The 71,936-nt window shown below is 27.3% G+C and overlaps 7 protein-coding genes across 15 annotated transcripts; 2 read left to right on the top strand and 5 right to left on the bottom strand.

The window, feature by feature from the left end:
- Positions 1-13,174: 13,174 nt before the first annotated feature.
- Positions 13,175-13,663, bottom strand: LOC113852697 (pathogenesis-related protein 1-like). Its single transcript, XM_027483041.1, has one exon. It carries the CDS (start codon positions 13,661-13,663, stop codon positions 13,175-13,177), a length of 489 nt encoding a protein of 162 aa, XP_027338842.1.
- Positions 13,664-19,762: 6,099 nt separating this feature from the next.
- Positions 19,763-20,271, bottom strand: LOC113853110 (basic form of pathogenesis-related protein 1-like). Its single transcript, XM_027483564.1, has one exon. It carries the CDS (start codon positions 20,246-20,248, stop codon positions 19,763-19,765), a length of 486 nt encoding a protein of 161 aa, XP_027339365.1. The 5' UTR covers positions 20,249-20,271.
- An 11,687-nt stretch (positions 20,272-31,958) lies between these two features.
- LOC113863450 (DUF21 domain-containing protein At2g14520-like) lies at positions 31,959-53,080 on the top strand. Of its 5 annotated transcripts, none has more exons than XM_027497051.1 (12): positions 31,959-31,964; positions 43,993-44,203; positions 44,668-44,744; positions 44,835-44,918; positions 45,308-45,421; positions 45,553-45,639; positions 45,864-46,003; positions 46,114-46,201; positions 46,635-46,708; positions 46,808-46,932; positions 47,385-47,650; positions 47,730-48,041. In XM_027497051.1, exons 2-12 carry the CDS (start codon positions 44,026-44,028, stop codon positions 47,772-47,774), a joined length of 1,278 nt encoding a protein of 425 aa, XP_027352852.1. In that variant the 5' UTR covers positions 31,959-31,964; positions 43,993-44,025; the 3' UTR covers positions 47,775-48,041. The 5 variants fall into 5 exon arrangements, 4 of the variants coding, with proteins under 4 accessions (XP_027352852.1, XP_027352860.1, XP_027352868.1 ...); XR_003504540.1 differs by lacking the exon at positions 31,959-31,964 and adding an exon at positions 53,070-53,080 and having other exon boundaries at positions 43,778-44,203; positions 47,730-47,910; XM_027497059.1 differs by lacking the exon at positions 31,959-31,964 and having other exon boundaries at positions 43,778-44,203; positions 46,808-46,929; positions 47,391-47,650.
- On the bottom strand, positions 35,976-41,570 carry LOC113863479 (probable pectin methylesterase CGR3). Of its 2 annotated transcripts, XM_027497086.1 has the most exons (8): positions 41,385-41,570; positions 41,227-41,309; positions 40,438-40,584; positions 40,135-40,174; positions 39,285-39,326; positions 37,934-38,308; positions 37,346-37,398; positions 35,976-36,481 (listed from the first exon to the last, which is right to left on the bottom strand). In XM_027497086.1, the coding sequence occupies exons 3-8, from the start codon at positions 40,558-40,560 to the stop codon at positions 36,329-36,331; spliced, it is 786 nt and encodes a 261-aa protein (XP_027352887.1). In that variant the 5' UTR covers positions 40,561-40,584; positions 41,227-41,309; positions 41,385-41,570; the 3' UTR covers positions 35,976-36,328. The 2 variants fall into 2 exon arrangements, with proteins under 2 accessions (XP_027352887.1, XP_027352879.1); XM_027497078.1 differs by lacking the exon at positions 41,227-41,309 and having other exon boundaries at positions 36,017-36,481; positions 41,385-41,567.
- LOC113852049 (DUF21 domain-containing protein At2g14520-like) lies at positions 49,250-52,872 on the top strand. Its single transcript, XM_027482307.1, has 11 exons — positions 49,250-49,427; positions 49,749-49,825; positions 49,922-50,005; positions 50,247-50,360; positions 50,493-50,579; positions 50,857-50,996; positions 51,098-51,185; positions 52,032-52,105; positions 52,192-52,316; positions 52,444-52,709; positions 52,786-52,872. The coding sequence occupies exons 1-11, from the start codon at positions 49,250-49,252 to the stop codon at positions 52,870-52,872; spliced, it is 1,320 nt and encodes a 439-aa protein (XP_027338108.1).
- Positions 53,081-56,399: 3,319 nt separating the features above from the next.
- LOC113852712 lies at positions 56,400-59,219 on the bottom strand. 3 transcript variants are annotated; one of them, XM_027483060.1, is made up of 5 exons: positions 59,155-59,219; positions 58,804-58,927; positions 58,117-58,297; positions 57,048-57,462; positions 56,400-56,941 (listed from the first exon to the last, which is right to left on the bottom strand). In XM_027483060.1, exons 3-5 carry the CDS (start codon positions 58,283-58,285, stop codon positions 56,629-56,631), a joined length of 897 nt encoding a protein of 298 aa, XP_027338861.1. In that variant the 5' UTR covers positions 58,286-58,297; positions 58,804-58,927; positions 59,155-59,219; the 3' UTR covers positions 56,400-56,628. The 3 variants fall into 3 exon arrangements, with proteins under 3 accessions (XP_027338861.1, XP_027338862.1, XP_027338860.1); XM_027483061.1 differs by lacking the exons at positions 58,804-58,927; positions 59,155-59,219 and adding an exon at positions 58,964-59,114 and having other exon boundaries at positions 56,440-56,941; XM_027483059.1 differs by lacking the exon at positions 58,804-58,927 and having other exon boundaries at positions 56,580-56,941; positions 59,155-59,208.
- Positions 59,220-63,889: 4,670 nt separating this feature from the next.
- Positions 63,890-67,406, bottom strand: LOC113848935 (squalene monooxygenase-like). 2 transcript variants are annotated; one of them, XM_027478371.1, is made up of 8 exons: positions 67,042-67,406; positions 66,503-66,614; positions 66,165-66,339; positions 65,903-66,071; positions 65,407-65,625; positions 65,020-65,295; positions 64,554-64,832; positions 63,890-64,302 (listed from the first exon to the last, which is right to left on the bottom strand). In XM_027478371.1, the coding sequence occupies exons 1-8, from the start codon at positions 67,276-67,278 to the stop codon at positions 64,189-64,191; spliced, it is 1,581 nt and encodes a 526-aa protein (XP_027334172.1). In that variant the 5' UTR covers positions 67,279-67,406; the 3' UTR covers positions 63,890-64,188. The 2 variants fall into 2 exon arrangements, with proteins under 2 accessions (XP_027334172.1, XP_027334181.1); XM_027478380.1 differs by lacking the exon at positions 67,042-67,406 and adding an exon at positions 66,942-66,982.
- Positions 67,407-71,936: the final 4,530 nt, after the last annotated feature.

Below are 71,936 nucleotides of genomic sequence, written 5' to 3'. Positions count from 1 at the left end.
CTTGTAGGAAAGAATATTATGTTCTGTAAAAGCAAGACTTATAGTTTTTTTTTACCATGAAAACTTATAAAATATGAGGATTTATTTGATGGATAAGATAGGATGACGATATTCTATTTTATCTAACTTTTTATATTTATTAATTAATAAAATATGAAAATTTAGTCTATTGAGTTATTTTATTTTATTAATATAATTTAAATTCTTATTTTAAAGACGGTGATAAGTTGGGAATCATTATGATACGATAACTATTTTTTTTTATTTTTACTTATATTTTATGAAAAAAATATTTGTAGAACATAATTTTAATAGTTTTTGAAAAGAATATATTTTATAAGAAAATTATGTTTTTAAAATTTTTATAATTTTTTTCTAATTATAATTTCTTATCTAAAATTAAACTTTAATTGTAAAAGTATTAAATTAAATTATTATAATTTAATATCAAATTTTAATATTATATGTACATAAAATATTTTAAAATTTTAATATATATATATATATATATATTGAAAAATAAAAAAATTGATAAAAATTAGTTTTAAAAATTTATATTGATTTAGATAAAAGAGTAATATTATTATTTAAATATAATTTATATTTTATTCTATTATTTTTTATTTATCTCAAACATTAAAAAATGATATAATGTTATATATTTTACTATTTTGATGTACATCAAACAAGGAATAGGATAAGAATTTATCCTTCTCATTCCTTTGTTTATTTCTTTATTCTATTATTTCTTATTTTATCATCTTCACAAAAAAAGCTCTTAAATATTATATATAAGAGTGATCGGCCTAAACACTAGGCCTTAATGAAATAGATAAATGTTTCTTTTGAATGAGTATGAATTATTTATAAGGTGTTTTATGTTGGATTATGAGATCTATATATTCTTGCTTTTCACAAAGGTAGACCAGGATAGAAGGAAAGATTGAAAGATTGAGTAAAGTTTGTTTAGTTGAATTCAATCTATGTCTTCCTGTTGAAAAATAAAAGAAAAAATCTATGTTTTCTCAAATTTACTTTAATAAATTCATACGTAATTGTTCTAATAAAATAAATAAATAAAAATAAAAAATATATTCATTGATAAAGAAAAAAGAATGATACATAACACATTTACAATTAAGTATTATATATAGGTAATTAATTATATACTTGTTCACTCATGTTAAAATTTGACCACAAAATTAGCTAAGTATTAATCACTTGACACTTTATCCAGGAACCATTAATTAGACTAGAATATTGGTTAGGATAATGGTTCAACCACAAAAGTAACTAAGTGTTGGTCACTTGACACCTTAGCCAAAGATTAGTGATTTGACTAGAATATTTGTTAAGGTAGTAGTTTGACCACAAAAGTGACTTTAAACATTTAGCGCAATTTAAACAAGAATATTGGTTAAGATAGTGATTCGATAGGAATCTAAGTCCTATTAGTTTGACCAACCATAAAAATGGCTAAGGGTTAGACACTTAAAACCTTAAATTAGTGATTCAATTGGAATCTAAGTTACATCAGTCTAACTATCAGTCTTCAACCAACTTGAAGAGCTATGTTCACATATGTGAAGAGGATGATCAAGGTAAGTAGTTTGATATTGCACTTAGATGACATTGAAAGAATCATAATTTGACCAAGAAGTTATCATTCTTCAGAGAAACTCGTTGAAGTGGTCCAAGTTTCATCAACTAGAGAGTATTTCCACCAAAACCACCAACTAGATCATTTCAACTAGAAACAAATGACCAAGTTTCATCAAGTGAAGAGTATTTAAACCAAAAGCACCAATTGGATCATTTCAACTAGAAACAAATGTCAAATACCAACAAGAGGTAAAAAACAATCAACAATAGTTACCATAATACACAATCCAAAATATGGATTTGAAGAATTTTATAAGTTATCTAGCATGTTTTAAAAACATGGGCTTAAGGGATATTAAAATTTATGTAATCTACAAATAGGACTTTAGATTCTTGTTTAGATGAATTTCTTTTCTTTTTTTTTGTTGAATACTGGTGGTTTGGATAGTGGTTTAACCATAAAAGTAATTAAGTGTTGGTCACTTAGCACTTTAGTCAAATATTGGCAATCTGACTAGAATATTGGTTAAGGTGGTGGTTCAACCACAAAAATGACTTTAAACATTTAGCATAATTTGACAATAATATTAGTTAAGATAGTGATTCAACGAAAATCTAAATCCTATCAGTTTGACCAACCATAAAAGTGACTAAGAGTTAAACACTTAAAACATTAAATTAGTGATTCAATTGGAGTCTAAGTCACATCAGTCTTATCACCGGTCTTTGACCAACTTAAAGAGCTATGTTCACATTGGTAGTTCACATATTTGTATTACATTAGTCTAACCACTACTACTATTACTACTTATGGGTCAGTGCGTTATGCAAGTTGATTTGCAATGGCCGGATGTTAATGTTCTTATTTAACATGTTTAATGTATCCAAATTTTATAATATTGTTTGATTATTAATATATATATATATATATATATATGTGTGTGTGTGTGTGTGTGTGTGTGTGTGAATTGATGTTTTGAATGTGCATTTGATTGTGTGATGAGTTGGATGTGAATATGATGATGTAAATATATACGTTCGGTTGTGTGATAATGCGAATATATGTGTTAGAATAGACGTGAATTGGATGAGGATATTTGACTTATAGTTGGTTTGTTGATTGGAGAATAGGCTAAGTGTGTGTTGTAGAGACATTCTTGCTGTAGCGAGAGGGTCAGGGAGAAAGAGGTGATTCTGTTACATTCTCACTGTAGTGAGAGGCCTCTTGCTGTAGCAAAAAGGCAATAGAGAGGGGTGCATTTCTGGGTGCAGTCTTATTGTAGCGAGTGTCTCGCTGTAGCGAGATTCTATAGAGAGTGCAATTTCCTCTGATATTTTCTCTGTAGTGAGAAAGGGTGTCGCTGTAGTGAGAGCATCGCGATTAGAGGGGTATTTGAGGAATTTAGGGTTTGAAAAATTCATTTTTCATTCCTCTCTTTAAAAGCTCTTTGATTCTCTCGACTCAAAACCCTATTTCACCGTTTAAATTTCCTCTAAAGCTATTCAGATGTAAGATTAATGGTTGAGGTTGTGTTTGGAGCATTTAGACATAAGTACTGTGGATTAAGGTTTCAGGTTTTCATTCCTTTCTTTGATTTCTTGGTTTCTGATAGGATTTTTCCTATATTTAGGACGAAAGTTCGTGTGGGGAGCACTTTCATTGTATATTTCATGTTGGGTCTTCAATTCGAGGTAATGAGAGACTTTATCCTATCTCTTTTGGTTTGAAACTCGTTATTAGAGCTAGATAATAAAATGTGGTTGAGATAGAATGTAGGAAAGTGTGTACTTTAGTTGAAATTTCGTGTGGAATATGATATGGTAGCGATTGGATGATGTGTATGATGGAATGATTTGATTATGATGTGTTTGTAATGTGAACTTTGTATGGAATGCAATGTGATTGACATTGAGTGCAATGTGTGGATAAATGGTTAGTTATAATGTGGTTGAAATGCTTAGACATGTCATTGATTGATATTGGATATTATGAAATGGGTGAGAATGTGTGTGAATGACATGCTAAATGTGATTGTGTTTGAATATGTTGAAAAACTATGAATGATTCAGTGATACACTAGGGGTGTGAAAGATAGGAGTGGTAAAAATACTTTGAGGAAGAAAGGGTGGTAGTGACACTAACAGTGAGCGTGGGTGCACCACAGGCCACACACTCTTCTCCTGACTCAACATCTAAGTAACACCTTTGCCTGGGGCTCAATACCGCACATGTTGTATCCGTGGAGCAGAAGCTAACTGACGACCATCTATGGTGTGAAACTGAGTAAGTCCCTGAGATTGAGGGCATCAGGAATATGTGATCACAGTACTACAGTGAACGTAACTAGCATGCAGTGAGCACAAGTGAGTGTTGTATGATGAGTGTTTGATAGTGCAGTGAGCGCACCTGTTTGTGATTGAGAATGAAATGATGGAATTAATGCCTTATACTTGCAATGCATAATTTAAAATATGTTAGAAAATTTGTGGAATGGGCAAGGTGAGAATCTATGCTTGTTTATGTGTGTGTGATAGTGTAGAGTATTCACCCTTATATTTATTTTTCAGGTGACTAAAACGATCAGCACTGGTTTCAGTAAAGGGATAGATGATACTGCTATAAGGCTTAGAATATTTATTTTTGAACTGACATGTATTAATGAAGTCCTATTGCAATGATTGATTCATACTTATAATCCATCCTTATGTTGAAATAATTTAATGAAATTGTGCATTAGGAAATTATTTGAATAAAATTTTATTACTCTCATTTTACAAAATTTATTTATTTATTTGGAAATAAAATTAAAGTGTTACATTTAGATCATTTAAATATATCTTATTTGGTATTAGAGCTCTCAATATGTCTCTACCTTGCTTGTTCTTTTCTATAGCAAAGTTTGCTAAATGCATTTATAATCCTTCATTAAAAATGTTTTTACTCCCTTACTTAATAATAATAATAATAATAATAATAATTTCATCTTATTAAGATTTGAATTGGGCATTTGGTAGGTCACATTTAATAACATAACCATTAGGCTTTGTCCTTTTGCAAATTATTGCTTTTAAAGTTATATATAACATGTTCTGTTTACTAATTTTACTTAGGCATGAGAGTTTGTACAATATATTTAGCATAAAATTGTATATTTGTTTTTATTTTAGATATACTAGTATAATATGTTACACATATTATTATTTAATTTGAATATCATATACATATTATACATGGAATATTATGTATTATTGTTTATTTTATTTGATGTTAATGCAAGCACTTAGCTCTTTGACTAACCATAAAAGTGACTAAGAATTAGACACTTAAAATCTTAAATTAGTGATTCAATTGGAGTCTAATTCATATAGTCTGACCATTAATCTTTGACCAACTTAAAGAGCTATATTCACATTAGTAGTTCATATATGTGTATTACATTAGTCTAACTACTACTACTACTACTTATAGGTCAGTGCGTTATGCAAGCTGATTTGTAATTTTTTCATAAATGTGTTTTTTTTAATTCAAATTACATTTCATAAAAGTAATTTTTTCATAAATAATTTTTTATTAAAAATGTAATTTAACAATCTATAATAAAAATAATAATCTTATAAGTGTAATTTTTTATTTTGATATTAATTATAAAAAAAATAATTCTTGTGACATTACTTAATAATTATTTGTTTTAAGCATTCGTTCATAATATTGAACTAATTAAGTATTTTTCATTACAATAAAAAAAAATATTCTAATTATAATATAACTATCAATTCTAATAGACATTCTTTAAATACAATTAAAAGACAATAAGAATGAATAAAATATAATTTAAATATATAAGTTATACGTTTCAAATTTTAATACATAAGGTAATAAGTAAGTGGAGTCAATAGGAGTGACTTTATAGGTTTCGTCTTTTAATGCAATAAAATATTATTTTAATTCGTAAGTTACAAGTTTCAAACAATAATAAATAATGATATAATTTTAATAAAAAATATGTAAAAATAGAATAAAAGTTTATATTTTTTGTTACAGTTATACATAAATATAAAATGAGGATAAATAATGAATGACACTAAAATTAGGAAGATTCGTTTATTTTGATATTAATTATAAAAAAGTAATGAATGTGACATTACTTAATAATTATTTTTTTTAAGCATTAGTTCATTTTTGAAGAATATATTATGTTAAACTAATTAAATAAATAATTTAAATATGTAAACTTATTTTTTTATTAGAAATTTGATCTAACAATCTATAATAAAAGTAATTTTTTCATAAATGTATTTTTTTTAATTCAAACTACTTTTCATAAAAGTAACTTTTTCATAAATAATTTGTATGTAAATATAATTTAACAATCTATAATAAAAGTAATAATCTTATAAGTGTAATTTTTAATTCAACTCATATTTTAGTGTTTGAAGTATATATTAAATTATAAATTATTTTAAACTTACAAATCAGATATAATTTTAAATCGTAAATTAGAAAAAATATTATAATTATTTTTAATAGATGGTAATTTAAAGTAATTTATAGTCACTCTTATTAGATATGATTAGAAATTTGATCTAACAATCTATAAGAAAAGTAATTTTTTATAAATGTGTTTTTTTTAATTCAAACTACATTTCATAAAAGTAATTTTTTCATAAATATTTTTTTATTATAAATATAATTTAACAATCTATAATAAAAGTAATAATCTTATAAGCGTAATTTTTTATTTTGATATTAATTATAAAAAAATAATTCTTGTGACATTACTCAATAATTATTTTTTTAAGCATTCATTCATTTTTGAACTAATTAAGTATTTTCTATTACAATAAAAGAATATTCTAATATAATATAACTATCAATGCTAATAAAACATTAAAATAAGAGAAACATATGAAAGATAGATTATGTTAAACTAATTAATAAAATAATTTAAATATACAAATTTGTCTTTTATTATAAATTTAATTTAACAACATATATTATAAACTAATAATTTTGTAAGTTTAATTTTTTTAATTCAAAATATATTTTAGTGTTAGAAGTACGTAATAAAATATAGATTATATTAAAATACAATAATAATTTTAATTCGTAAATTATGAAAAATATAGATTATATTAAAATACATAATAAAATATATATTAAATTATAAATTATTTTAAACTTACAAATCAGGTATAATTTTAAATCGTAAATTATAAAAAATATTATAGTTATTTTTAATAGATGATAATTTAAAACAATTTATAGTCACTCTTATTAGAAATAATTAGAAATTTGATCTAACAATCTATAATAAAAGTAATTTTTTATAAATGTGTTTTTTTTTAATTCAAACTACATTTCATAAAAATAATTTTTTCATAACTTTTTTTTATTAAAAATGTAATTTAACAATCTATAATAAAATTAATAATTTTATAAGTATAATTTTTTATTTTGATATTATTTATAAAAAAAAATTCTTGTGACATTACTCAATAATTATTTTTTTAAGCATTCATTTATTTTTGAACTAATTGAGTATTTTGTATTACAATAAAAGAATATTCTAATATAATATAACTATCAATTCTAATAAAACATTAAAATAAGAGAAACATAAAATATAGATTATGTTAAACTAATTAAGAAAATAATTTAAATATACAAATTTATCTTTTATTATAAATTTAATTTAACAACATATATTATAAACTAATAATCTTGTAAGTTTAATTTTTTTAATTCAAAATATATTTTAGTGTTAGAAGTACATAATAAAATATAGATTATATTAAACTACAATAATTATTTTAATTCGTAAATTATGAAAAATATTATAATTAATTTTAATAATGGTAATTTAAGTTAATTTATAGTATAAATATTTATGTTACTGTTTGTAACATAATATAACTATTAATACTAGCAAATATTATTTAAATACAATTCAAATATAATAAGTGTGAATAAAATATAATTTTAATTCATAAATTATACATTTTACGTTTTAATGTACAGAGTAATAAGTAAGTGGGGTCAATGCAAACGACTTTATATATTTTGAATTTTAATGTATAGAATAATAAGTAGATGAAGTTACGTTGCAAAATTTAATACACTCAGTAATAAGTAGGTGTAGTCAATTTTACATATATATATATATATATATATATATAGTTGAAAAGTTTTATATTTAAGCTTAGAATTGTGAACTCTATTTATACACTATTAAAGTTGTACTATGATAATTCTACTACAATATTTATGACTAATAATAATAAAAGTGGAAGTTAATCATTGTACACACTAGTACTAAGTTGATGATTGTCGATTTTTTTACTAAAGGTACCTCACCAAAGAATTTTAATGATTTGTAGCACGAATGAGATTAAGTTTCATGATGTGACAATTATTATAAGTACATTTATTATTTTGATAAAACTCTTATTCAATTTAACATTTTCTTTTATTTTGTTTATTTATTTTGAAAAATCTCATTTAGTTTTAATATAAAATAAACATGTAATTTATTCATTAAGTTAAGAGTTAGTGTTGAGAGACTTGATATATTGTAATACATGAGAGATAATACTCACTATTAGAGGACATGTCACCATAATTCATATATTTGGTTTCTTGTTATGATTGATAGTGGATAAATGGACAAATTGGGAGAATGCTAGCATTTTTATTTTTTTTTGGGAGTCAGGATCTCTATAGTCGTGGCCTAGGAACTTTTCTGAGTCTAGCAAGTTTAGCAAATTACATAGATCCACTCACACCTTCAACAATTTTGTTTCCTATTTTTTTTAACATAGTTTCTTAACTATAAGTGGCACATTTTTATGCTACATTTATCTATTATCTAACGTTTTGATTTTGTGCAGATATTCAAGTTCCCACAAAGGTCTCCACATTCTAAAATCTATAAATATACCACACATGTTCATCTATTTTAGGTTACTAAGCCTACTCTTCTCTTTAAAAAACAACATTATCATCTTTTAAGGAGTAAGAATTTAGAAAACTGAAACGAATCTGTACATGGTGCAAGTTGATTTGCAATAACTGAATGTTAGTTTTCTAATTTAATTGTGTTTAATTATGCATATACATAATCTGAACACGTGTATTTTCATATATTTATACCATTTAGATATCTCTGATAAAAACATTTTGAAAGTGTTTCCCTTTATCCTTGTAACTTAGACTAATGAAGTTCATCATTCATGATTGTTCATACAAAATCTCACCACTGTCTATGTTTAAGCACAACATAAGGATTGTGCTTACAGAATAAGAAAAAACTCTTACATATATCATTTAGCTTGAATTTCAACCGTTAAAAATTGAAAAAAAAAATTGAATTGCATAAAATTATTTTTAAATTAGTTTCATGTTTGAAACTCATTATAAATACAATTTAATTTGATTTGTAAGCAATTCTCATGTTTTTAGTATTAAAAATTGAATCGGTTTAATTAATTTTCTTATTTTTATATTTTTATTGTTATAATCTTTCACTAAAAAAAGTAATTTATTAGGTATGAGTAAGCGTAAAAATGAGTAAAATTAGATCATGTGTACACTAAACGGGTTTGATCTATTTACCTAAAATAAACTTATTTAAAGTTGACTTAAAGCTTTCAATTCGGATTACCCAATGCAACTCGAGCTAAGTCATATTGAATAGCAGATTAATGTGGGTGGATTAGAAGGAACTAGAATAAATCGAATGATAGTTTAAACTTGGCTTTTTTGGGATAGTCCGCTTCATGATACTTTTATTTGCCAAAAATATCTATCTTAATACGTATTAAAGATTAAAAAAAAATATAAATTAGTTCTTTCTTTCTTATAGTTGAATTTAATTTTTATAAACATTCTAAAATTATTTAAAAAATTTAAGTTACATAATTTATAATTTCATATCATATTTTACTTTTAAAAAAAAAACAAACAAACACACCACGTTTAAGTCTCAAATAAGTTCTAAAATTATGATTTTGAATTTATATATAGTGAAAAATGTGCTAAATATGATAATATATTAAAAAATAAAGAAATATTTTTATTGAATCCGTGTAGATAATTTATGTATCAAGATGTAAATATCAACTCATAAAAATATATAACTACAAGTAGTCCTTAGTTAATCTTTTTTAAACCGACATGAATTTTTGGCCAAAATAAAACAAGTTAAAAAGGTCCAATTTATTTAGACTTTTAATTTTAATACCTGAATTTTTATTTTCTCAAATATTTTTGAACTAATAAAAAGTAGGTTTATTATACCAATTTTGGATTAACTTAACATAATATAAATTAAAAGTTTAATTTGTCATAGTATCTTTTGAATAGATTCAAAACACTTATAAACTAATGAATTTAACTCTTACATATGCAAACTTATATTTATTTTAGTTGTTAGTTATGTGAATCATAAAATACTTTTTAAACTCCTTGCAATATGTTTTTTAATAACTATTTTTATAAAATGTAAGATTGACCCATGTAACTGTTGAATTATTTTATATCATTTTTATAATTATATGTATCAAATTTTATATAATTTAAACATTTTTAAGCATATTATCTAAAAGTTAATATTTATTTATATTTCAAAAATACAGTATACGTTAAAATATAGTAATGTGATGAATTATTTATTTATTTTATTTTTATAAAATTATATAAAGTTAATATATTTAATAAAAATTTTCAAATTAATGATTAGATTTTTAAAAATATATTACACATTAATGTATAGAAATGTGATGGGTTATCTATTTATTTTACTGTTGTATAAAATTTTATGAAGTTGATATATTTAATAAAGATTTTTAAATTAATAATTGAATTAATTAATTTTATATTTTATAAAAATTTATTACATAATATATTTACTCAAATTGATACTGTTTTGAACGAATATAATTCATACAAATATCTACATGAGAGAATTTAAACATCCTGCAAAAGTAAAATAGTATCAAGTATGAATTAGTTATTATTATTATTATTATTCTGGTCGTCATTATTGTTATATAAGTTCTTAGAAGTGTTGTATATTTACATTTAAATTGTAAATAAAATAGAGTTTGCAGTTTGAAAAGTAAAAGAGAAATATTAACAATATGCTTTATTGTTTGAGTTTATTAAATCAAAATAATTTAGTTAGTTATCTTTATTAAAAATATTTTGAGTATGTAATTAATTTTTATTTTATTGATATTCTTATTATAAATATTTTGTTGCAAATGAATATTATGATTTTATTTTTCACGCATTCTTTGGGCATAAGTGCCTCCATTATCACATTTTACTTTGACACATCGAAGACGTACGAGTTTTTCACTTAGAATTGTGGTCGTTGTTGGCTTTCTCATTCTCCCACATGCTACTACTAGTGCTCACTTGTAAGGTTCTCCCCGTAAAGCCCACCACCACCCTTCAGCTGTATAGAAATTGAATTAATAATACTATAAAGGAGGTGTTTGATGAATACTGTTGGACCTCTTTTAACATGGAAATTTTGAACTTGGAAAGGTTCGTTAACAAGACTGGTAGAACTTTCAAAATGATAATGCGTGAATGGCCAAAATTCTAGATAGTTGTGGAAAAAAAATATATATTTAATTAACACTCGTTAAGCTATAAACCACCCCATTGAGGAGGAAAAAACATTAAGAAGAAAAAAAAGTGATAAGCAAATAAAGAGACTCAGAGTAATCAGATATCAAAGTTGTTAAATTATGGTTTGCTCGTTCACCTTTTGACTTCACTGTAAACTAAATCTTATAATTTTATTTATCCAATAAACTACGATACATTAGTCTATTTCATGTTAACATCGAAAGACGTTAAACTACGATACAATAAACTACGATAGATCTGAATTTTCTCTTAGCTGTAACAATCACTAATTAATTTTCTGGACACTTGTCATTGATTTCTTCCGATATATATGGGATTGTCTTGAATTTGGTTGGTATGACGTTATCTCGATCATGATGTATGACAACAGTAATTAGGTAATAGAATACCACCGTGTGAGAAAAGGTAAATAGAATGAAAACTTACACATAAATAGCCCTTGAAACGAAACCATGCAGATGAACACGAAGAACTTGCACTCAAATTTTCTACCTCTTGGAAAGCTTTCCCTGCTCACAGGCTTCCATCAAGGCCGGTCAAATGTTTTCATGAATTCACCATAAACACTAAACAACGAAATAAGTAAAATAATCTGTGTTTTGGTGGTCAATACTCAATGGATGCGCATGCAAGTTCTATTTCGCTCTTTGTATTATTCCACAAGAAATATACGGATATTTCTTATTTTCTTTCTTTCGTACATGAGACACGTGCATTTTGGAATACTTGTCTATGGATTTTTTTTTTCAAATTCAATGTTTATAATAATGACGTGTTTAACTAATAAGTAAACACGTAATACATACTTTAGTTAATTAAAATATTTTATATATATATATATACGTGTGTGTAATTAAAATATTTAAAATATAATGTATGATTAAATAAAATTTTAAGATACATATATGAAAACGTAATCATAAAGGATATTACATAACTAAATTTCGTGACATTTGTTTTAAAACATTTTAATACATTTAATTTATATAAACATAAGTCATTATATTTATATTAACATGTTGAACGGTCTTTTATGAGCATAGAATTCATTTTTTATTAGTTCAATTAACATTTACCACTCAAGCCTCTTTAATTTGTTTTTTTACTTTTTGTCACTAGAGAATTTACTCTTTCAACCAATATAATATTTTTTAATTTAAAAAAAATCTCTTTAACGCGTTATCTTATTCGTATTTAAATAGTGTTTGACTCACCTTTCGACCAAAATGATTTATTGATGAAATATATAAAAACTAGATCATATAAATATCATTCAAATTTTCATCATACCTTATAAGAAATGGATTCAATACAAACAAGGGTAAAAATAATAATAAACTGGAGGCAGGGTGCATTTTGCTCAGAACTCTAAGCAAAATTTAAAAAATATATATATATACTTAATTTGTAAATGTTTTTTAGAAAATTTATATAAATGGTATGATGTGGAAAAAATAAATAAGTATATACATAGTCAAATATTCTGTACTATTAATATGAACAAAAAATGATAGCATAAAATATTGTAAAAAAAAAAAAAACTTACATCATATGGTACAAATATAGATTGCAATTACTTTTGTGAGCTTCTCTCATTTTATTTTTTTCAATTCTTTTTTGCTTTTGATATTCTTTACACTAAATCAGATATTTAATGTATATTTAATATCAATTCACTTCAAAGAAGAAAAAGAAATAAAAAAAAAATACGATAGGGATTTAACATAATAAAATCAAATATACGTACCACAACTTTTAAGATTAACATTAGAATTACTCGAGGTATAAACTCGCATGAATTCCAATACATCAAATACATAACATGAATTTATAGTCGTCACATAAATTCATGATTTTATTATTTATTTCTGATATAGAAGCAGTTTAAAGTGGTAGCAGCTAAACTGAAACAAGTTAGTAGGGCTTTTGGCCAACATAGTTGCCAGGGGGATCATAGTTGCAACCAATGAATGTGCCTCCATTGTTACATCTTACTTTGGCACATCCAAGACGAACAGAGTTTTTCCAAACCACCTGAGTGTAGTGCCTACACTCTCCACCAACACAAGTGTTAGAATCATGGTTATAGTTGGCTTTCTCATCCACCCACAGTTTAACTGCACCTGTGCCACTTAGGTCACCAGTGCTCATTGCAAGGTTCTCCCCGTAACGGTGATCACCTGAGTGGATCAGTTTACAATCACCTTTACGTTGGTTAGCATAGTTACTTGCAAAAGCAGCAACTGTGTCGTCCCAAACCAAATTTGGAACACCCACTTGTGACCTTGCAGCGTTGTGTGCATTCAGGTAGTCTGCCTTTGTGTCTTGAGCATAGGCTAGTTGACCCACTAGGACTAACCCCAACACATAGAATAAAGAAAATGAAACCTTGCTTAACCCCATTTTGATTAACATCTATTTCTTCAACTATAAAGACTATGAATGTGCTAATTGAGAGGTGTTTGATGAATGGTGGAGCACTTGTGCGGTATTTATAGGCATTTTAGCATGGGAGAACTTTAGTTAGAATAAGTTCATACGCAAGAATAGAAGAATTTTCTAAATCATAATCCGTGGATGACTTAAAAACTAGATTGCTTTGGCTGCAGTCAACCTCGCCAGTATGTAATTATTAACAATGTGGATTGAATTAATTATAGAGGACCAAGCTACTACATAATTTATAAACTTTTGCTTTCCTCATTTAATTACGGGCCTGCGAATTTTGGGTATTCATTACAGACTACTCAACAAATAAATTACTTAAGTTCGTGCATATTAATTTTAGGTAAATTCTATGGTACCCTAAATATTTTGTATGAGCACTGTATCTAAAAAATTTAGACCAATAAAAAAGAGACACAAAAAATTATTATATATAATTTATTTAAAATTATATTATTTATTATATAATTTTATTATATATATATATATATATATATTCAATTTTTTATTTTATTTTATATAAAATTTTAATATAATTTTTTTATTTTTTAAATAAAATATAATTTATATTTAAGTAATTTTGATTTATTAAATAAAAAATAATTATAACATAATATATTAATATAATAATTAAATATTAATAATAAAATTAAGAATATAAAAATATATTAATATAATATTATTACTTCTTTTTTAAATTTTAGTTAATTTAGTTTTAATTGCATCTTATTCTTATTTAAAAATTTAATTGTTCTCCAACTTGTTTAAATATAACAAATATAATAATTTATTATTATATAAATTTAATATAAATTATATTTTATTTAAAACTAAAAATTTATAAAAAATATATATAAAATAAAATAAAAAATTAAATATATAATAATAATATGTAGCAAATAATATAAATAATATAATTTTAAATAAATTATATATAATAATTTTTTTTAACTTGATACGTGTTTCCTTTTTATTAGTTTAAGTTTTTTTTAGGACGGTATCTATAAAAAAAAAATTTTAAGGTACCACAGTATACACCTTAATTTTATTCAGTTTAAAAAAAAAGAATTACTTTTCAAAATTTTAAAAATAAAAATATAAAAATTATTTAAAAAAATCATATATATGACCCTTGTTTAAAAAAGAATGGTATAATTTTTTATTACGCAAAGATTTGTCATAGTTAACCATATATTTTTCTCAGGATATTACCATACAGTTCTTGTAAGTATATTCGCATGGTTGTATGGGTGCATGCACTACATATTGTCGAATGATCGATTTAAGAATAATTTGTTCATTTACATCGAATCATATTGACATTTTTATACATGTAATGGATGAAATTCACTTAATTCTGTCTGCAAACTTGTCATTATTCCTGTGTTTATGGGATTTGGATTTCATCGGTATGACATAATCTCGATCACGATGGATGTGCGATTGTAAGAAAGAAGAGCTCGGCAACCGTTGCCCATGCCTCTATGATATATCATACCGCCGTGTAAGAAAAGGAAAGCGATCGAGAGAAAAAAAAAAAGGAAGAAGAAGAAGAAAAACTACCCATAACTGGCTTCAATCAAGGCGCGTCATGCGTTTCATGAATCAACGAGAAAAACGACCAACAACAGATTTATTACAACGTTATTTTTGCTTTCTTGGTCAATATATGAGCGCTCTAGACGTTATATGGCTGTTTACTTGTTCTATATATATACATGTTTTATCTGGCTGTTTATTAGTCCACTATAATCAGGATAATTAATTTTTCAGTACAATATACACCTATTTTATTTGTTGAATCACTCTTTTATTGTTATAGCTGAAGTTTAGTTTTCATAATTCAAAGAAAAATACTAGTAAATAGCTAAAATTAGGTTTTCTATGAAACTCTTCCAAATAAATTGGTGTTTTTATTGACTCGTATTTAATTGGAAGAATGATTTAGATATTTTTTATTAACACGAGTTTAGTTGGAAGGATGATTTGTATTTCTTTGACTTTTCCAATTATTATTTATAAATTTTAACAAATTCTAATTAAATTCTTCCATTTTTTTGTCCCTATAACATCATTTAATTAATTTAAATCATTTATATAAAATGATTTTTAAATATAATAAAATAGTCAAATTTATCAATTGCTATCACATTGATTAGTATCAATGACAATATTTAAAATATAATAATAAAAATATTACATTATTATATAGTAATTATGTTGAGTGATGCTGTACGAAATTAAGGAACTTAATTATTATTTCCTACCTATGAAACCTAATATTTTAAAATAAGTACCGTCCTACTCAGAATCTTCAAATGTATCAAGTGAGGGAATTTTTTAGAGAGTAAGATTTGTAAATGTTTACCATAAAATTATATTAAAAATAATTAAAATTAAAATCAATTAAATGCCCTATATATATATATATATACACACACATATAGTACTTACTGATTTTCATTTGTAATTATTCATTTTTGTTACTAAATTAATTATTATTAAGTTATAATAAAGATAAAAGTAGATTAGGTAGTATGTAGAAAGCCTATGATTTGATTCGCACTAAGCCTGATACAATGTATTTGTTAAATAAAATAGGTCAATTTAAAACAAATATTTGACTAAAACAGTGAGCTTATGAGTTTTGTTAATATTCTAATGGTGTTAATTAAGAAATTAAGAAAAAATATTAAAAATCATAACAAAAATGTATTAATATTATTTTCTTTTACAAAAATTATATATATCGAGAGAAGGGGGAGGGCGGAAGTTATTTTATTTAATAACAATTCAATCATTAAATTATAAATTTTGTAAACAATAAAGTTTATAAAAAAGTATACAAATTTAAAAATAATTGATAATTTATGAATAAATTTATTGCATTATAAATCAACATGTTACGTAATTTAATAGTTAAATTGATAAAATTAAATATTTATAAAAATATTAAACAAATGAGTGCAGAAGCACAAATACTTATTAGACCCTATCTCTCTCTGTATATAAATATACAAACAAAAAGTAAAAAAGGCACATGCAGCACACCAGTAAAGTCAATCCTCTGAAATATATTAGAGGCCATCAAAAGCTGTTTGAATAGGAGGCAGCAGTTGAACACTCAATTGCTCTAACACAAATTAAGCAGTAAATTTTGCCTATTAACCTGGATGGACCCCACCTTTTTTTTAATGTCTCCACTTAAGTATTTGAATTTATTATTATACAGTTCAACAAATTAATAATAAATAATTAATTTTCTAAACAAAGATTCTGAAGAACCAAATTAATAATAATATTCATCAAAAATTATGATTAGATTATATTGATAACATTTTCAAAAAAATTTGCTTCTAAATTTATTACTAATATTTTCAGAGTGTTTTTTTTAATCTTAACCTTTACAAATTGAGTTTAAATATATGAAATTTGTATTTTTTATTAAAACATATAATATTTATTATACTTTTATATTTCTAATATAATTTATATTTCTTTTGATAAAATTTTACCACTTGTAATTATTTATCCTCAATTTTTAAGCTAAGATTTACATTTTTTATATTTTAAAATGAGTATTTATTTTATCTTACATATTTAAGAATGACTTTATTAGGATATACTATGATATTTCTTATGTCAACATATATAAAATAATGTTATTAAATATTTTAATTTTTAAAATTTACATTATATAATTTTATATTTGTATTTTTTAATAAATATTTATTTTCATATTTTCAATTACAAATATATAATAATAATAATATTATTATTATTATTATTATTATCATTATTATTTAACTATATCTTTATTTTTGTCTAATTCTTAACTATTTTATATCCTTAATACAGACGAATAGAAGTATATCACAGTAAATATTTTATTGTCTTAGAAAATAACAATTTATATATAATAAAATTTTATTAAAATCATAAAATATATCATGAAATTAAATTTATTAATAATAAAAAATATATTTTAAATTAAAAATATTATTTATTATTTTTATTTTACATATTTAAAATTTATCAAACATATTATTTAAAAAAAATTAGGATTAATTAAAATATTTTTACCTTAGAGAATATATTAAAAAAATTTATTAATATTTTTATACTATATAATATCATATATAATATTAATTTATAAATTAAATTTTTAATGTCCCCGAGGATATGTAGTAAAAGTTTATGTGATAAAGATTTATTTAAAAATAAAAAAATATTGTCAATTTTAATTATTAATAACATTAAAATTTATAATTTTATTTAAAATATTATTTTTAATTCTATTTATAAAAGAATATTTAATTCATTAAAATTAAGTAATTATACGAATAAAGAGTGTTTTATTAACATAAATTTGACTATAAATAAATATGTAAAATTTATAGTTATTCTTAAATATATATTAAAAAGTCATATAAAAATTAATTTTTAATTATGTATTTTTAAATACATATTAAAAATATTAAATTTAGATATTTAATAAAAGAAAGATAAAATTTATTTGATGCATTATAAATTTTATTTGTGTTATTGTTCAATTAAAATTAAAATTTTATTTTAAAAGTTTACATAATAAAGTTAATATTAAAAATACATATATTACTAAAATAAAATTCTAAATTTAATTAAAAATAGTAAAAAAAATACTTATAAAATTATTATTTTTATTATTTTTTTAATTAAAGAAACTAGAAGCCCAACCAAACACAAGAATTAGGTTCTAACAGTTATAAAATTACTATTAAATTGTTTGCATTAAATAATTGAATAGTCCTATAGTAATTATAATCACTGTCGTTATTCTCTTGCATAGAGCTCATTCATTGCTTAGTCTGAAAAGTGCCCAAATATTAAATATTTTACGAGCCAATGTCATTAGTTAGTCAGCCGCAGGCTAAGAGAGAGAGAGAACATGGACCCGTGAACGCATTTTGGCATCTCATACAATAAAATAAAATATACTATGATAAAATAAAATTAGGGTAAAATTTAATGAACAATATTTGTTTTACGTCTAAGATAGGCTGTGAAAAAGGATGGAAAAAGAAGGAAATTAAAGGAAAAATAATAAATAATATAATAAAAAGAATAGAGATACAATAGAAATAATATATAAAATAAATGCAATAAACAAAGTAAAAAGGAAAAAACTCAAATTTGATTACAGATAACATACTCGAAATTCGTACTTATATAATAGAGGCACTATAAGATTATAGAAAATTGGATTATTAATCTGACGCAAATATAATTATTTAAAATAAGTATCAAATCTTTCTTATGATATATATTTTCCTTTTTACTAAGTGCATTTTATTTTATTTTTTAATTTTACCTGCGACGACGGTTAACATTAAATCGAATTTATCCTGGCTTATTATGCTGTACATTGTCCTTTCTGTTACTATTTGTCGTTTGGGTCAATTGTTATTTGTTGCATTTACAGTTAGAAGCAGTTACAAAACGCGTGACTGTCCATTGGAAGGTCCCGTTAATACTCTATGCGCGAATTACGATCAATGTTTTATGGAAAATATTGAGTGATAGGGAATTAATACTTTTAAATGTCTATTTTACAATTAGGAATAATTTTTTGAGGTGTTGTTTATATTGTTTATTGATTAAAATTAAAGTTTTATCTTAATAATTTAATAACATCAAATATAAATATTTTATTAAAATAAAATTCTAATTATAACTGATAAACAACATTGATAACTAAGAAAACAACGCTAATAGTACATAAAGAACGCTAGGTAAGTTTTGTCTCGTTCTTAATGACTGTTTAATAACACATGTTAAAAAATGTTAAAATTAAAGAATATATACTTTTTATGACCATTTAAAACATCTAATATGTTTTTCCCCGTTTATCAAATAACAAAATAAGAGCACACTAAACCACTTTCAACGATTTTTCTTGAACAATGGAAATATCATACTATATATCAATATTACACATGATTTCCAAAATTGAATTACTTAATAATGGCAGGAAATAACCAGGTACTGGTTGATGTTTTAACATAAGAAAAGAGAAAATCAATAAGGTCTTTCGCCTTCAATGTTTCCCGGTGGAGAATAGCTGCAAATGACGAAAACCCAGCCATTGTTACACTTAGCTCTAGCACACCCAAGATGAACGGAATCACGCCAAACAATTTGAGTGTAATGGAGGCACTCATCATGGACACAAGAGTTAGAGTGGTAGTCATAGTAAGGCTTCTCAGTGAGCCAAAACTTAACAGCATCTGAACCCCTCATTTCGCCATAACCCTCAGCAAGGTTCTCACCAAAAGGGCCCATAGAGTGTTGGAGATCACAGTCAGGGATTCTCTCATTCGCATATTTTTGAGCATAGGCTTCGAGGGTGTGGTTCCATGTGAGAGGACCAACACCAACCTCTGCACGAGCCTGGTTGTGCACCTCTAGAAAGTCTTGAGGGGAGTTTTGGGCTATGCAAATATGAGACAAGGTCGTACAAATGAACAAAAATACGGCTATGATCACATGGTATGGGGACCTCATTTTTTTTTCTCTCTTGTTTGGTTCTTTGTGAGGAATGAATGAATAAAATGTAGTTAAAGCTACGTATTTATAGCAAGAGTGGAGCACTTGGAGCCATTGAAACCGAAAGAAATATTTTTCTTTTTTCCTTAATCAATTAGCTAGTGGGTAGCATCTCCTCTTCCATACTTTTCTAGATTCCCTTAAAAGAAAGTGTTTTAACAACAATAGGCAGATTACATGACGATGACTTTTTTTCCCCCAAAGATTAATTCTCTGTATTCGGAATCAAAAGTTCAAACGGAATAGATTTATTTAAGGAGGAAGAAGTTTCTTTTGACATTTATTATTTCATTCATAAAATGTAACTTTACTTAAGATAAATCAATTCTTCACCCACTTGATCCAAGTGTAGGTAAATAGGCAAGAGAATGTTAAGATATTGCTAGAAAATGTAGTAAAATATTTTTATTTTATTATCTTAAAGAGTGTTATAAAATTGATAAAAAAATATTAATATACTTTTTTAACACACTTTTTAACATTCTTTAATTTATTTTTTAAATATCAAAATAACTTTTAATAAGTGATTTGTGAAATAAATACTTTAACACTTAAAAATATTTTTAAACATGTATTTAAATAAATATAATAAATATAATAATAAAAGTTTTTATTAAAAATATATCATTAAATATTATTAATGTATTAAATTCTATAAGATCTTGAAACTTTTAATAAAAATTTACTATATATTGACTCTTGAACACATTTTAAAAAAAATTTAAGAATAGACCAATAACAAAAAATCATTTATTACTTTTTTCTATTATACTCTTATCATATACAAAACTTTTAGATGATTTGTACATTTATTATAAAATAGATAATTAATTACTGCAAAGTAAAAAAATAAATGACAACTTACTGCACATTAATTCATAAAATATATTTATTTTTAATATTAAAAATAATAAATATAATTAAAAATAAAAAAATAAAAAAATTAATTATAAAAAAGAAGTATAAATTAGAAATTAAAAATAGTTTTAATATAAACTAAGATATTAAATAATTTTCTTAAATTGTGCCATGAACAACTTTAGGCGATAGATAAAAACAAGCAAATCATGTGTATCAAAAAATATATTATAAATAATATATTCAAATATTCTTATTAAAGAGTGTATATGGGATGAGTTTATCTTTATCCTTGTCCGACCCTGATTTTTTATATGGGCTTTTAAAGTTTAAATTTTACTCAATCAAAACTATATAAACATTGAGATAAAATTGAACTAACCTGATTTATAAATAAAATATACCAACATTAACATTATGTATACCAAAATTGTATGAATAATAAAATATAATATTAAAATTAAAATTTATTTTATAATATACATCTTAAAAGAAATAATATCAACATAAATATAATATTCTGATATATAGAATATTATTTATCAAATCAAGTCTTATTATCAATTCATAATTAAGAATATTTGAATTATATCTTCAACTCATCTTCAAAATAAGTTAAACCTAATTTTAAAAATTTCAATCCGTCAAAATTAGTATTAAGCTGGCACAGATTAATGGAATAAGTGGGATCTTGTATACCTGTACTTCTGATTACTTTAATCTGATGAAAATGATTAAAAAACAAAAAAAACAAAAATGAGCTGAAAAAAGTAAAATGGTTATTGGGGGAAAAGGTGAAAGGATAAGTTAGATTCAGAATACGAACAAAACGCGCGTGTGATTCTGCATGGCCACGACTGAAAATATGTTTTAAAAACATTATATTTTATTGTTCAAGACTAATACCCATGTTATCTCTTTTGTCTGGATTCTGTTCTATTGCAGATAATTTTATTTTTTTTACTAATTATTAATTGTTATACAACATTTATATCGTATTAAATTTAATTCTAAAGTCTTATTTTAGGAACAAAAATATAATAATTATAAATTCTCCTAATTATTTTTTATAATGATCTTCTTTATTACTATATGAAGAAGGTTTTAAATGTTTTCTTGTTATTTTATTGACTGTGTTTTTATTTTTTGGTACATATTTTTGACTATTTATTTTTGAAGCATTAGAAGAATTAATAAAAAGAAAGCATTTTAGAAATTTAATTTTTATAATATATATATATATATATATATTAAAAAATCATAATAAATATAATGCGCAGTTAGGATAAAGGAACGTGTATTTTGGTTTTTCCTTTAGTGTATGAATAGTATTTGCTTTTTTATGAAAAAATTTTAATAATTATAAATTTTTTTAATATTATTTATTTTTTAAATTTTATGAATTCTTAAAAAATTGAAATATAAATTTTATAAAAAAATAAAGTAAGAAAATTATCAGAAAGAATTATAAATTATTTAACATGCATTAAAACAAAAATTGTTTTATTAAATTTTTTTTGTATAGAAGATGAATAGTATTTAACAAATATTTAATTATAAAAAATAAAAATAATTTTAAAAAATAATTTTAAAAGGAAAATACAAATAAATAGCCCTAAATTTTTGTTTTATTTTATATCTTTGTGAAAAGATGGATACGGTGCATGCACGCTCAGGCCGCGAGAAGAAAATCATGAACCCTAATTGGTTCGAAGAAAATAAAATAAATATTTTAAAATTTATAATTAAATAAAATATATATTATTATGTGTAATTTTTTCTCATTTAAATAAATTTTAATGGAAATTGAAAAAAAGAAGGAAAATACAGTATAATTCAGCTTCCACCTTATTTTAATAAGTGTGCGTTTTCTTGATTCAAGAGATCAAATGAATGCTTAATGTGATCAAATTTTGTTAGGTTGGAATTTTTACGTGAAATATGATCCATTTTCATCATGTTGTAACTTAAAATTCAGCAAATTTTTACAGTCGCTTATAAAAAAAAATGGCTGCTTAGTCTACAATTTTTCAATTATTTTAACAATAATATATATTTAAGTCTACATCCAACAGTAAACTGATCATGTGACTAACGATTTTCTTTCTATTAAAATCACGACTTACTCGTTACATTATCATGTTAGCAACATGTAATTAATTTTTAAGATATTTATTTCGATTAAAAATATTACCAGAATATTAATTATAATAAGGTTTGAACTATTTTGTTTTATAAATCAATTTTTAGAAGAGAGTTAAACATATTAGAACTTATCCTATTTAAATATTAGATCACGTAATAATGTTTAATCATACAAGTGTTAAGTACTGAATATTTAATATTCAGTATGAAGCATAAAAAAGTGTGTTAATATATCTCATGTCATATAAAAACGTAATTAAAATACTCTTTGTAAGGTTTCACAAAAATGGATTAATATTTAGAAGGAAGGTGAGGAGGAAAAAGCACCGCTCTAATTCTAAGTTACATGTTTAATCTAAATTTATAAAAAATAATTTTAATATAAATTAGATTAATGATATTTTATTTTGTTTAGAGTTCTAACATATTAGAATATTTTTTATAATCTAAATTTGTTAAAAAAAAATAGAAACAAGTTTAATATAGTTTTATACGTGATGTGATATGAAAGCAGCGATATTGTGTGGGGGAGGGACCCAAGATTTCACATGCTTCTCCATGACTTCTGGCCATTAATGTCGGAAGCATAAGATCAGTGATATAGACGTGAACATTTGGCGTGCCTGATGTCGTAAGGTCTTGTTAACTTTCTTGTTCTCATTTTGCTTTCGGTTTAAATTGGAGGTTTAAGGTATTTTATCATGATAAGAATATAAAGCGTACAAGTTTTCAAATGGATTTTAAAACAAACAAGCCATTTAAATTTAAAGGCTTATAAAATTGTTTTCCTTTGATCGACAATATACTTTTGAATGCCAGTGCAGAAAAATAATATAGAAGAAACTAAAGATGTCCAATTCCTCTCTCCCAGTCGTGTCTAGGCTAAAATTAATACCTCGCCCAATAAAAATTGTCTTAGAAGAAATGAAGTGAATGTGTTTAAGTTACAATTCAAGTCGTTACAAAACAAAAATCACATATGAATGGAAAAAACAATTGTTCGTCTTTGAGCTTGTCGTCATAAAGTTTTTATTTAACAAAATAAATTAATAAAATTAATATTTTTGTCCTCCAATTCAATAGTTAAATTTAATTTTGTTCTCTTTTAATTTTATTCATATTGATATTCTAATCTTTTAAAATGTTTTAAATCAATTTTTTTAACATTAATTCTACTAATATATATTTTTTAGAGTTCATAATCTTTTATTTTTTTTTAGGTCCATATATGTCATGACCCAAAAATGAACTCATAACTAGTGCACATTAGGTTACTTAAAAATACCACTTAGACACCTAAGCATACTTAAAAACTCACACACATGAGATAATAAATCTTTGCAATTAAATAATGTGAAAATTTTGTTAAAATTTTAGTAGAGTTTTCTATATATTTTTATTATTTTAAAATATAATAACCTATCAAGATTGATTTATAACTCAACAAAAAGTAATCAAAATCTAACATATCATAATATCAAAACTAGAACATATAATATATATCGAAAATAAAAGTCTAAGCCTTAAACAACTACAGAATGTCTAAAATATAACAAAACAAAAAGATAAATGTTAAGGTCATTAAAATAATAGAGGTCTATAATAGAGATTTTATTAGGATGGACTGATATTTTCAATAACTTGCAACTTCGCTAATGTAAATATTAAATCAATAGGAGATACACCAATTTAATGAAGACATAATAACTATAATGAACAAAAAAAAGAAACAAATATCACACAAGTAGTTTGCACTCATATAACTTACTTAAAGCACATCATTTTAATGAAAATTCATTATAGTTACACCATTAAGTGTAACACTCTGAATTTGTAATCTATTTTTGTTTATTAATATAATTGTGAAATTCTTGTTGAATGAGCATTTTGATTTATATGGTGTTATGAGTATGTGGATAAGGTTGAATTGTATATTTGATGTATATCATAATGTAATTATGGGTGTGTATGTGTGATGAATGTGAATGCGAAGTGTGCATTGAGATTGGATGTGTTGGAATGATGGGAAATAGGCTAAGTGTGTACTGTAGGGGCATTCTTACTGTAGCGAGAAGGTTTTGGAAAAAAAACACGATTCTGTTGCGTTTTTGTTGTAGTAAGAGGCTTCTCGCTGTAGCAAGAAGGCAATAGAGATATGTGCATTTCTGGATGTAGTCTCACTGTAGCGAAATTCTACAAAAATTAGAGTGCAGTTTCCTATGATATTTTCGCTGTAGCGAGAGAGGGTGTCGTTGCAGCGAGGGACGTCTCGCTGTAGCAAGAATATCACAACCAGAAGGGTATTTGAGGGGTTTAGGGTTTGAAAATTTCATTTCTCATTCCTCTCTTTGAAATCTCTTCGATTCTCTCAACCTTCAACCTTATTTCACTGTTTAAATTGCCTCTAAAATTGTTTGGGTGTAAGATTGAAAGTTGGAATCACGTTTGGAGCATTTAGAGGATGAAATCCGTGTGAGTAGCATTTTCATTATTGAGTTTCGTGTTAGGTCTTCATTCTGAGATAAGAGAAGACTCTACCCTATCTCTTTTGGTTTGAAATTCGTTGTTAGAGCTAGATAATGAAATGTGGTTGAGATAGAATGTAGGAAAATGTGTATCTTAGTGGAAATTTCATGTGGAATATGATATGGTAGCGATTGGATGATGTATATGATGGAATGGTTTGATTATGATTTGATTGTAATGTGAACTTTGTGTGGAATGCAATGTGATTGACATTAAGCGCAATGTGTGGTGAAATGGTTGGTTATAATGTGGTTGAAATGTGTGGATGTGCCATTTGATGAAAACGAATACCATGATTTGGAATGTGAATAAATACGTGTGGAAAATGACATGTTGATGTTGAATATATTGAAAAATTATGAATAATTTAGCGATACACTAGAGCGTGAAAGATGGGAGCGGTAGAAATACCTTGGGGAAGAGATGGTGGTTGTGACACCAACAGTGAGTGTGGGTGCACCCCAGGCCACACACTTTTCTCCTAACTCGGTCTCTGACTAACATCTTTGCTTGGGGCTCAGTACTGCATACGTTGTATCCGTGGAGCGGGAGCTATCCAAAAACTATCTATGGTGTGAACTGAGTAAGTCCTTAAGGTTGAGAGCGTTATGAATTTATGATCACAGTGCCACAGCGAGCATGACTAGCATGCAGTAAGCGCACGTGTGTGTTGTATGATTTTTGTTTGATGGTGCAGTGAGTGCACCTTTTTGTGAGTTAGAATGGAAAGATGGAATTAGTACTTTGTACTTGTTAATGTATGATTTAAATTATGTTAGAAAATGTGTGGAATGAGTAAGGTGAGACTCTATGCTTGTATATGTGTGTGTGATGGTATAGAACATTCACCCTTACATTTATTTTTGAGGTGACCAAGACAATCAGTATCAGTATCAGGCTCAATGAAGGGATGAATGAAACTACTATAGGACTTAAAAAGTTATTTTGAAAACTCTGATGTATTTAAACTAGTCCTATAGCAATCATTTGATATAAATTTGTAATTCATCCTTATTTTGAATTACTTTATTGAACTATATATTGGGAACCGTTTGAATGAAATTTTTTATAATTTCTAATTTTGCAAAATTTATTTATTTGAAAAATTAAATTAAGGTGTTACATTAAGAGCCTAATTATACTAAAAAATTTACAAATTTATACCATTAAGAAAATATTATTTCAATCATGAATACTATAATAAAATATACATGTACCATAATTAAATAATATTAGTTTTCTAAAATATCATCAAAGTAAGTGTCAATATAATGTTAAAAGAGTCACTCACGAGAGAATCAAAGTCCAAGGCAATTTTTCCTTGTTGGCAGCCCTTTCCTCCTAAAGGTAGTCTCTCCTTCAGGAGTAGCTTCATCTAATAGGTAGTTCTTTTCTAACATACATCATGTCATAATTAATCTCGATGGGAGCTAGTTCCACTTCGTTAATAGCCTTCTCTGTGCTCTAGCAGCTCAATCTAATGGTAGTCTTCTCTTCTCGAAATATAATTAGATGTACTTAGGTCGTTATTTCTGCGATGGTTACTAGGTTCTAACAAAGTTCTTCCCAATAATATTTATATAATGAAAAGTTATTCTTATACACAAATCAAATTTGTTTTCAACAAGAAAAGTTTCAACATATATGTCTCACACTTTAATATCATCAAATAAAATTAAAACAATCACCACTTTCACACTTTTCTAAATGAATTCATATAATTAGACAAAATACACATTCAATAAACTTTCAGATGATTAAGAAATAGATTTAAGACTTGTTTCTTTCAAGTTAATAATTTTATAAAACAAAACACAATGAATAATTAGAGTAGTATTTAAAAATAAGTCATTGTGATCATTATCTAAAGGTGATTAACAGTCAGTTTTGATCGATTTAGGATTGTTTTTCTTCAATCCAATTAAACTCATACCAATTTTTATATCATTCATTTTTACCCAATTAATGTTTCGAGTAAAACAGTTTTTAGGTTAACAGATTATAGATATATACAGGTGGGTATATTTGGTAATTGACTTTTTTAATTAAGATCAAATTTTTGGACCTAATAAAAAAAGTATATTTTCAAATTTTAGTTATTTTTATAAATTGAAATAATGAGCATAAACAACACTTAAAATTATGCATTTATAATAAGAAAAATGAAATAGACCTTAACCCAATCCGGTTGAACTATTAATATATTACAAATAATTCAATCTTGTTAATACATGATCATATCATAAATATACAAAAATTGACATGAATTAAAACTTAACATAATGATAGAATGGTCTTTTGAATGAATTGTGTTGAAACCAAAGAGCCATAATTTTAGAAACATTCATTCACCTGATAAAATTTACAAAATAGAATAAGAATATAGGCTTAATGATTTAAATGTTTAAATCTATGATAAATTTGGGAATTAAAATAATCAAATTAAGTTACCTTCCAAAAAACAGAAATACTTACTAGGCTACTTCATGCAGTGCAGGCAACATTCCTATTTGAGAATCAAAATATGTCTCTAACAAGTAATAAAAGGAAATTAAGCATAGTCACGAATCCACCATCTAGTAAGGCAATAAAAATGCAAACTCAATGCAAATTGGAGTTGAAATTTACCTTCAATCAATTCGATAATTCCTTTGTATACATGCAAATGTAGTGCATATTTAAAAATAACAAGTCTTTTTTCTGCATATATACAAATTAGAATTGATCATATTATCCATTTAAAGTTTTAGTATCAAAGAAAAAAAATCTAAACTTATAACCAAGTGAAAATAACTTATAATAACGAAATCTGATGATGGAAACATAACATATACCTATTACAATTCTTTCAGAAACTTCAAAATCCTCAGTAAAGTTAACTTCATTTTATTGAGAAAGAGAAGATCTCAACCAATTTTGGATACATATCAACGCCTCTGTCATTTGTGGGCTTAAGGAGCTTCAAATGTATCTAAAACTCTACCCCTAGTTGAAAATGCACTTTCTGAAGCCACAGTTGAAACAGGAGTAGCTAAAATATCCATTACCATAGCTGAAAGTATGGCAAATCGCGAGGAATTTTGTTTCCACCACACAAGTATTTGAAATTTATCATCCTCATCTACACACTCTTTAGCTAAGTACTTGTCCAACTCATTTTTTTTATCAATGAAATTTTTTTTCCTTAAATGTTGTTTGAAGGCATCTCTCCTTACTAAATATGGTGGAATTCATTAGGACCAAATTTTGGCACACACAAAATCTCTTCCATTAGAATGGGACCAGATTGCTTTTCATGGGCAAAAGAATACCAATTATACATTCTAGACAAATTATTCTTTAAACTTGTGGATAATTCAGTACAAAACATTGGATCATCTCTATACATATCTTCAAATAACCACTCAACATATCTCAATTTATATCGAGAATAAAAAATAACACCAAAATACACAGGTTCATTTATATTTAAAATGTTTCCCCACTATTTGTCATATTTCTTCTTCATTTCCCATCCTATAGAGCTTAAAATAGAATTTGGGTTCATAGCAAACTGCATAAGTTCACAATGGATAAAGGCAAGTTGATGAAATTCAAAATGTAATGTTACGTGTGACGATGATGAAAAGACTTGAGTAGCTTCATAAAAAAATTTCAAAAATTTAACAAAAACTCTAGCATTCTTCTAATCAACACTTGTAGGTGCACCAACAGCCCTAAAATAATCCAAATAGTTTGAATCCTCAAACTCAAGCTTCTCAAAAGTAGCTTAAAATTTTTTAGCAGCATCTAACATCATATAGGTTGAGTTCCATCTTGTTGGAATATCAAGACAAACTGTTTTTTTTTGCATGGAATCCTAGCAAGCTCTATGCATTCTTTAAACTTAGATAGTCTTTGAGGTGAAGACCTCACAAATCTAACAACATTGTGAATTCTTGAAATAGAAGAATGCTTATCCTTTAACCCATCATTCACCACTAAATTTAAAATGTGTGCATAACATCTCATGTGAAAGAATTCCCCTTCTAGCACTAAACCATTCATATTTTTTATTCTCTTTTTTAGGTAAGTAATAGCCACATCATTACTGCTTGCATTATCAACAGTGATAGTTGACACATTCCTAAGTCCCCATTCTCTTAAAATCTCCTCTATATATCTTCCTATGGTTTCTCCTTTATGATTAGGAACTGTTGAGAAGCTAATGATTTTCTTATGATAATTACATTCTTTGTCTATAAAGTGTGTAGTTAGGGTCAAATAATTTAGATTTTGAATTTATGTCCAACAACCAGTGGTTAATGCAACCCTAGAACAATGTGATTTAAAAATACCCATCATCCTCATTTTTTCTTCTGCATATAATTGAAAGCAGTCTTTAGCCACAATATGCCTTGAAGGCACTATAAATTGTGGTTGTAGCTATCTACATAAAAACTTGAATTCTTCACCCTCAACTACCCTAAAAGGTTGTTCATCTATGGTCACAACAAACATTGCTACTACCTTCTTACAAGCTTCAACATCAAACATTTGACTAACAGCAACTACATTGATCTCTCCACTTCTAGAAGTAAGGATTGTTTGGGTAGGGTCACTGGTTAAAGCATATGTATATTTGGAGCAAGTTTTAAGGTGAGTAAGTAAATTGGATTTGCCATGAACCTTAGTATCACAGTAATACACTTTTTTGCAATATTTACAAGTAGTCGTAGGTTCTTTTGATTCATTTTTAGATAATTTAGTAAAATGATTCCATGTCGTTTGATGTTTTTCGACGACTACTAGCATTTGGTTTTCTCTTCTTCGAATTCTATGAAGGGTTACCTCTCTATCTTCAGTTATAACTACAGGCACCACACATGTATTTGTTTCCCTACCACTTGCTTTTACTGGAGTAGAATTTGTAGGATTGAGAACCCCTTCATTTTCATTTAAGGTTATCTCTTGTTCATCTAAAGTAGGAGGCAAATTGAGGCTAGATTGCTCCATTGTTACTTCAATTCTACCTACCATATTAAGTGTATACATATTTTTTTAAAAATTATTCCTAACACTTTACAACTTCTAAGTCTTACAGGATTTTCTAAATTATTCAAATTAATTTGCAACTTGTCTTCAATTTATAATCCTAACATGAAAAGCTAAATGTGCCAACGACAAGAAAGGAATACTAAGCAAGAGACATAGAAAATATTTCTTAGATTCTCAGTTAGCCATCATTGAATAAAAAAATAAAAACAACATCTCAATTTATCATTATTCAATTACAAAAACGTATCAATTATATTTCAATTCAACATTATTAAATAAAAAAAATGAAAAAGAAAGCAAATATCTCAATTCAATATCATTAAGTTCTAAAAAATAGAAAGACATTAAAAGAGGAGTATTTGAAATACGATATTCAAATATGTCTCAGCTATCAAGCATCATTGAACCATATTAATAGAACATAAAAAAATTTTAGAACAACATCACTAAGTTTAAAAATAGAGAATATTAGAACAGTAGCATTTGAAATAGAAATTAAAACATTTCTCAGTTATCAAGCATCATTGAACCACATTAATAGAACATAAAAAAGTTTCAGACTAACATCATTGAGTTTTAAAAAATAGAGAATATTATAAGAATAATATCTAAAATAAGAATTAAAATATTTCTCAGTCATCAAACATTATTCAATCACACTAATAAAACATAAAAAATCTCAAATAAGCATAATTAAGTTTTTAAAGCAAAGAACATTATAAAAATAGCACATGAAATAAGAATTAAAACATTTCTCAGTCATTAAACATCACTGAACTAAATTAATAGAATACAAAATTTCATACTAGTATCATTGAGTTTTAAAAAATAAAGAACATTATAAGAATAACATCTAAAATATGAATTAAAATCTTTCTCAGTCATCAAGCATCATTGAATCACATTAATAGAATATCAAAAATCTCAAACCAGCATCATTGAATTTAAAAAAGCAAAGCACATTATAAGAGTAGTATCTAAAATAGAAATTATAATCGTAGACACATTTAGCTTTAATTAGGCATCATTGAATTACAAAAACTAATCACAACTTTGTCATATTCTCAGTTTATCATAATACAATAAAATGAATAAAATAGAACAAGTTGTAAGTTAAGTCATGATTCACACAAAATTGAAATTCCTAGTCTCAATAAGTCATAATACAAAAAAAAAAGCAACTTAAAATATTTTAAATATCTAAAAACCTCAATGATGATACAACCCAAGTCCCAACTTAGTTGCCACCTCTTCCTTCTCAGTTCGTTCTTGTTATAATTTTTTCCTTTCACCTTCAACTTCAATCTCCTCCAACACAATCCACATTGGCTTAGAGCATGAGATTTGTTCAATTGTTTCAATCAAAGGAAAAAGAAAAACTATATTACGATAATATATCATTAAATGATAAATTTATTAATATACTAAAACCTAAAACATACACTTTTATCTATTTTTTGGTTTCATTTTCTCTCAATCTATCATATTGACATAGATCTATTTTTTTTTTCTCATCTGTTAATCTTAGCACATAAAAAATCCTAAACTTACCATCATTTTTTTGTTACTCTTCTGTCAACATCTTTTTCTCTATTTTTTGGTTTTATTTTTTGGGTTAAAAGGGTTTTTTTTAAATCATAAAAGGATGAAAACCAAGAATAAATTGAGGGTAGTGGGAAATTGAGACAATGTACAACATGGAAAGGGAAGAAGTGTCGAAAGGCTTCAGCAGTGTAGGAGGAGAATTAGAAATCCCTGCCCCTTTAAACTTACACTACTTGTCCCTTTTTTTTTTTTTTTACTTTATGAGAATGGTGCGTTTGAATGTACTATTTATCATATTTTTTCCTTCAAATCTTTATTTTACTTTCTTCCTCAAATATGTACAAGATAAGAAAAGATTTAGGAAAAAAAAACATTCTAATTGATTGTCATTAAAATTCAAGAAAAGGTGAGAACTAAACTTGAGAAAAGTTTATGTTTTTAATTTAGGATTATTTATTTGTGAGTTTGGTGAAGCTAAAAGGTGAGATTTTTAAGAAATTAGTAAATAGTGTTTTGGATTTTGTTTGTTTTTGTTTAGAATAAAAGATAGGATTTGGTCGTTTAAAGTTTGGATTTTGGTAATGGGTGAAAGAGATGTTGAAGTGCAAGATTTTACATTTTTTTGGTTGTTTATGAGAGAAAGCGAGTTGAAGAGATCCAATCAATTTAGCTATAAAATGCAATATGAAGTATGAATCATTTGCTTGTTGTACCAAGTAAAAAGTTTGGAGAAAAAAAAAAGAAAAACAATACACAATCCTAAAGAAGAAGATAATAATAGTGTAAATGAATACACGTAGCAGAAAAAAAAATAAAAAATATAAAGTTAACATTATTAAAAAAAATAACTTATTTAAAACATTTTTTAAAGTAAAAAAAATAAAAATAATCAAAATATAAAATGACAAAATTAAATTTAATCTTTAAATAATAAAAAAAAATATTAATTTTATTAAAAAAAAATTAGTATACACATTATAAACCTATGGCACTGAATATATATATATATATATAAAGTCTACGAATAATTTTTTTTATTCTGTTCGTATGTTGAAATTTCACAAAATTAATACTTTATGATGGATTTTAAAAAATAATAATAATTTAATAAGACTATCAATATTAACTTAATATTTTTGGATAATATTATATTTTTGTATTAATATATTAGTTTTATACTTTTGTTAACTCCAATCTTTTAAGCTATCAATAACAATAAAATTTTATTAAAAAATAAAATACTTAATATACTTGTATATCTCTAATAATGTAATAAATATTTTATTCACAATAAAATCTTTTCAAATAAAAGCTAAAATTAAACTGAAAAAAAAAATACAAGTGTAAATTGTGCTTCACATGGTAGTTGAGTAAAAGAATTTGGACACAATCTAGTTGCATTATTCTAACGAACAACTAAACCACCAGCACTTTTGTTAATTACTAGTACTTTAGTTGAAATTAAATAGTGAAATAGAAGTCACAGGGAAAAGCTAAACGACATTAACGGATCAAGTTTCGCCGTAAAGGTTGACCAGACTCACGAGACGACGATGGAGGGGAAGTGGAAGAAAAGGATCAACGAAAGAAACGGCAACCAATAGAAAATTAGAAATATTCATGCAAAAGCAAAGATTAAATTTCTATTTAATATGGAAACATGCTGAAATTTATTCTAGAGTTGTTTTTTAACAATTTTTATTAATATTAAATTTTATTAATTTAACTGTTAAATTAAAAATTACTTTTGAATAGATAAAGTTATTATTATTATTATTATTATTAAGAGTGATATAATATTTTTATGGTAATCTTTTTATATAAATATATTTATTTTCTTATTTTAACCATGATTTTTGTTTTGTTTATTCTTTATATATAGTTGTCTTGTACATTTTAATATTAAAATTAATTAATAATGATGTGTGGATTATATTTTTTCTTGTTATAATGATTTTGTTTTTTATTTGATTATATTTTAAATTTTGAAGATTAAAATTTACTTATATTTTTTTTATTACTTTATATAAATTTTTAAATTTATTTACAAATACCTATTTTTATATTTATAAAAAATTATTATTTTATATAAAATTTTAAATTTATTATAAATAACTATATTACATTTATAAAAATTTTCTTATTAGTATAAGTATAAACTTCAAATATCTTATAAATACTTATGTTTATATTTATAAAATTTATGATATTTAATATATTGTTTACAGTATTCGCAGTCAAAATTTGTAGTAATTGTATATTTAGTTTAAGCCAAAAATTCATGTTTTTTTATACTCAAAATTATAGAGTCTATCACTTTTGTTTTTTTTTTCTTTAAAATTTATATTATTCTCAAATTCTTTCTTATGCATTTTTTTGATTAATTATAATAAATTTATTTTTAACATTAGACTATTTTATTCTTCTCTATCTATCATAATATCATATATATATATATATATATAATGAGTATACTTTATGACATATACATACTTTAAACAATATATTACGATACTGTATATTTAAATTACATTTTTATTGAGATCTACAGCATAATTTTTCTAATATTTATTAGTATATTATATTGATTGGTTTGATAATTATATGGAAAATTTTGTCTTTCAATTTTTATATTGTATTCTAATGTTTTGATATTTATAAAAAAAATTAATTATTAAATTTTATATATTTATTTTAAAATAAAATACATGTACATTGCATAGATTATACTAAATTAATTTGGTTTTAAAAAACAAATAATAAGGAAATATGCTCTCAATTTTATTGTTATATTCAATCATAAAATAAAGTGTATTTATAAGCATGGAATTAGGGAATCTTATTTCATCTTCAATAACATCAATTTTTAATATATCCTGAAAATTGAAGTTAATCGATTTAAAATTAAATAATGAACTTATCCTATTAATGATCATATACAACTTAAAAACTAATTTACATTGTTAAAAATTTAATTAAAAAATGAATCTACATCAAAATTTAAAACCTCAACTTTAAATGTACTTAATGAAATTTAAAATATTCTTTTTTTATCAAACAATAAAATATATAAGTGTATCACACTAAATTACAAACGCGCTATAAATTAGTAAATTGTAATTTAAAAGCACATTAAAACATTAATGTTTTAATCATTTTGGTTTCCCAAAGTATTTGACTACTTAGTAAGTAATAAATAGACTATTGTTCCAGGATACACCAAATTTGAGAACCTCTCTAACTAAAAATTTTTTATACACATAAATTTTAAAATAAAAACTAGGATCACAAGCTTAAGGAATCTCAGCTCCTTTCTACATGTTGGAATCTAGTCTCATGATTGCTGTAGTTGCAACAATCAATCAAGTCCTTTCATCATTTTCCTTTGTATAGATGGATGTGGTCATATCGTGTATAATTTATATGAAGTTAGCACTCTTAAACTAAAATGGATGTGGTGCACAGTTAGGCAGAATAGAAAAACATTTGATAACTGAAAATTGTTTTAGTAAAAAGTAATTGTAATTCTGGAAGAATATAAAAGAATAAAATAACACATTAACACAACACCTTGCGAAGCAACATAAACATTCTGCTTTATGATAATATAACGTGCTTCAAGTAAAGTAGAAATAAATTATTAGTCATAAAAAGTGACAAATGAGATAGTTTTCTAAATGGTAAATACTAAATAAACAAATAGCAGTTGTGAAAACAAAATATATGGAACACTATCAAGACAAAAATAGCTTACACTGGGGTTGCCAATAAAATACATAATTGAATCCAAAATATTTCGTCACAATTGGACTAAAATAATTTCAACAGGATGTATGGAACTATTACCCTTCGGGTGCTGAACATGCCAATCTCCACAGCATGGCTTCTAACCATTGAGTAGAGTATACAAATGAGACAGTGAAAACTTCAAGGGTATGATTTGAGGTGAAAAACTTGGCATGCTGGCTTGTATGCCTTCTTAGCTGAAGCTTGTTCAAACTTCTTTGCAGCGGTTTCATTTTCTTCTATTCTAGTCTGATAGAAAAACCTTATCCACCAAGAGGAGCTACGCAATTTGGCCTTCATAAAAACAAATCCCAAAAAGGTAATTATTTTGTGTAATACCAAACACTGGTCAATAATTTCCCATTATTACCAATGACATGTGCAATATGCTTAGTTTTTTGTAATATTTTCCTTCTCCAAATTTAGGCTACACTCATTATTATTTATGAACATCAAAATGATTTGGTCATTCTCCATTAACGAATGTAAAGGAAACAATTAATCAAGTAACTTGATACTGCCCAGGGATTCAAATTCATATTAACAAATGACGATATGAACAGAATGTCAATTGTCAAGGAAATTCATTTTTATGTTCTTCCAACACTTGTTTGATTAGCTTAATTCAGTATTGCCCAAGGATCCAATCTATATCTATAACCAAGTAACAAACCCACTCTCTTCTATGTTTCCAATTCGAGCTTTTTTCTAATTAAACTTGGGTATTAACAGATCTCAAGATGATAAGTCCAAAAAATGAGCAACCACTCCTAAACTGAAATCAACTTGGTTGGAGAATTCTCCTAATATTGGTTACAATCTGTTAAAAATTGATCTATCACCAAGACTTCCAAATGCATTTCAGCCCATTAAGTTTCATTTACGTGAATCTATGATTATAACCTTCTAAGCCCTTTCTGTACTTTCCTTTTGTACTTCTAATTAAAATAAATTTTTAACCCTTTCATCCAATTATTTATACTAACCACCAACACATTCTCGTATAGAAAACCCCAAAAGAATTGCACAACTGGTAAATTTGCAATCAACTTGATATGATGAAGTCATATAAATCAGTCTTTCTAACAACAGCAAAACCGCATGTAATGCCTATGTTGTCAAAAAGATATCTAATTTAACAAAAAAATAATCACTTACTGGACGACCAAATTTAGCCACTTCACCTCTTGCTCTCTGCTGACCCGGATAACCTATGAATGAAAAATGAGAAATCAGGAGAAAGAAAGAACAAGTGAACAAATACTTAAGGAGATGCTTGGTTTGAGAGAATGTTTTCTATTTTCATCTTCTATTTTATTTCCACTTTTAATTACAAAAATGTTACTTTGTTTTCATTTTGTTTCTTCTTTTCAAAGATGTGCATAGCAAATTTTTCTTATTCGAAGTTTTAAAAACTGGAAAAGAAATGAAACAAGGTGGTATTTTTGTAATTGAAAGTGGAAAAGTAAAAAAAACCATTTTCTCAAACTAAGCAGCCCCTAAAATTCCAACACACCCAACATGTGTTGTTTGAAAAAAAAAATAGTGAAAAGAGCATGATTTGTAGACAATCAAAGACAGCTAATATCACCAGTTTATCATGTCTGGCTTTACCTAGATGAATATAGCCCTAAGCAGCCAAACAAATATTCCAAAACAAATTCCTAAGGTAGACCAAGTACTAGACTAAGTTCCAATATGTAAAAGCATAAGCCGATAGAATAGAAGCTTCACAAGGGAACACACCTGAAAAGACAACAACACCATCAGCAGATACCCTAACTAACTCTGGCATGGTTTTATTCAGATATCTTGGAGATAAGTAATCCAATGCATCTGACACAATGACCAGAGAAAATGACTTTGCACGGTAGGGTAGAGGAAACTTTATGTCAGCCACACGCACAATGCCCTTGCGTACAAGACTTTTACACTTTGCACCAGCGTCATCTAATTCATATGGTTCTACTCCCCAAGCCTCAGTATCCTCTTCTACTAACAAACTAGATACCACAGAACAAGAGTCAGGACCAACATGCAAAACCTTATGCATGCTGTCTCCATATGCTTTCTTCAAAAAGGGCAATGCTTGCAGGACTTCAAATGTGCACGATGCACCACCTGTATGAATACACTAGAGCTGTTATTGTTCAAAATTTGAAACCAAAAGTTCTATATCAAATGCCTCAAATATGTACCAACTTACAATACACAAAAGATGTTAATAATGTCTAGCGTACGAATTATCATACAGTCAAGTTCCCAGTAAGAGTCTAGACACCAGCCATACAGATTATGACACAGCATCATCTAGTAGCCAATTCTTTATTTGCTCATATGTTTAGGATAATAAGAAGAGCCTATCTGTTTGCAGCTTTACAGTTTCCATTTTCAGTAAATATAGAAAATACTAATAAAATTAAAATGGGTTGGATTTTAAGAGAAATTTTATCTCGGAATTAGTTTCTAAATTGGATTGGAAATGAGAAAAATCAAACTTCACACTTATTGCTCTTGGGTGGTTTTACTTCCTCTAGATGTGAACAAGACCCACATTTTTTCTCAACTTTCTCTCTATAATGACAGACACTACTTCACTCCAGTCAGCCAAACTACAAGCCCCATTCACTTTGCTTGAGCTCCAGTGTTGATCTGATCTATAAATATCTAATGGTAAAGAGAGAGGGAGGCAGGGGCAGAGTGCACATAAAAATCTCATGAACTCTGGTGGGGATTCAACAGAAGACCAAATAGTCACAATTTCCCTCATTGAGCATCAACCTATGCCAATGATGTAGACATAGTAGAAAGTATACAGTGTCAATATAACTAATTCACAACACAAATTTTCTAAATATGAAAATTTGAAGATAAATACAAATTTGCAAAAGCTCATTATGTGCATGCCAAGAGAGAAATACCAACGAATTAAAAAAAATAAAAGGGGACCCACAAAACATTAACGAAATTTAGAGGAAATGAGACATTTCAATGATTCCATACCACAGTTTCATACAAACACTTCCCTAAGCTGTCTTACATGAAGATGTTCTGCAAGCATAAGAATTTTAAATAACAAAACAATAGTTTTATTTACCTTCAAGTTTATTTACATCCTTAATATCAATGCTAGCTCCACCTGCCATTTGACCAAACAAAGAGTCAATATTAGTATCAATGGAATTTTATAGCAAATGCGAGTTTACAAAAACAGAATATCTTCATTGTTAGTTTATGCAATGATGTCTGACACATTTTCGTATTTACACTGATATTTTCTTGCTGAAATTGACAAATTAAGAATGACTGAATGATTATGACACGATGAGCTAGGATCTATGAGGCTAGCCAATATTTATTGATCTACAAGCCAACACAACCTGTATTTGTTAGGTTTCCTGTGAAGACATAACTTAAGTTAAAGATATTTACTACATTTTACAAGGTGATAGAGGAATTAACACAATTCCCTTAAAATGAGTCAGGCTAATTCTCCAAATCCGCTTGAAATAAGTTTGACAGAAAAATCAGCCAAGCTCAACAGAGGATTTTTGTTCACTCTTATATTTTTGACTACGATGTGCCTTGCCTGTGGACAATTTATGTTATCATTCCACGTATACATAGCCTGAGGTCACAGTTGCTACATATTTTAATTTGTTTTCCTCATTTTTCTTCAATTCCGTTGACCATATCCATTTTGGGTACTCCACTGTACTGTTTCATGACCCTAGCATCCTCTTAATGAACAAAAGTCTGGGTCCAAGCATATTAAACCCAAACTAGTTGTAGAATATTCAGCTCTAAAAGACTATAACCAAAGTCAAAAGTTTACTCTATTTGGTATTTGAAACACAAAATTTGGAGCTTGACAAATTCAAATTCCTTCTTCTAGTTTTTGATAAAAGATCCTTTCTTGACTTCAAGTTAACAGATTAGTTACCAACCTGAACTGCTGTAACAATAACCGATCAGGAGGATTGCACCCTGAAAAATTGTAAATATCAATTTAATAAATACATTATGTGTTGACAGCAAGCAGTGATGAACATAATTGATAAAGTAAATTAATAAAACTGTATATTAAGTAAAGAACAGAGGGAAAGCAAGTACAAAATATCATGAACGCAGGATGAGTTTGGTGCACATACAGTACATCAAACAGACACGTGGAAAATATTGCACGTTAAATTAATCAACCAATACCAGACTATTTCCATAATGAGATACACATTTCAAAGAAAATGTACCACAATTACAAGCCCAATAGATAGTAGGGGAGAGTTCTGAGATTTAGACTGGATAGATGCCACAAACGGTATACTTCCCCCATCAGCCAACCGACGTGATGGATTTACTGGCCTCCTTGACATGATAAAAGCAACAAGCCTTCAGACCTAGAACAAGTAGCAACAATCTCAGTTGTGGTGTTTCAATAAAATTGTTTCTGTTGCCTAAGTTGCATGTATGACTGTAGTGTTTGCTGCCAAATTTGTTTTCCAAGAGATAAATTTCTCTTAAAAACAAAGCCAGCCATTTAAAAGTAGTCGTGAAGGAAATAATAAGAACTGCACAATAAGTACTAAAAGGCTGTATATACTCTAATGCTGAAGAAGGCAGTTTATTGTGCAGAGCCTAGCAACAAAGTTACACTTAGCACAATTCGCCCAACAATTCCATCAAACACTGTACGGCAAAACTCCTTTTTTTTTAAGTTTTCATATCACTCACATAACATGGCAAGTTGCCAATGCTATTTCCACTTATTGTGTTATACATAACAAATCCATCACTTTCGTTCGAGAAAGCTCCAATATTATAATTACTTTTTTATTTAAAAAAAAAAAACTATGCTCCTAAGGAAAGAACACCATATGCTGAAGCACAAATATCCCACATCTGCTTCAGAACTTAAACCATCAAAATAAAATTAAAAAAATGTAAAAGCAAATCGATCCAGAGGAACTAAACCCAGAAAAAGGAGCGAAGTTATAATTGACTACAAAGTTCAAACAGATCCAATCGAGTAACATATATACCTCTGAATGAAGTGAGACAAAAAAACACAAATGACAAAACTTGAGTACAAAAGTGTAATCTTCAGTGCATAGATTGCATCAGCCTGAGAAGAAGCAAAGTGGGTAAGCATGGATAAAAGAGAAGATTGAAGCAAATGGGTAAAGCAGAAAGGGGTTACCTGAAATAGACAAGAAAAGAAACAACGTAGATCTCTTCAGTCACGACCCAGATCTATGCAGTGCTCATACTCTGAGCTGTGACTGAGAGAGACTCACAAGGCCGTGAATTTCGATTCATGCTTTAATATTTTATTAATTTATTTTATTATTTTTATTTTCTGATAATTTTTTGTATTATTATTTCCCCGGTTGGGTTGGTTATTTCTGCACACTCATTTTCCGGGATCATGTTTTATATTATAGTATTTTTCAGTTCCCCTAAGATTTGGCTCGATTTTAGTTCGCTGAGTTCACTCACTGAGTTGGATCCCGTTATGCAAATTGCAAAGGGGACACACGCACTCTGAGCGTATGTTAGTCCTAGTGCAACATACTCTTGCTATCATGCACCGTGTAAAGTTTAAAGGAAATCTAATCAAGATAACTTTTTACTTTGTTCCTTTCTAACCAATAACCTTTTACTTTATTAAATTAATGCCCTGAAAACAATTTATTTTTCTTATCTCTTCTTTTTACATCCATTTATATTACTTTTTTATTTATATTTTATTTTTTATCAGATTACATCAAATTTTTATTTTTTTCTCTTTTTTATATATTTTTCTTATGAAAACTATAATTATTTTTTATATATAGTATTAGAAATAATATATACTGAAATATAATATTTTTAAAAAATTATAAAATTCAAAAATCGTTATATACACATATTCAAAGATAAAATAATATAAAATATAAAAAATTATCAATAATATTATGCATAAAAATATTTAAAAAATTAAAACTCCTTAATAACAATTTTACAAGTGTATATATAAAATGTTTACGCACACATGTTATGATAATAATTAAAATTTAGTGCGTTTGATTTTATTTATTTTTTAAAAGTAATTATTTATATTTAACATTACATGTATTATCTAGATAAAATAATGGTAGAGTCAAAGATGGTTTGACTAACATAGAAGAAAATAATTAATTTTTGATATAATATATTTTTTTTCTATTTTATTTTTTATTTAAGATTTTTATGCATATATTAATAAATGTAATAAATATTTTTATTTTTATTAATATAATTATTTATTTATTATAATAATATATGTATAATAACTAATAGTTTGAGTGACAAGTAATTCGATATCGCTTAAGCAAGATTTTCAATTTGAGTTTCTATATATGTAAAAAATCTTTTGTGGTAGACTCATCCACTACATCAGGTGCGTGACTTAAATCGAATCTGAATTAAATCAAATAAAAAATAAAAAAATGTATAATATAATCGATATTTTATTTATATTTTTAAAATTGTATATTCACTATTATTTTTCTTTTATTTATGATAAATGTAGAAAGTATTTAAGAATTAAGTAAGTGTAAAAGAATAAAAAAATAAAAATAAAAAAATAGAAATATGATCTCTTAATTCTAAATTAATAATAGTAAAAATTTATTAAAAAATATTGATCATATTTTTATACCTTTAATATAATAAATATCTTTATTTTTGTAAAAAAAATAATTAATTTAAATGTTTAAAATCAACCTTGAAAATTAAAGTTAACAAAAATTTAAAATTTTTATTATTATTAATTTATTTATAAAATTAAAAAATAATATCCTTATTAATATTATTTTAACTTTTTATCATATTTTTGTATGTCTTATGTGTGTTAAAAATAAGAGTCCTATTAACAAGTATTTTGGATAAAAATAATTATTAAAAATTAAGGTAAAATTATTTTTTACATATAATATTTAAAAAATAATATATACTTAAATATAATATTTTAAAAAATTATGAAAATATGAAATTTAAAAATTGTCGATCAACAGACAAAAATTTAAAAACGTGAAAAGTAATCTTTTAAAAAATATTAAAATTTTAAAAAGTCAAAACTTGTTGATAATAATTTTTAAAAAATAAAAAATGATAATTTAAAAAAAAAAATTCTAGTCTCTTTTCTTGGGACATTGAACTCAAGGATTGGCACTGGTGATGTAAAAACTCTAATGTGTTCACTAGTGTGTGTTAACGGAGATCTTATGCGCAACATTCCTGGAGCCAACAATAACAATGGCGAATAAAAATTAATTTTGAGTCATTAGAACTTAAAAACACCCTTTAATCTTTTACCACCCGAAGAAAATTTTGACACTTGCTGGGTTCTGAGAGAATAATTTTGCTCTTTGGAATGCGTTGGTGCGCGTGCCAGTAACCTTTATTTAACGGAAAGGGAAGAGAATAAGAATGAAGAACAATTCTTGTATTTGCACGACTGTGAGTGGTAAAAGGCATTATCCAACGCAGAAACACACGGCACCTTTGTTTTAGTGCCAAGTTGTGGCGGGTCCCTTCCTTTGCAAACTGCATTATCGATGACTATGATCTCTCACCGACCCAAACAAGTACTTAGGTACCATAGATTTGCCAACACTGTCTTCATCTCAATCTCAAACAAACCGAACACTCACCCTCCTTCTATCACATTCCATTTATTAAATAAAGCATCTTTTCAACATAATTCAGATACCCTTTATAGCAATGGATGTGTTAGAACCCTGGTATTTCTCTAAGGCTGAGAAACAATAACTATTTACAGCAAGAAGTTGAGGACAGTGTGTGTGTGGTTTCAATCAATGGCGGTGGAGTACAAGTGCTGTGAAACTCAGTTTTTCATACGCTTATTGATAATCGTGCTGCTTGTGCTGTTCGCTGGATTGATGTCAGGGCTCACTTTAGGCCTCATGTCCTTAAGTCTTGTTGATCTTGAGGTTCTTGCTAAGTCTGGTACCCCTCAGGATCGCAAGCATGCTGGTAATTTCTCTCCCTCTCTTGTCCCACCTCACCATGACATGATGGAAACATGGATTCTTGAGAATTTTATTTACTATTACAAGTTTAAATCATCTAGGAGTTAGTTAGCTTTTTATTTTATTATTGATTTTGTTGAATTCTAAGACTGAAATAAGGTCTCTTTGTAAATCAGCTTTCTTTTTAAGTGTCAGCTTAATATTCGAAGAAAAAACAAATAGTGAAAGAAAAGATATATTTGTAGTTTTAATCCATGAAATTCTTGAGTACATGTCACTGTTATTTTGTGATCATAATTTAAGTCTCTCCCTTCCCAAGCTACTCTTAACTGAATCCTGTAGATGTGTCTGTGTATTAACCCTTATCAGAGAACCTTGTCCTTGTAGATGATAGGAAGAACATTGTTGTGGACATTATATAGTTATTGAATATCCAACTGTTTGAACTTGTTTTGTCATTAATTACAGAGAAGATATTGCCTGTTGTCAAAAATCAACATTTATTGCTTTGCACCCTCCTAATTTGCAATGCTGCAGCCATGGAGGTACAACTAAAATATTGTGTTAATGTGTATTAAACCATATGGATATACTAAGATTCAGCTAATGTTGGATATGTGTGTTGCTTTTGTCAGGCACTTCCAATCTTTCTTGATAGTCTTGTTGTTGCATGGGGTGCTATCCTGATTTCCGTGACATTGATTCTTCTGTTTGGTGAGGTAAGAATTTTTTTTTTTTCCATATACGCTAAACAAAATACATGCATATCAAACATCACAATTAAAAGTTAGGACACTAGGTCCCTTATGACATAAACTATTTGGAAAAGTCAGAAGCTCATTTTCAATCTTGATTCATTTATCAATGAAAAAGATTTTTTAACAGATCGTGAGCATTGGTTATTGTTTATAAATCAGACTTGCAACTTGCTTGAGTTCTTTTTCCAGTCTTTGAAATGATACCTTCAGTGGAAATGGTGCTCCTAACCCTGCTGGACTGTTGCATTTGTGGCGCATATTTTTAGTATCTCATAGAAATATCTTTACATTCAGTAACTCAGTGTGTTGTATAAATTTCTCTGACATGACATCTGTTTGCTTCTGTGAAGATTATACCTCAATCAGTTTGTTCTCGGTATGGTTTAGCAATTGGTGCAACAGTGGCTCCTGTTGTCCGTGTTCTTGTATGGATATGTTTTCCTGTTGCTTATCCAATTAGCAAGGTGAAAAACCATGAGCATATTTTTTATTATACCTTTTTAGTTTCATTTGTGATTTAGTAGAATACGTAACTCATTGTTTCTTTATTTTCTTTTCGTTCTTGGTTTCCTTTTGCATTTATGTGGTATTCCAGTTGTTGGACATTTTGTTGGGGCATCGACATGAAGCCCTTTTTCGCAGAGCTGAGTTGAAAACACTTGTAAATTTGCATGGTAATGAGGTCTGTATCAGAGAGCTACAAGATGTTTTGGATTGATACAAAAGCATGCATAAATTTGTTCATTCATTTACTCTTGCAGTTGAAGACTAGTTCACTACATTTAGTTTATAAAGTGAATAATGTGACTAAGGGTTATCTTATCTGGTTTTCTCCTTGTCATTTAGACTCTTTCTCTTGGACACTCATGCTTCCTTATGTTGCTGTTCCATGATGAAATGTATTAGGCTGGAAAAGGTGGGGAACTAACACATGATGAAACAACAATCATTGCTGGAGCACTTGAGCTCTCTGAGAAGACAGCTGGTGATGCCATGACTCCCATAACTGAAATATTTTCTATTGATATCAATTCAAAGCTTAATAGGTAAAGACTTGACTCTTGAGGCGACTCGAAATTACAAAGAGCAAGCTAGTTTCTGCATCTTATACAACTTTTTGTGATCAAATTAAAGGCTTTTTATTATTATTTATCAGGGATCTAATGAATCTAATATTGGAGAAAGGGCATAGCAGAGTCCCTGTCTATTATGAGCAGCCTACAAATATTATTGGACTTATCTTGGTATACAGTCAATTACTTTTCTTCAAGCCTGCAATATTGAACAATCTCTTTCCATTGTGTGAAAAGTTGTAAAAACTACAAAATTTTCATCAATTTTTCTGTGCTTCATTCTGTGAATTTTTTTTTCCAAGAGGACAATTCTGTTTGACGAAAACTACCTAGCTAGATCTTGACAAACCCCCAGGCATCATTTTTCACAAATTTAGGAAATTTACTAGGCAAATTAAATGGAAGTGCATTCTTGACATGTTAATTGTTATTCTCAATCACATCTTTGCTGATTAATAATGCATTGTTTGTTAACTCAATTATAATATTTTTAATAGGTATCTTATCAACGGTATTGATTCTCATTGAAACCGGTCCTCTCTTATTTCTTTCTTATAATTGTACATCACCTTTTGCTTTAAGCATGCATGCATCTTACTTTCAGGTCAAGAATTTATTGACAATTGACCCGGAAGATGAAGTACCCGTGAAAAGTGTGACCATACGCAGAATTCCAAGGTATTTTGTGTATTGTTTTGCAGGTTTAAGGATGTAATTACTAAGATTATGGCATTATATCAGCATAAGCTCATATATAAAAACGACATGTATTGACAGCGTTCCGGAAACAATGCCATTGTATGATATTTTGAATGAGTTCCAGAAGGGTCATAGTCACATGGCTGTTGTTGTTAGACATAGTGACAAGACACGGCAACAGTCTTCCAACAATAATGCTGGCGGTAAGCAAATGTTATAATCAAGTTAAATTATTTATCTTTGAATTTTTTTATTAAAATAATTCAATGTAATCTTTAGCTACTACTTTTTTAATTAAAATTAAAATGTTATTTGTAAAACGATTGTACTCTCTAGTTTTAATTAAAAATTAATATAAAAAATGCTAAAGTACTGCAGATAAACTTTATTCTTTATATATCATAAAGGACATTACATACATTTTAAATATTTTTAATTATTTGAAAAATAAATATTAAATAATTTGGATTTGCAATATAAATATTTTTCAATAAAAAAATCATGCATTCTTATTTCTTTAACTAATGCACCAGTTGCATAATTTTAAAAAAATGGTTTCTTTTTTTTTTCTAAAATTATATTTATATTCTTTTAAAAGTGAAGATTTATTTCACACCATAATGAATTATGTGTCTCTTTAATGGCTATGAAATAGACTCAGTGAGAGATGTGAAGGTGGATATTGATCGGGAGAAGACTCCTCAAGAGAATATTTTGAAAACTAAGAGGTCATTCCACAAATGGAAAAGTTTTCCAAACACAAATAATCCAGCAAGGAGTGGTTCTAAGAGCAGAAAATGGTCAAAACATATGTACTCAGATATTTTGGAAATTGATGAAAATTCATTTCCAAAGCTGCCCGAAAAAGAAGAAGCTGTTGGAATAATTACAATGGAAGATGTTATTGAAGAGCTTTTACAGGTACTTAATTAAGGTAATTCTTAACAATTTTATTTATTTATCATTAAAATCTTGTATTGACATCAATATTTCTGCGTAGGAGGAGATCTTTGATGAGACTGATCATCATTATGAAGACTCATGACAATCATCTTTCCATAAGACACATACTTAGACTCATAGATGATTTGATTAGATAATCAGAACAGCTGTTTGGAAATCTAGAATGGTATTGGAACGTTACAAGCAATTATCTTGTGAAAAGTTAGTGATGGAAAATTGTTAATATGTTCACATCATTGTTTTTCCTTTTTTTGTGAAGTATATCAACGTTAAGTTTTTGTTGCAACTTGCAAGGTAATGGATCATTTTCATGGCAGCAATAGAGTATGTATGAACCGAAAGGGAATTGATATAGAATAATTATATATTTTGGCACGTTCTCCGTAATAATTGAAGAGATGATCATGCTTATATTTTAAATGAGGCCATCTAGAGAGCCAAGGGAGGTAGTTGGGCCTGTTTGTTTATATATGAAACGGAGTTATGTAAAATTGCATATGCATGTCTTTTTTTTCTTCTGAAACTCAAATTATGTGAGAGGAGCAAATTTTTAATTTTGAGAAATTTTGTTTGCAACAGAGATAGAAACAAGCACAGATTTTTTTAAAAGACAAAAAACGAGAGTAAATTACATCCCTTTTATTAAAAATATATTGTTCTTTCGTCTTATTTTAATAAGTATACTCTTTTTTAAAAAAATAAATTAATATATAATATTTTAATTTTTAAATGTAAATAAGTTTGTTAGTGTTAATGAATATTTGTGAATGATTTTTCTTTAAATTATCTAATCTATCGAGAGATAAACTTACAAAATTGTAACCTATTTCGATATTAATTAGTTATAATAAAAATGGATTACCAATTCAAGTAAACTTAATTTGTAATTTGTAATGTGAAGAATTTAAATGCTAAAATTATTATTTGGTGGATATTTTTTAACTATCAGTATTTTTTATTTATTTGTTCGTTTTTATTTGTAATGTGAAGAATTTAACATGCCCTGTTTTTGCTGTCAAGCTCAAGAAAGATTAAGAAAACAAAACAAAACAAAACAAAATAGTAGCTTAATGACGTACAAAACAAAACATAGAACAACCCCTCCCTCAGTCTTTGGAATGTCATGTTCCAACAAGTAACATTAATTTAACCAAAACGGAATAGAATAAGATTCAAGAAATGCCTTTTGAGAGAAACATTGTGGTATTGTATATCTGCACGAGCACCAGTCAAGTGGCATTATATATCCAACGCAAATACATTATAGTAGCTTCGTTGAAGAGCCAAGTTTCAAGCTACATTATCGATGATCACTCCCCAGACTCAAACAAATAAGCATAATTTGACAACGTTGTTTTCATTAGGGAATACTACTCTCGAACAAACCCAACACTCATCATCTTTCTATCGCGTTCCATTTATTAAATAAATTATATTTTCAGCATAATTCGGATACCCTTTATATTAACGGAGGTGGTGCTGCCTCGGCTTTCTCTAACTCTAAAATTGGAAACAAAACAAGTTGAGTGTGTGTAGAGTGGTTTCAAATTTCAATCAATGGCGGTGGAGTACAAGTGTTGTGATATGGAGTTCATGAAACGCATAATGATGATCGTCATGCTTGTGGTGTTCGCTGGAATGATGTCAGGACTCACCTTAGGCCTCATGTCCTTGAGCCTTGTTGATCTTGAGGTCCTTGCTAAGTCTGGCACCCCTCAGGATCGCAACCATGCTGGTAATAGTAATACCCCTCAGCATCACCACACCATAATCTAAAATTATTAATTACTGTAATTTCTCTTTATTCTTTCAAAGTTTAAATCATTTATAGAGTTTAAAGCATTCTTTACTTCAATTCTTTTAAGAAAATTGTTATAATTAGTTATGTAGTAGTTCCCTACTGGTTTTTGTTGATTTCTATAACCCAAATAAGGTTGCTCTATAAATTTTTGTTTTAATTTTCACCTTAATATTTGGAGAAAGGACATGATATAATGGTATTGAATCTCCGGGGGTAAGATCATCATGCTTGAACTTGTTTTATCATTAATTACAGCGAAGATATTGCCTGTTGTCAGAAACCAACATCTATTGCTTTGCACACTCCTAATTTGCAATGCTATAGCCATGGAGGTACAACTAAATAATGTGTTAGCGTGTAAAATTTAATCACATGGATATATAGGGAAAAATCTAGCTAATATTGAATAATGGTGTTGCATTTGTCAGGCACTTCCAGTTTTTCTTAATAGACTTGTTGTTTGGTGGGGTGCTATCCTGATTTCGGTGACATTAATTCTTCTGTTTGGTGAGGTGAGAAAGTTTCTTTTCTTACACATGTTAATATCAAATGCATAGTTAAAAACTGGGGACACTGTATCCCGTAGTGATTGAGAAAGTCAGAAACTCATCTTCAACAATGATTCATTCCTCAGTAAAAAATAATTTAGATCAGACAATGAGAAGTAGTTAATGTTTGTAATGATATCTTGGCATTCAGTTACTCAGCTTGTTTTGTAAAATTTCTCTGACGTCTGTATACTTACCTGTGAAGATTATGCCTCAATCAATCTGTTCAAGGTATGGTTTAGCAATTGGTGCAACAGTGGCTCCAATTGTTCGTGGTCTTGTGTGGATATGTTTTCCTGTTGCTTATCCAATTAGTAAGGTGACATACATTAAGTAGAATTTTTATTGATATTTTTTCAGTTTTATTTGAGTAACATGGTCCAAATTTTATTTGTTATGTCTTGATTTCTTTTTCCTTCTTGGCTTTTTGTGCATATATATGGTATTCCAGCTGTTGGACTTTTTGCTAGGGCAGCGGCATAAAGCCCTTTTCCGCAGAGCTGAGTTGAAAGAACTTGTAAATATGCATGGCAATGAGGTCTGTATCAGAGCTACATGATGTTTTGGATTGAAACAAAGGCATGCATCTATACTTCAAAAATATATTAATTTATTTATTCATTTATTCCTAAGTTGAAGACTTGTTATTTGTGCTCATCATGTTATTTCATAAGTATGCTGCAGTTCACTCCTTTTTCATTTCCAATATGAAAAATGTAACTGAGGGAATCATCTTCTCTTTTGGTTATTTGGATTCATCCATTTGCACACTCATGCTTCTTTATGTTATTGTTTTCCATGATGAATTGTATTAGGCTGGAAAAGGTGGGGAACTGACACACCATGAAACAACAATCATTGCTGGAGCACTGGAACTCGCTGAGAAGACAGCTAGTGATGCTATGACTCCCATAACTGAAACATTTTCTATTGACATTAATTCAAAGCTTGATAGGTAATGAATAAATGAAGGTCTCTCAAAAAATTAGAAATGCAAGCTAGCTTATGTATTTTTTACCACTTTCTGACATCAAGTAAATGGTTGTTATCAAGCAGCGATGTGATGAGTCTAATATTGGAGAAAGGGCACAGCAGAGTCCCTGTCTATTATGAGCAGCCTACAAATATTACTGGACTTATCTTGGTATTCAGTCTCTTATTTTAATCCTTCAATCTTGAACACCAATTTCTGAGATTGAACATGTCAACTTTCATCCTAATAGGATTATTACGGATGCTAATATTTTTATCTGTTTGACCAAAACTATTTAGCAAGAACTTCATATGTCCTCAGGCATCATTTCTCGCAAATTTATCAAATTTGCCAGGAAACTTAAATTGAAATTCAATCTTGACAAGTGACATTACCATTACATAGAGTCATACTGAGTTCTATGAATGAATGCCTAATATTATGTATAGAACTATTTATGAGCCTCCACCTAGAAGCTTAAGCTTTTGGAGGCATGATGCTTGACATAAATCAAAGCCTTTATGACCAAGTAGTATTCTTCTAGTAGTTGAATTTCAACACAACGTAAAATAAGCCTGTGCATATCATGTTTCTGGCCCAAAGGGATTTTTGGTGAGGTAATGTCTTAGATATAAAACTATTTAGGAGCCCTTGTTTAACAATTAAGATTTTGGGACAGTATGTTCTTGATGCTTCATAAGAGAATATTCAAGAAATTGAACAAATTACTGGAGATCTTAAGTTGAAAGTTAGATACACAATACATTAGCCATGGAGCCACGCTTGGAACCATACTGTATAATGCTGTTGTCCTACACAATATTTTTCTACTGCTCACTCCATAGATCATTTTTTATGGTTGGACATTACCTTTGTCTCAAGCATGTGGACAGTATCTTAGGTGTTGTTAGTGCACTAATTAAAATTAGAATTTTATCTTTAATCGGTAAACAGCACTTAACACCTAAAAACTAACACACGAGTTTTGTCCTAAGCATGCATGTTTTTTAATTTTAGGTCAAGAATTTATTGACTATTGACCCAGAAGATGAAGCACCTGTGAAAAGTGTGACCATACGCAGAATTCCAAGGTATTTAATATTTTTGAAGGTTTTATGGAGGGTGCAACTACTGAAACTAACGGCATTATATTATCATAAATTACATGTATTGACAGGGTCCCAGAAACAATGCCACTGTATGATATTTTGAATGAGTTCCAGAAGGGCCACAGCCACATGGCTGTTGTTGTCAGACATTGTGACAAGACAGGGAAGCAATCTTCCAACGATAGTACCTATGGTAAGCAAGTGCTCTAATCAAGTTAAACTATTTATCATTTGCTAATATTCTATTTATATTTATTTAAAACTATTTTTTTCTCATCACAATAAGTGGTGTTCTATGTCTCTCGAATGCTGTGAAATAGAGTCAGGGAGAGATGTGAAGGTGGATATTGATGTTGAGAAGCCTCCCAAACAGAAAGTTTTGAAAACCAAGATGTCATTCTTTAAGTGGAAAAGCTTTTCAAACTTAAATAATTCGAATATGGGTGGTTCTAAGAGCAGAAAATGGTCAAAAAATATGTACTCTGATATTTTGGAAATAGATGAAAGTTCATTTCCAAAGCTGCCCGAAAAAGAAGAAATCGTTGGAATAATTACAATGGATGATGTTATTGAAGAACTTTTACAGGTACTTAATTAAGGTCATTCTTAACAATTTTATTTACTATTAAAAATCTTGTATTGACATTAAAAATTCTACGTAGGAGGAGATCTTTGATGAGACAGATCATCACTTTGAAGACTCATGGAAATCATCTTTCCATAAGACACATACTCATATTGGTGTTTAGATTCACAGATAATCCCGACAGCTGTTTGGGGGTTTGGGGATTGGAACATGACAAGCCATTATCCCCTTGTAAAAAGTTAGGCATGGCAAAGTCTATTACTGTTAATACGTTCTCATCAAAATTTTGGAAGTATATAATTATAAAGATTTTGGCTCCTTTATACGGTATACACTAGAAAATAAAATGTAAAATTATAGCTATTAATTATAAATTAACCATGGAAATATTAATAACTATAATTTTAATATAAAAATATCAAATTACACTAGTGTAAGTTACATCAATTTTTATATTATTTAATAATTTTTATTTCATAATTTTATCTTAAAATTGACTATTAAATTAAAAATTTTAATTATATAAATCATATTTATAAAATTTTAAATTAATTTAAAAGTATTTTATGCTTCATTTATATACAATAAAATTGACATAATATATATTTTTAAAATATATAAAAATAATGACCTTTTTATTACATTCTAATAGTTGTTTAATTTTAATAAAATATGACATAAATAATCAAGATGATATATTAATATAATTCAATAATTAGATCGATAAAAAATTATATTTTATATAAAATTATATTTTAATAAATTGTTTTCAAATGCATTCTTAATTAATGGGTAAGCTGCTTGTATTGATTGTGTATGTAACTCTGTTACTCTTGTCGAGATTTACCGCAGTAAATAATATAGAAGAAGGCCAAGGACAAAGATCAAATGACATAAGTATCAAAATTAATTAAGATTAGAGCTCACAATAAAATTCACTTTCAAGTTCTAATCACAAACAAGTCTTTCGTTGATAGGTAACCGTCGAAAACAAGGGAAATCTTATGGTATATATTTAGTTATTAAATATTTAGCGATTAATAATTAATAAACATTTGATAACGAGCGATAGGGGCATTAAAAAAAGCATATACCAGAAATTCAGAACATATTCCTTAAAACATAGACAAGGTAGGGTTGCAAACTGCTTGGAGTATCATTCCAGCAGATGCGGTCCTCTTAACTACATAATGTTATGTATCATTTTAATAATTAAATAATAGGAAATAATCTATCGGTAAATTGGCATTGGTAGGCCTAATGAGACATAGTGGCTGAACCTTGTTATCAACAATGGAGAACTATAAAGATGGTCAAGTGAAGGATTGGGTAGAACTTTGAAATATAGTCACCCTCTATATTATTCATTGGCATTCCCAATATAGTTAAATAAATATTGTACCAACATTTAATTTTGTAAGACATGTTACATAAAACTAAACTTTCATTTTTGTCTTCAGAGATTTTGAGTCCGACATTTTAATTCTTAAAAAATTAAAAATATCATAGTAGTTCTCAACTTTTATCTTTGTTGTTTATTTTAGTCCTTAAACGCAAATTCCATTAACAAATAATAACAGAAAGCTGACATGTCACGTTAAGTGTAATATCAAAAGCCTACTTGGCAGAAACAACGTCGTTTTGAGATGTTTTGAAAGTGAGTGATAAAACACTTTGGTAAAAATGACATTGTTAAAAAAAATTGAACATGTGCCCCTAATTGCCGAAACAATGTTGCATATTTTTCTTTGTCTCAGAGAAGAACCTTAAGACTTATTGCAAAATTTCACTGAAATTGTATTTAGCATTGGAATATTTAGAGATTAAAAGGTAGGAAGTCTATCTCTGGGAAAGCTTCAAGGAGAAGCACATCCCTACAAAGAAGCATATCATATGGAATAGAATGGGAAGTCCAATTTAAGAAGCTTCAAAATATAGGAGATGGCATAAATTTGGAAATTTTTATGAAATAGAAAAACAAGCTCAAGGAAAAGGTTATATGGATAAATTACAAGGTTATAAATTGATGAAAGGTCTAAGGAATCATATATTGGGTAGTTCTAAACTTAGATCTTTCAGAAGTTATACTAGTTCAACTAGACAGTATTTGCCATCACTAAGATATTGCAAAGAACTTTCAGGAGAGACCTGTTTCAGTGCAAGGAAATGGTCTAAAATCAAGGTTAAGGGAAACTAAGAGTGACGGTTAGAATGTAAGGAATGTCAAAAGGTGAGAAAATGCTCACATCTTTTGACCCAATATTTTGCTTGTCAAGCCTATACCCGTTTGCATTTGTTATCATGGTAGTTGGTAAAAATGCTGGAAAGTGAATATCATAGACCTATTAGCCACTTGCTGTAGAGGCCGAAAGAAGCTTTTCCTATCTAAGTTACAAATTTTAGCATTTTTACCTATACTTCCTTTATTACAAATTTCAAACAAATCTTGTTACAGAGAGAGGAAAAGCAAGAAAGTTACAATTTTTTCATGTAAAAACAAAACTTTATTACAAATCGAAAAAAAAATCTAGCGTTGAGGACGAGTTTGTCAACAAAATTGAACAATTAGAATAGCAAATCCCCAAATTAAGAAAAAAACCTTAACTTCATTGTTACTAAAAATGAACCCAAATCTAATTACAAGCGTTTTGCTAGTTTATTTTCAAAACTCCTCAAAACAACGTCATTTCAGCCAAATGAGCTTTTGACATGGCACTTAACATATTAGTTTATGTTACTGTTTGTTAACAGAATCTGCATTCAAGAACTAAAATGAATGACAGAGATGAAAGTTGAGAATTAACGTGACATTTTTAATTTCTCAGGGATTAAAATGTCAGACTAAAAATTGTTTAGAAACCAAAATAAAAGTTTAGTTTGTTACATAATTTATGATTCGTCATTGGATGAAAATGACGACATGTAACTGTTGGGAAAACTCTATAATTAGAATACCAACGTCAAAATGGATAGTGTTGTAATCATAAAGTGGGTGAAAATGGAAAGATGAAATATACACAATGTTGCATATGATATGAGGGAAGAAAATCTCCATGACATTCATGTAAATTGGCAAGTGAAGGTGAATTGGTCAAAACAAACAAACGCGGGTGAAAATTTCTATTGGTGAAGGATTAAGAAACCTAATAAGTGTAAAAAACCCTAAGCCTAGGCAAGATGCTAAAGATAAGGAGCGAATAGCCAAGATTAACCAAATAATATGTCAAATGAACTATCAAAGTAAACTTTGAAGTGGTTAAAGAATTAGCTTCATTATATAGTTGAGAAAAGATATTAATTCGAGACTTACAAAATAAATTGAATGTGCACATGGCAAAAAGAACCATAATTTATATGAATCTAAATCTACTCTACTCTAGTTTATACAGAAACTAGACAGTCTTGTTCTATTTTTGCTTAAACAAATTCACTTAAACAAAAATAAAAATTATAAAAAAATGAGAGAAAAGAAAGGAATTGGAAGAGGAGGACTTGAAAGAGTTAAAGAAGAAGAGAAAGGAGGCTGGAGGAAGGGGCGTGGGATGAGGTTATGGGAGGCTGGAGAAGGAGGAGGGGGAAAGGATAAGCTGGGCTAAGGGAAAAGGGATGGGGAGGAGACGCGAGGTTGTGGAAAGGGGGAGGGGGGTGGGAAGAGAAGAAAGGAAGAAAAGAGAGAAAGAGAAGGAGAAGCAAAAATTTCCATTTTCACTTAAGTGAAGCAAATTTGCTTAAGCAAAAATGGAGCTGAATCCTCCAATTCTCGCGTGATGTGGAGCAAATCCATTTCCAATTTATATCTTTAGGATTGCATTTGATGTTACAGAAAATAATCTGTACAAAGAACAAACATGGTTTCATCCATATTGCCTCTATCCAACAGTTATGACCTTAAATTAGAATATCAAATTACAGAATATAATCAGCTATGATGTTTACTTCTTTTCTCCTCTTTCATTTTCTTATGCTTAGATTTTTCCTTGGACCTGTGCTTCTTAGAATGCTCCTTTTTCGAGTTGCTAGAGTGACCCTTTTTATTCTTTTTTCGCCACTCTGCATGAAGTTCCTCCTCAGAAGATTCGTATGACTTCAATGACAAAGGCCTCTCCGGACCATAAACTAGGCGATGTTCCCTTACATCAGGACTAGTACTAGGCTCCCCATCTAGATGAGTAGGAAGGTAAGGCCCAGTCTCATCCATCCTTGGACCAACAGCACCTCTGCCGCGCTTGGTCCTGCAGCATAATGAGGTTTCTTCAGCTCTAAAATAAGTTATAGAGAGAAACTACTGAAGGCATGCATGCATATTAAACATTAGAAAGCATAAGAGAGCAACAATACCTGGAGTGCAGAAACTCCTCAAGCTCTTCGTCCTTTAAACCTTCTGGGCTGTGCTCAAATTCTCTTTTACTTGAGCATGAACCTGAGGCACTACTGCTTTTATCCACTACAGCACGTCTTCCTGGGCTTTTTGAAGAATTGCCATCTCTATCTCTTCTGTCATAGCTGCTTTTATCTTTTGACAGGCCTTTAACCCGTTTATCCAGCTCAGATTCTCTTTTACTTGAGAATGAAGCAGAGGTTCTAGTGCAGTTATCAATAACAGTATCTCTTCCTGTGCTTCTTGATGAATTATCATCCCTATGGCTTCCGTCCCTACTGCTTTTATCTATCAAAGTTTCTTTAATCCGTTTATCCAGCTCCAGTTCCTTTTGCCGCAATCGCCACATTTCATTCACTTCCACAGCTCGATTTGCTGGTAGAAAGCACCAAAATAAATTAAATATAACTAACATGGATAAACTATCAGCTCAACATATAAACATCATACTTGCTGCACAACACAAACAGACAGAGGAGGAGGATGGTGATTTTCCTATCTCAAGCATTTAAGAAATGAAGTAAAATTTTAATATTCAACTTGGGTGAAGTAGTCATGTCCTTCATTTAAGTAACAAATTGTGCTTTGCATGTTTGCACTTGACCCATACCGGCTCATGGCAACAGACATATGGTAATAAGACATATGGTAATAAGAAATTAAAATAAAGACTACTGAATGAAAAGTAGAAGCAGTAATATCTTAGAAATCCAAAAAGCATTCAATACTTTCTTTTTGAAGTAATAAGAATAATTTCACAAAGAACAATAAATGCTTCTTAATGTGTGACCTTTAAACACATTGATTGACAAGGACCTAGCTCCTCTAAAGTGAGGGGGTGCATTTTAGACGGGAAAATGCAGTTATAGCCAATGACTTAGAAAGCAATAGAATGAATTTTATCTTTGTTTGTTATAGATGTCCGTGTATTCTATCAAAATTTCAATAATTAATTTTCTGATTGTTGAAACTAAAGGATTGTAGGTATATAGGAAGGAAAAAAAAAGAGAATAGAGACTAAAAAATAACCTTGTTGTACACCACGTACAGTAGCAGTGAGGAAACGTGAATTTGGTCGTGTCCGTTCGTTAGGCTTACGAAGATAAGCCAGAACACCTTCCTTTTCAGACTGCCTCCGCAATTCAGCTGCTTCCCTCATAAGCATAGCAGCTAATCGATTTTCAGTCTCCAGATCCATTTAAGTGGCAGGCTATATTACCCGAAAACAAAAGAAAGCAAAATAGAAAAGAGATTTTAATTGAATGAATCTATAAACAAAAATTATGAAACAACTTCAGGGTGCTGTGCTGATTAGTGTTGGAAAGGGGAAACGGACCAATTAAGCAGCAAAAAACAAAAACAATTACTATTTCACATATTGCAGACACTGTTCAGTTCCCAAGCCCCTCTCAAAGCAAAATATTAATCAAAAAACCTAAAATCTTCCAGTTACTCCCATAACCACCATTCATTCTTTTTAATTAAGTTGCTTGTTTTGTTAAAAAAACATGCAAAGAAAGAAAAATTTCACCATTTCAAACTGAATCCCAATTGCAAAGAGGTTTTACAGCACAAAAGGTAGCACTCAAATTATTAACAAAATTGGATCCCTCAAATTCACCCCCAAAAAAATAATGTCCACCGTATTGAGGAACCAAGATGATCCCACAAAAAGGGAACTAAAACAAAGTCATCTACGTAAAGGGATTTCAATACCTTGGCTTCCAACTATTTTGATCGCTCCAACACAAAGGAGCTCACACCAAATAGCAAAACAGAATCAAATTCGGACCAGTCTAGGGTTTGAGCTATTCATAGCAATGGGGGAGTCACCAAGTAACTGCAAAAAGGAATGGAATTTAGTTGGATATCGTACATTTCCTTTAACCCCAGAACTCCACCATCTCACGAATCGGTTCCAAGCCTAATTTGAGCCAATTTTTGATGATGTAAAACTAAAAGCTATTGGAGATAGAAAGAACCAAAGTCGAAACCTTTGCAGAGTCGAAGTGTTAGGGAACAAATACAAAAAGCAAATTGGGAAAATAATGGCGGAAATAAGCGCACCTTGTCCGTGTTTGGGCCTGGCTCCGTCCAACGATTCTCTTCAACCCTCTCTGGTCTTGTTCTCTCTCTTTCTCTCTTTCCATGTACCTTTTATTTTCTTTAGTTTTTTATTTTAGGTTAGTTTAATTTAATCAAAAGAAAAAGTTATGCATTTCTTTCCGTTAAATACACTTTTGATTTTTATTTTTTTTTATGTCTATGTACTTTTGAATTTTGAAAATATGTAATTGTTATTTTAAAATAATTTAGTTTGTATATTGAAAAGCATTTAATTAGTGATTTTTAAAAAAAAATTATTTTTTAAGAATTAAAATATATTTAAGTTTTTTTCTTTATTTAATCAAAAGAAAAAATAAATAGGGAATATCCAAATTTTTGTAAGGTCATATTTCTTTCAAGGCTTGTAAAATTATTTTGTGAAAATTAATATAAACTTTATAATATATTTTTGGATATTTTTATTTTTAGGTTATATTTTTTTCACATTTTTTTATTCTCATGGTGGTGCATATGGGCATAACGGAAGTTGCCATGTAACTAAACTAACTAAATACTTTTTTATTTTCATTTTTAACAATATTACACACTATGATACTGCTACACAAAAAAAGTTACTAAACATGTGTTTTCACGTGTTTTTTTTATTAAGATTGTATTTTGTTATGCTTTTATAATTTATTTTTATATACTTATCTTTATTTGAATTAGTTTTATATCAATTATTCTACTAATTATCATAATTTAATATGTTAAAAGTCTTCATGAATTATTAAGGTATTTTGGATATAAATTAATGAAAAATAGAAAAATATACTCATGTTTTAGCAATCAATATTTTTATGCTTCAAACCATGTGCACAGTCGCACAACCGTACTATTTAATGAGAGAATCAAATTAAAAAAACTCTTAGATTTTTAAAATTTTATTTAAAGAATTTTAAGAGCCGTGACTTAAGTATTTTAATTTTTAGACAGTCATTAATAATTTTTGAATATTTAAGAACGCTTCTTGATGTTAAGAACTATCTTCATCGTTTTTTTATTGGAGATTCATTAAGTTTGAATTTACTTCTCAATTAACTATAGATTGGTTTATTATTATTTTAATTTTTTATTACATTATATCTAACTAAATCCATAACTCTAACTATGGATTAAGTATAGTAGATCTTTTGTATAACTTTATGTGATCTTTATATTTGACAATAAATTTAATTTTCTTTTTTGATTGATGTTTATTAGATTATGCTATATTTGTATGTTCAGAATTAGTAACTTTTAAACATATCATAATTAATTATATTATAAGCAATTGTACCACATATAGTTAATGAATCTATAGAGTAAAACTTGACAAAGAATTAAGTAAATCAAACTTAATTTTTCTCTTTTAATCGTTATTAAATTAACAAGTTTATAAGCTCTTTATATTTTTTTCTTTCCTTTACTTTACATGATCATTAAAGGTAATAGCTTAGAAAAGAAATTATTAACATTATATGACCATCGAGTATTAATAGATTTAGTATGAGTGATTAACAATCATAAAAAAATTAAAATTAAAATTAATCTAAATAATGAACATAGAAAAAATGTACAGGTGAATTAATATACCCTAGAGCTCATCTCGAATAGTTTATTGTCATAGGTTGTGTTGTTTTATTTTATTTTAATTAATTTTACATTTGAATCCTTTATTCTATTTTATTACACATCATTTAGTTTAAACAATTAAATTAAGATATTATCGATACTTGAGAATAATTCTTGTAAAACGATATTTTAGAAACTTATTTTAGAAATGTTTATTATTTTTCGATAGGTACACTTATCCACGAATAAATTTTTAGTGTAATTGTTAGGAATTGTTTTACAATATTAAGAAAATCTCATATTTAATTGATTTGAAAAGTTCTTACTTTATTTTATTTTTTTCTATTTCATTTTTTTAATCTTTGATTTTAATTCATTTTGTGTTAATTGTTTTAAAATTGTCTTTGTTATATGCTCCTTTGTTCTAAGTCTTCTACAACTTATTTATTTGATTCATAAATTGAAAAAGTTGTACATAAACAAAGGAATGAGTTAAAGGAGTCAAGGATACCAGAAGGAAAGAGATCAATATTAAAGGTGTTTATGGAAGTGTTGCGGCTCTAAATGTGGAGGCCAACAACTTTGAGCTAAAGCTGACATTGATCACTATAGTTCAAAATCCTACATAGTTTGGGGGAATGTATAACGAAGATTTCTATCTCTATCTGACAAAATTCCTCTGACTCACAAACACTATAAAGTATAATAGGGTCACCAATGATGCTATTAGGCTTCATCTTTCTCCATTCTTTATCACGAAAAAGGTGAATACATGATTCGCCAAGTTACCATCTAATTCATCACAATATGGGAAGATCTGACTTAGCAATTATTGGAAAAAATATTTTTTCTCATCTTAATTTGTTAAGTTTATGGCAGAGACATCTAGCTTTCAATAATGCGAGTCAAAATCTTTATTTCAAGTGTGGAAATAATTTGGAGAACTTTTGAGAAGTTGCCCACATTATTGTTTTCCTATACGAAGATAAATGCAAATTTTTTATAGTAGAGTATCAATTTCCAATAAAGTCATAGTTAATGCAATAGTTGGAAGAACTCTCATGATAAAAGATCTAGATGAGGATACGTATTGGTAAACGAGATGGTATCTGCCAATTTTCAGTGGCACGCAATTGACTCTTGCCTGAATAGAAAGAAAGAAACTGTTTTGATTTATCAGATAGAGAGCAACGATCCACTAGCAAACAAAGTGGAAGTTCTTACAAAGTAAGTGGAATCTCTAAAAAGGGCATATATGACTTTTGTGTGTGAGCACTAGGGCTCCATAGGCTATAATAGCAGTAATTATCTAGTTTCTAAAAATAAAGAGGAAGTTAACTTCATGAATATTAATTAAATATGAGGTAGTGAAATAATCTTACTAATTCTTAAGAGTAATAGCTTAGGAAATAGACTATTAATATTGCATAACTATTGAGTATTAATAAATTTAGTAAAAGTAAGCGACAATCATAAAAAAATTTAAAAATTAAAATTAATCTAAAAGTATATATAGAAAAACGTAAAAGTAAAAGTAAACTAATTTACCTTATAATTCATCTAGACTAATTTGTTGTATGATTTTATTTTGTTTTAATTACTTTTAAATTTAAATCTTTCTTTATTCTATTTTACTATTCATATTTTTAGTTTAAATAATTAAATTAAAATATTATTAATATTTAAAAAAATATTTATGAAATGATATTCTGAAAACTTATTTTAAAATTTTTTATTATTTTCAATTTGTATACTTACCTATACCAGAACAATAAATTACAATTGAGAATAAAATTTGATTTTTGACAAAAATCACAAATGAATAACAATATTATGTTTTCGTACAATTTTTATGTAAATAAATTTTATATTACTTATCATTTTTCTTTTAATTTTTCTTTTTATTATTTAAATTCTAAAAATTATTAAAAAAACTAAACGTACTTTAAAAAGTATTAAAAGATAACCATTTTTATCATGTTATTACTGAAAATATTTTTGTTTATAAATTAAAATATAATTAAATATCTTAAAATGCGTGTCTTTCAAGTACATTTATTATTTGAGACTGTGTTACATAAATTTAAATAAAATATAAAAATATAAATAAAAAATTAAACTATCAAAATGAGTTACATAATTAGTTAAAATATTTTGAATTAAACTTTAAAAAATAACAATAATATATATTATTTATTTTTATGCTTAAATTTTGAGTAATTAGTCTTGAATGTGAATGTTTAAAATATAAAATAATAATAATAATAATAATAAGTAATTAGTCTTGAATGTGAATGTTTAAAATATATAATAATAATAATAATTATTATTATTATTATTATTATTATTATTATTTTGTGATTTTACTTCATCACTGTACAACACTTATTTTTATATATTTTTAAAATTTCTCATATTATAAATATTTTTTATAAAAGTTATGTTAAAATTTCTCCCTTTTAAAAATATTAAAATTTTCAAATTAATTACCTTTATAATGTTATTGTCATATGAAATTTTCTTTTTATTCAAATTTTAACTAGTAGAATCTTTTTAAAAAATTATATATATATATATATATTCCCAATTTATTTCACAGACTAGTCTGATCCATTTCAAGCTAACCAACCCTCTTTAGGCCGACTGAATTTTGGGTTGGGCTAAGTTATAGCAAAATTTAATTAAGTTTATTTTCAACTGAGTTTACACTTTTTAACAGACTAAACAGGTATTGAGTTTAACTCTAGTGTTTAGACTTAGAAGGTCACTAATTTAATAAATTTGAGTTATTATTTGATCAACTTCGTGAATTTCTTCATTACTGTGCAGAATTATCGATATTAAGTAAATTGCGACCCATAAGTCTTCCAGATACTCAATTTGGAGTCAGAGTCTTCCCACTTTGAAAGGAAACTAATTATTCCGTCGAAGTTGAGCATTACTTTCCCATCATTCATTCTCTCTCTTAAAAGTCTTCCAATTTCCATAAGAATTCACTTATTTTGTCTTACTATAATTTCTGGTCACGCTTTTTCACTTCGTGCCCACTATCATAGCTTCTTTATCACAATACACAAGGACATCTTTTCACATCACATTCTTTGTCTCTCTTTTTAAGTGATAGCCATACAAAAATGATATACTACCAGCCAAAAAATACGAACTTTTTATCAAAGACAAAGCGTTACATTTCTCAAGTCTCATACTTGGAAGATTTAACTTTGAAACTTAGTTTTGTCCTAAATTAGACAATACTTATTCATATTTTATCAATGCATAATATATTGCGCATGCACAATATCAATGCCCTAATATAAATGGAGCATTATAAATAAACAATTTCCCTGTAGGCTCTTTTATTCTTTTAGGTAGGGCAAACCACAGTTACTAAGAATGCGTGCACAGATTATATATTGATGCCTTTCCTTCCAAGATGTGTATTCAATTATGCAAACTGGTAGGAGGTGCTCTGTAATATGCTGGCACAGTTGCTGGGAAAAACATTTGCCTAATTCCTTCAGCCTTGATAATGGGGAAAATTATACCTGACGCACCCTGAAATGTCAAGAGCAAAATCGTAAATTTATTGCACCCTTAACTAATAATTTGCAAGTAATTCTTGCATGAACACAATATTCACAGACACAATTAGTTAAAAGTTTAATATACATTAAAATAATAAAAACTAATAAAGTCCGTGTCAAAATGATTTGAATATTATCAACATTCATTAATTGTGTAGTAAAACCAGCCACTCATGCAAAGATTATATCTGTTTAACCAAAAGGAAATGGAGAAGTACTCACAGAAATCAATCTAGCTCCGATCCACATTCGTTTTGGAGAAGGAAAAGGTATTAGCAAGCGGCCAACACCATATATAGCCACCGCAAAGAAGTGGAGAACCAAGCTTAATGGACGAGGATTTAGACCAGAAAGTAGAGCTATTGGTCCATCAGAGAAAGCACCACCAAGGCTCAAATAATCAAAACATGCCTGGCGCATTTCCTTACTAGCTGGGTCAGGAGATGCACAAAACACCTTGTATAATGCCCCAGCTAATGTGTTTATTGTAGATGCCACTGGCTGCAAACATAATCAGGCACCAACTATTACATTTTGCTTACACCTTGTATAATGCTTTTAGTATATTGATCTTTAATTTCAACCTTTATCATGAAGATTACAGAGGTGAAACTCCAATTCTGATTGGAGAATAATACCAACAATACCTATGCTCATGGAGCTAAGTTTTGTCCTTTTATATATTTACCTTGCGCAGGGTGTAGAATGATTCAAGATATTTGCAAAGAGCAGAAGCATCATGCAAATCATGCAAAGGTCTAAGAAGATTCCTTAGCAAAACAGTGTCAGACAAAGCCACAGTCATTCCCCCTCCGGTTAAAGGGTGACGCATATTAAAAGCATCTCCCATGAGAAGGGCACCAGGTGTGGGGAAAGGAGATGCAGGCATGCTTCTGTTTGGCATGCTTCTTATGCTTCCTCTGTCAACTGCTGATATAAAAGAAGCACGAAGTTCTTGGGGAACCTGAAAGAATCACACAACTTTCTCATAAACTCGAAGAAATATATAACATCTATTAGGCAAATAAATAAAGAAAATCTAGCTGGAATATGTAAGAATGTTCCTTGCTTGTACCTGAGGAGCTACTACTGTTTTCAAATAATGAGCCATGTCACCGTTACCAAGGGAAGGCAATTTTTGGCCAGGTACATCAACCAAACACCTGATCTCAGTGCTACTGATGGGATAAAACAAAATGGGAGAAGGATCACCCAAGATAACGTGCCCATGGTTTGCATATGGAAGATTGCAGTTCTTCAGGACCAAACCAACAAAATGAGATGGCACCTCAACCTGTATAAACAATTTTATCTGTTAGGTTATACCGATGAAAAACCTAAGATTTTGTCGTTTCAGAAAAAAAATTGTTTTCATTTTTAATTATAAACTGTTAATTTATTTTTATTTTATTTCTTATTTTTAATTACTTGTACAAGAAATTTCGAAAACAGAAAAAGTTACTTATACAAATCTTTAAAAAAAGTCACAATAAAAAACAAAATTGTAATTAAAAATAAAAATAAAAATAAAAAATATTTTCTGAAATCAAGGAGTCCCTTAGAATAATTACCTTTGGGTTGCAAAGAGAACGTCTCAAATTGGAAAAACAACCATCACATACAATGGTCAGGGGAGCCTTTGCTGTGAGTTCTTGTCCACTCTTGGATTTGTAGTGTACTCCTTTGACGATTCCATTTTCTTCCAGTAGAGATGTGACAGTTCCTTGTTCTAATTTTACACTGCATAAAATTGGGAACAATGTTAAGAATATGTAAGGAAGAAAAGGCTTCAACATAGAATATTGAAAAAAAAAAGGTAGTAAAAAGTTATACTTTGGAAGAGATGAAGCCTTCTCTCGCATTCTCTGTATGAAACGGCCATTGTGAAAGCTTCGTCCAGACACATCAGAGTGAAATTTTTCCAAGGGATAAGAGAGCTTGGTATTTTTCCCATCCTTATAAAGAGCATAGCCAAAAACTTGCTGAGCATCAATTTCATCCACACAATCTACAACAACTCACAATGTTCAGCAGTTAAGAGCCTCGAATTTTACCAGCAGAGGCAGAGGAATTCACATCTAACATTAGTTACTTCAATTATCACACAAATCTTCCATCGATCTACTTTGTTACATACATGTGTCATATTATATGCCACGTTTCTTGCTTACCTTCAAGACCCAATTCAATTAACTTGAGATAACCCCCAGGCTGTAGCAATTCACCCACAATCCTGTCTGGTTCAGTCAGGTCCCTTTCAATAACATGCACTCTTCTCCCATCCTGAAACATGAACCATGGAGCAATATCATCTATCTTTTCAGAACAATTAATCCCCTACGTAAATTCTGTTAGGCCATCTCAAAATTACCAAGAGCTTATAGATAACTACAATTCTGGATTATGATTGTTTAAGTACCTTGTCGTGACCCTAGTTCGGTTGGTCTAAGACCAGATTCTATGAAACATATAAGACTACAACTATATCTTCGCATTTATATACAATTTCATTCAGAATAAAGTACACTACTTTCTTCCAACCTCTTGAAACATCCTGCAATCAAACATGATTTTTAACATTATTATATATTGTTGTTTTCCTTATTTTACCTCAATATCAGTTTCTGATAAGTACAAGGTATACCCTATATGAAAGCTATTATCCCAAGAACACAAAATAACATCACAGGAAGGAAAAGGCTTATTATACCTTCCCAAGAGTGTAAGCAAGGGCTGCGCCAGCAACCCCAGCACCAACAATGATGATATCGGCATTTTCTGAGATATCTTCATGGTGTTTTCGATTTTCTGAAGTCCTTAGAATACTACCATTACTTTCTGCATGTACTGAATCTGGGGCCTTCTTCTTTGATGCAGAACCGTATAGAACAAACACAAGCACCAAACTAGAAGCTATTATCCCTCCCAGAATATACTCATAATCCATCTCCAAAAATAAATTTGAGAAATAAAGGGAAAAAAAAATCAACGAGAAGGATATATGAAGATGAATGAAAACCAAAGTAGTCCTCTCCCGTTTTACGTGTGAACTTTTTCTGTGTTAGCTTCTCAACTAAAAGCCAAGCCAACTCTCTCTTATTAATTTTTATAGGGGCTACCTGTAGAACATATTTGCCTTTTTTCCCTTTGTAATCCCTGTGACTATCTCATAAATATTTCTTTTTATCAAAGATAATCTTATTCCAATTATAATCTCGCACTTGATGAGATATTAATTCATTCTTGTAAACTAAAAAGTAAAAAATGGTACTTCTCTTTTCAACAAGTTAATCATGATATAATTATAATACAGTAATAGCTTCTTCTTTTTTAATTGACAGTGTAAATATTTTCTTTTATTAGCAATCATGGAGGGAGATATATATTATTAAAATGTTATTTTATGATAGTTACATTAAATTTAATATCTAAAATACATTCTAAATCAATAATATAAAATATTATATTAAAATTAAAATCTTTAATTGATATTTTCTTTATTATTTTATAATAAATAAATAAATAGTTCATAAAACTAATAAACAATAATTATATGTTATAAACTTAAAATGTATTCTAAAAATACTTATAATAAAAATGATCAAATTAATAATTCAAACTTAAGACTTTATTTAAAAGTTATAAGAAAGAAAAATGGATAAGAGATAAGAGAAGAAAAGAGAATAAAAAAAATATAGATTATAAAAAGTTTGATCTGCCGTTTAGAAACTCTTAAATATATATTATCACTTATCATCAAACAAAATTTCTCCCTCTTTCTTTAAAATTAATTCTTAAATAAAACTTAAATGTATAAATAGAGTCCAATTTATATAAATAATTAATGAACATTTTATTGTTATAAATATCGCAATAAATAATATAAAAAAATTAAACAATTAATATATATATAATTAAGTATTTTTTTAGTTTATATTCTTTATACCGTAAAATCTTATTCAAGTCAAATAAAAGTATTATAGGTAAAAAGAATTTTCTGCAAATATTTAATAAAAATAAATCTTTATTTTTTACATTTAAAAAATAGTGATAAGTGTTTTTTATTAAAAAAAAAAAAAAGTACTAACAATATCGGTGTTTTTTTGTTCGCTTTCACTTCGATTTTCACGTCGATGGGGCTGGATGTAATGCAGCAATTATAATTGCAGTCCCACTATTTGTAGCTGTGCGTCTCACAACTAAATGTTGATTGAGTGATGCTTAGCCGGGCCCAATCTGGTGGTAGGTAGATAATTAATTCAAACGCCCTTATACCCAAAATAATTGATTTTATAAGATAGGTACACTGCGCCGTGATTTTTCTGTTTTTTCTTATTGAATAAGATAATGATATATAAACATTTTTTCATTATACAAATTTAAATTATCTTTGTATACTTTTTTTCCTTTTGTTCTCAATATTTTAAACTTTATTCTTGACATATATGATAGGCTTTATGATTAATTAATCTAATTTGTGGATCTTGCCGACCCTACTTTTAATTAAAAGCATAAGTTAGGCAACATTATATACATTATCTATAATATTTATAATATAAAAGACTTTGTAAAAAAATAATAAAAATTGATCTGAAAAGCGGCCCGATATCATTTAAATAAAATTTTTAATTTGAGTTTTTGTATATGTAAAAAATTTTAAGTAGTAGATTCACCTACCACATTTAAGTATGGATAAAAAAAGACTATTTAAAAATAAAAAATTGTTAGATATAAAAACTAAAAATTATTTAGCAACCTTAAATATTACTTATTTATTTATGTAAAACAATGGCTTACGCTTTGTTAAACGTAAGGAGGATATGTATACTAGACTTTGCTTCACGATGTGTTAGCCGGTGGAGAACCCAGAAGTAAGAAAGACTTTAGTGAATAAATTAAGTAACAAATTATGAAAGTAGACTTAAGTCACAATTTTAACTTAGAACTTAAAGGCAATAAATCAATTGGTCTTTCCATTATTTGATATATGCTTTTAAAGTATTTAACATGAGATATCACTCGTTTTTTAATTAAAATAAAGAAGGAGAATTTTAAATGTTTAGATGAGAGGAGAAAAAGGAAAAAGAAAAAATGATTTTTTCAACTAGACTCGCAAGAAAATTTTTTAAAATAGAGAAAAGTAAAAAAAAAAAAAACAAAAAAGGAGAGGGGAGTGAGGGAGGACCCTTGAGTTTTTGTTAGTAAAAAAAAATTGTATAATTAAAATTTTAAAAGCATTTAATTTTTGTTAAACATATTATGATAACAAATTTAAAAATACATTATTTTATTTTTATAATTTTTAATAAAATTTTCTTATTCATCCAAATAAGTAAAAATAATAATATTATATTTTAACTTATTTAAATAAAAAATAAATTCATTTTGTTCACGTAAAAATTCAACAATCAACTTAATTTTTATTTAAACAAATTTATATTTGTTTAAGCAGTAATAGAATCTCTTTCATTCTCCCTAACTCATCCCTTTTTTTCCTATAAAATAATTTTTTTTATAAGAATAAAAACTAAAAATTGTGATATATTTTAAAATTAAAAATATAATTATACTTAAATGATTTTTAACTGGCTATTATTTTTATGTTTTTGATAAGAATGTAAAATAATAAAAACATGAACACAATTAAAAAAATAATATTATTTAATATTTTCTTAAACTTAGAACAAATAAATAAGTATATATTTTTTTATTTTTTATCTAATTTAATCAGAATCGAATCTGGGTCATGCACATAGATGTGGTGGGTGAGTCTATTATTAGAAATTTTTTTACATATATAAAAATTTAAACTTAAAACTTTATGATACCAAATCATTTGCCATTCAGACTAATTTTGTTAATAATAAAAATATTTTTAATAAATAGATAAAAAGGCAGAAATATAATCATCATTATTATAATTTAAAAATAAATAAGTAAGTAAGTAATTTTAACAGAAAGAAAAATAATTAATATTATATATAATATGTATAATAATAATAATAATAATAATAAATTACATCTAAACTAATTATTGTATCAACAGTTGAGATTTCTCTAAATAAGTTCCTCAAGTAGTCAAATCAATGACTGGAAAATTAAAATCATTTATATATTGATTCGATAATATTAATAATCTCACTAAACCCTAAAATTTATATAGCAAGATTGAAAATTCGGGATCTGTTTTGGGCTTTGGCCCTACAAAAGTGCCAAAATGTGACGGATGCATGCTTTGGCAGGGACGTGGTTTAGTGAGAGAAGCTGCATGCATGTGAATATGCCAAGCTGACAGATGGCATCAAAGCTCGCCGCCATCAATCCTAGCGGCGTAACATTAATATTTTTACAAAAATATTACCTGCTTAAAATTAAGTTTAAGGAATAATATTAACAAATTTTTATTCAAAATATGTTTATTATATTTCTATAATTTTAAGATAATAAATTTATTTCAAATTTTTTTTTAATATTTAAAGTTAATCTTAAAATTTAATGTTAATAATATTATATTTTCATTAATAACTTTTAATATTTCAGCAAAAAAAAATTAATAACTTTTAATGTGTGTCTAAATATACATTAAAAATTATAGATATTTTTTAAAAATAAAATATTTATTAGTTAAAAATTATAAAGATATTTAATGTATATTTTTTATGACAGTTTAAAATATTTAAATGACATATTTAATATTTATTAACACACTTTTAAACACATATTTTAAAATATTTTATTAGTTATTTTTACATCATTTTATTAAATAAATAATAAATAAAAATATAAATACATTTGATATTTTAAAAAATTATTCAATTATATTTTAAATTTTTAAATTTTTATTTTATATGTGATTCTATTTTTTAATTGCTCATGTTTTATTTTTTAATTTTTTATTTGTTCATATATATATATATATATATATATTATTATAAATTTATAATAAAATAAATATGAATAAATACATATTCACACTAAATATTAAACTTGACTATTATAATGAGAGATTGGGAGAGGTTATACTGAACGTGTGGTGCCTTCTCTGCCTTGGACATCTTGCCAGCTGAATTCATAAATATCATGATCCTGTAGGAAACAAAATTATAAGTTTTTCTAAAATATTATTGATATTATTTCTTAATTTAATTTTTTTTAAAAATTATATTTAAAATATTATTTTAAAAATAAAATATTAATTAATAAATAATGCTACATATATATTAAAAAATATTTTTTGAATTAATTTAGAGTGAATTAATTTCAAGTTTAAGGAATTGCATAAAATATTTTAAATAATTTAAATTTATGATTTAAACTCTTTTTTTTTACTTTAAATTTATATTCTTTGAAAGTTTTTTTCTTTTTTATTTGAACTTGTATTATTTTTTAAATTTTTTAATGGCACAGATTTTTATTTTGCTTGACTCATTTTGTTAATTTTAGATCTTTTTAAAACCATATCATATTAGATCTTGAATATAAATTTAATCCATGTTTAAGGAAAGAGTTGACTTCAACTTGAGGTGATTTATTATTTTTAAACACACATCTTTAGACTTTAGATGATGAAATGAGAAGAATAAATTAGTTAAAATAAATACATAA

The sequence above is a fragment of the Abrus precatorius genome, unplaced genomic scaffold (genome assembly GCF_003935025.1).
Source record: "Abrus precatorius isolate BTA unplaced genomic scaffold, Abrus_2018 Scaffold10, whole genome shotgun sequence".
Classification (NCBI taxonomy): domain Eukaryota; kingdom Viridiplantae; phylum Streptophyta; class Magnoliopsida; order Fabales; family Fabaceae; genus Abrus; species Abrus precatorius.
Note: the sequence above shows the minus strand (reverse complement) of the source record. Positions and strands in the feature narration are given on the sequence as shown.

What these genes read in the sequence shown, in the direction of transcription:
- LOC113853110 (XM_027483564.1), bottom strand. Translation starts at nt 20,248, where the DNA reads ATGAGGTCCCCATACCATGTGATCATAGCCGTATTTTTGTTCATTTGT.
- LOC113852712 (XM_027483060.1), bottom strand. Translation starts at nt 58,285, where the DNA reads ATGGATCTGGAGACTGAAAATCGATTAGCTGCTATGCTTATGAGGGAA. An exon ending in TGTACGTGGTGTACAACAAG is followed by an intron (nt 57,463 to 58,116) that starts GTTATTTTTTAG and finishes GCTTTCTACCAG; the next exon opens with CAAATCGAGCTGTGGAAGTG. An exon ending in GAGGAGTTTCTGCACTCCAG is followed by an intron (nt 56,942 to 57,047) that starts GTATTGTTGCTC and finishes ATTATGCTGCAG; the next exon opens with GACCAAGCGCGGCAGAGGTG.
- LOC113848935 (XM_027478371.1), bottom strand. Translation starts at nt 67,278, where the DNA reads ATGGATTATGAGTATATTCTGGGAGGGATAATAGCTTCTAGTTTGGTG. An exon ending in AATTGAATTGGGTCTTGAAG is followed by an intron (nt 66,340 to 66,502) that starts GTAAGCAAGAAA and finishes GAGTTGTTGTAG; the next exon opens with ATTGTGTGGATGAAATTGAT. An exon ending in TCGGAGCTAGATTGATTTCT is followed by an intron (nt 64,303 to 64,553) that starts GTGAGTACTTCT and finishes TTGACATTTCAG; the next exon opens with GGTGCGTCAGGTATAATTTT.
- LOC113863479 (XM_027497086.1), bottom strand. Translation starts at nt 40,560, where the DNA reads ATGTCAAGGAGGCCAGTAAATCCATCACGTCGGTTGGCTGATGGGGGA. An exon ending in TTATTGTTACAGCAGTTCAG is followed by an intron (nt 39,327 to 40,134) that starts GTTGGTAACTAA and finishes GTCAAATGGCAG; the next exon opens with GTGGAGCTAGCATTGATATT. An exon ending in TGGTGTTGTTGTCTTTTCAG is followed by an intron (nt 37,399 to 37,933) that starts GTGTGTTCCCTT and finishes TTTCATTCATAG; the next exon opens with GTTATCCGGGTCAGCAGAGA.
- LOC113852697 (XM_027483041.1), bottom strand. Translation starts at nt 13,663, where the DNA reads ATGGGGTTAAGCAAGGTTTCATTTTCTTTATTCTATGTGTTGGGGTTA.
- LOC113852049 (XM_027482307.1), top strand. Translation starts at nt 49,250, where the DNA reads ATGGCGGTGGAGTACAAGTGTTGTGATATGGAGTTCATGAAACGCATA. An exon ending in TCAGGATCGCAACCATGCTG is followed by an intron (nt 49,428 to 49,748) that starts GTAATAGTAATA and finishes CATTAATTACAG; the next exon opens with CGAAGATATTGCCTGTTGTC. An exon ending in ATTAATTCAAAGCTTGATAG is followed by an intron (nt 50,997 to 51,097) that starts GTAATGAATAAA and finishes GTTATCAAGCAG; the next exon opens with CGATGTGATGAGTCTAATAT.
- LOC113863450 (XM_027497051.1), top strand. Translation starts at nt 44,026, where the DNA reads ATGGCGGTGGAGTACAAGTGCTGTGAAACTCAGTTTTTCATACGCTTA. An exon ending in ACCATACGCAGAATTCCAAG is followed by an intron (nt 46,709 to 46,807) that starts GTATTTTGTGTA and finishes ATGTATTGACAG; the next exon opens with CGTTCCGGAAACAATGCCAT. An exon ending in TTATTGAAGAGCTTTTACAG is followed by an intron (nt 47,651 to 47,729) that starts GTACTTAATTAA and finishes ATTTCTGCGTAG; the next exon opens with GAGGAGATCTTTGATGAGAC.